We start from the raw sequence: 60,948 nt of genomic DNA, 5'->3' as shown, positions 1-60,948 counted from the left end.
GTGGCATTGAGGTGCCAGACTTTGAAGTCAGGCCCCACCACGTGAACCCCATTTTAGAATCGAACCCTGAGCCAATCAGATTTGTACCTGTGTGCTAATCTTGCTTGCACAGCTGATTGTTGTAACCTTGTTCTTTGCCTTTATAAGCCCTGTGTAATCACAGCTCGGGGCTTCCTCCTAACCTCCGCTGTGTCGGTGGGTAGGACGAGGCCCGAGTTGGCAGCTCGTTCAATAAACCCTTGCCTTGCTTTTGCATTTCGGAGTGTCTGAATCTCGGTGGTCTTCTTGGGGGTGGTCTTGCGACTTGGCACAACATTTGGGGGCTCGTCCGGGATAGCCCCAGAGACCCCGAGATCCCAGACTCCGAAGGTAAGAAAACAGCGCTGTTCATTTGTCTTGTCCTGTAATGTGCCTGTTTGTTTGTCTTGCTTTTGCTTATTTCTTGAAGGGGTTGTCGAAGCAGATGTACTTACTTGACAATCCTGGTGAGACCGGGGGATGTCCCAGACTCTTCACCCTTAAAGGGGGATCTCTGGAGCCCCGCTTTCAACTTGAATTCACTCTTTCTGCATCCTTGCAGGGGGATGTGTGGGCCAACTTGGGAAATCTCCAGTTTTTCTTGTTCTTGATCTTGCCTATGTTTTTTTCCTTCTGTATTAATTGTTTTGGTTTCTTTTCTTTTGTAGCCTTTTGGACTAAACATCTGATCAGAGCTATGGGTAACGTTCTATCTTGGGGTCCTCCATCTAGCCCCCTAGATTTGACTCTAGTTCACTGGAAGGAGATCAAGGAGATAGCTCAGAACCGAGGTGTGGCCCTTAAGAAGGAAAAGTGGATTACCCTGTGCAAGTCAGAATGGCCCACCCTTGAGAGAGTTAATTGGCCACCTGAGGGAAGCTTTGACATCATTAAGATCAGTACCTTACAAAGCCTAATCGAAGCCCCTCGTTCAGGCTATATAGACCAGATTCCTTATATAGACACCTGGAAAGAACTAGTTGACAGGGACACTCCAGCTTGGGTTCGGCCTTTCTTACCAACTCCCTCCTCCACTCCTTCCCCTACCCCAATATTCACTCAAAAAACACGGGGTGCCAAGAGAGAACCTAAGAGGGGAGAAAAGAAATTATATCCACCTGTCCTCCAGGGAGGAAGCACAGAGGAGGAAATGCTTCCCCCTCCATACGCCCCACCCCAGTTAACTCTCCAAGAGGAGGACTCTGAGGAAGATGTTTCAGCTGTGCCCTCTGCCCCGGAGGGCCCCGCTCAATCAACTCGCCGGCGCCAAAGAATTACATCTCTTCACAAATCTACTACCCTTCCCCTACGCCCTATAAGTCCTGTGGATGCGGACGGTCGACAACAATTCCAATACTGGCCATTTGCTACTAGTGATCTTTACAATTGGCGTGCCCAAAATGCCCCCTTTTCTGAGAAACCTCGGGACTTAATTCGCTTGTTTGAAACTATACTTTTCACTCACCAGCCCACTTGGGATGATTGTAGCCAGCTTTTACAGGTACTTTTCACCAATGAGGAGAGAGGTCGTATTCAAGAAGCGGCCCGGAGACTTATCCCTGGCCCCAACGGAGCACCCATCACGGATCCTGCCTTGATTGATACCTATTTTCCCCAGACCCGACCAGCATGGGACTACAATACGGCTGAAGGTAGGGAGCGACTCCTTGTCTATCGCCAGGCTCTGCTGGCAGGTCTCAAGGCGGCGGCTCGCCGACCTACAAATATGGCCAAAGTTTATGATATCAGACAGGGAGAAAGTGAAAGTCCGGCAGCATACCTTGAGCGTCTTATGGAAGCCTTTAGTCAATACACCCCATATGATCTTGAGACCCAGGAATCTGCTCAGATGATTATGTTTGCCTACGTAAATCAAGCCGCACCGGATATAAAGCGGAAATTGCAGGCTCTAGACAGGCTTGGGGAAAAATCTATTAGGGATCTAGTAGCAGTGGCGGAAAAGGTTTATAATAAGAGAGAAACAGGAGAACGAAGACAGGAAAGGAGTCTGGCTAGGATTTTGGAACAACAACAGAAGGAACTCAGGGAAATCCTGACCTCTATGCAGGCAGGAAACTTTAGACAGTCCTCCTCTCCAAGTAAGGAGCAAAAGCCCAAACCCCAACCAAGGATGGGGAAGAATCAATGTGCTTATTGCAAGAAGGAGGGGCATTGGATCAGAAACTGCCCAGAGCTAGCCCAGGAAAAGGAGGAAAAACATAAAGTAGGATCAAGAGTGTTGTCAACCTTAGAGATGGCTGAGGACAGTGACTGAGGGAGTCGGGGTTCAGATCCCCTCCCTGAGCCCAGGATAACATTAAAAGTGGAGGGGAATCCAGTCATGTTCATGGTAGATACGGGAGCAGAAAATTCAGTATTACTAGCCCCGAGAGGGCCGATGTCCACTAAAACAACATGGGTCCAAGGTGCAACGGGCACTAAACCCTATAAATGGACTACTCAAAGAACAGTGGACTTGGGAGCGGGCCAGGTAACCCACTCGTTTTTAGTCATCCCTGACTGCCCCTATCCATTGCTTGGACGTGATCTCTTAACGAAAATGAAAGCTCAGATACAGTTCACAGACAGTGGGATTTCTGTGACGAACTCAAGAGAAAAGCCTGTTAGTATACTAATAACTAGCAAGTTAGAAGAAGAGTATAGGCTATACCAGCATCTCAAGCCCGAGTCTCCAGAAAATGAGTGGCTACGGGCGTTTCCCCAAGCATGGGCAGAAACTGGGGGAATGGGACTGGCAAAACATCGTCCTCCAATTTTTGTGGAACTTAAAGCCGGAGCTGACCCAGTAAGAGTTTGCCAGTACCCTATGTCACTAGAAGCAAAGAAAGGGATCACTCCTCACATCAGAAAATTATTAGATTTAGGAGTTCTGAAGCCCACCCAGTCAGCCTGGAATACTCCATTATTGCCTATAAAAAAGTCTAATTCCAATGATTATAGACCAGTGCAAGACTTGAGAGAAGTTAACAAGAGAGTAATGGACATTCATCCAACAGTCCCAAACCCATATACCCTGCTGAGCTCCCTGTCACCGAGCCATGTGTGGTATACTGTGTTGGATCTAAAGGATGCTTTCTTTAGCCTGCCCTTAGCCTCACAGAGCCAAAGCTACTTTGCATTTACTTGGCACGATCCTGAAATCGGGATAAGCGGTCAATTGACCTGGACCAGGCTGCCTCAAGGATTTAAGAATTCGCCTACAATCTTTGATGAGGCGTTACATGAAGACCTAAGTGAGTACCGCTCCCAAAATACTGAAATAAGTCTATTGCAATATGTAGATGATTTGTTAATAGCTGCTCCAGACAAGGATAGTTGTTTAAAGGGAACAGCTAGGCTCTTAAAGACTCTTGGCAATTTGGGCTATAGGGCCTCCACTAAAAAGGCACAAATTTGTAAACCTGAAGTCACCTATCTGGGCTTCATATTAAAAGAGGGCAAGCGTTGGCTGTCAGATGCACGTAAAGAGACTGTGCTAAAAATTCCTGTGCCTAAGTCAGCGAGACAAGTCAGAGAATTCCTGGGAACGGCGGGTTTTTGCCGGCTGTGGATACCTGGGTTCGCTGAGATGGCCAAGCCTTTATATGAAGCCACCAAAAACCTCCCAGAATTTCATTGGACTGAGCAGATGCAAAAAGCCTTTGAGGCAATCAAGAAAAGCCTTCTAGAAGCCCCAGCCTTAGGCCTACCTGACGTGAATAAACCATTCACATTGTTTGTGGCCGAAAAGAAAGGAATAGCAAAAGGGGTGCTCACCCAGCCAATTGGGCCCTGGAGACGACCGGTCGCCTATTTGTCAAAGAAATTGGATCCTGTCGCCGCTGGGTGGCCTCCGTGCTTAAGAATAATAGCTGCAGTAGCCCTCTTGGTAAAAGATGCAGATAAGTTGACTCTGGGACAGAATCTGACTGTAGCCACTCCACATGCTCTAGAGGGGGTGCTAAAACAACCACCTGACCGATGGATGAGCAATGCCCGCATGGTCCATTACCAAACGTTGTTACTTAACCCGGCACGTATCAGCTTCTGTGTACCAACAGCATTAAACCCAGCAACTCTGCTGCCGGATCCGGATCTGGAAGCGCCCCTGCATGATTGTGACCAGATCCTGGCCCAAACACATAGCCTCCGGCCAGACTTGCTGGATTTGCCGCTATCACATGCCGAGCACACCTGGTTCACCGATGGCAGCAGCTTCATTCGAGATGGAAAAAGGTATGCGGGTGCGGCGGTTACTACGGACACTGAGATATTGTGGGCAGAGGCACTCCCTCAGGGGACTTCTGCACAAAGAGCAGAACTAGTGGCACTAACAAAAGCTTTACAGATGGGAAAAGGAATGAGACTAAATATCTATACGGACAGCCGGTACGCTTTTGCCACTGTACACATCCATGGAGCCATTTACCAAGAAAGGGGGCTACTGACAGCTGAAGGAAAGGCCATTAAAAACAGACAGGAGATTTTAAGCCTCATCCGGGCCCTATGGGAACCAGCAAAGATTGCCATTATGCATTGCCCGAGTCATCAAAAGGGAGTTGATTCGGTGACTAGAGGGAATAATCTGGCTGACCAGGCAGCTAAGGAAGCAGCCCTCCATCCCAGAGCAGAAGTATTGACTGTAGTAGACCCAGGACCACGAGCTTTGCCTCCTGTACCCCAGTATTCCCAGGAAGACTTGGAGTGGATAAAAAAAATTCCCATGACCCACAAAACCCTGGACAGAGAAGGAAACGATGACTGGTGGAAAACTGGTGAAGGGAAACTTATCTTGCCACAAAGGCTAGGTAAGGGGATCCTTAAAAGAATCCACCGAGCTTCTCACATGGGAACCCGAAGAATGCAGGACTTGCTCCGACATTCCAAAGTAAAAATTAGACAAGGAGATCAACTTATTGAAAATATTGTTAAAAATTGCAAGGCCTGTCAGCTTACCAATGCCCCCAATCAACAAGTTACTAAAGGAGCTCGCTTCCGTGGGGATAGGCCAGGCGTGTATTGGGAAGTAGATTTCACAAAAATCAAACCTGGAAAATTTGGATACAAATATTTGCTAGTTTTTGTAGACACCTTTTCAGGATGGGTGGAAGCCTATCCAACAAAGCATGAAACTGCGAATATAGTGGCTAAGAAGATCCTGGAAGAAATCCTACCCAGGTATGGCTTCCCATCCACCATTGGGTCGGACAACGGACCGGCTTTCGTTTCAAAAGTAAGTCAGGGAATAGCCGCTGCACTGGGGACAGATTGGAAATTGCATTGTGCTTGTAGACCCCAGAGTTCAGGACAGGTAGAGAGAATGAATCGGACTCTAAAAGAGACCTTAACTAAATTGGCCTTAGAGACTGGCGCAGACTGGGTGTCACTCCTTCCTTTTGCTCTACTTAGGGTAAGAAATTCTCCCTATCAACTTGGCTTTACTCCTTTTGAAATAATGTACGGGTACCCTCCGCCCATTATCCCTAGCCTTCAGACTGAATTGCTCACTGATTTGGATGATATTGAATTTTTGTGTAAACTTGATTATTTGCAGCTCGTGCACAAGAAAATGTGGCCCCAACTCAAGGCATTATATGATTCTGCTTCTGTCCCTATCCCCCATTTATTCAGGCCAGGAGATTGGGTGTTCGTCCGGAGGCATAACTCCAAATCCTTAGAACCACGATGGAAGGGACCCTACGTGGTGCTACTGACTACTCCCACGGCCCTTAAAGTAGATGGCGTCACCACTTGGGTCCATTGCTCCCACGCCAGGCCAGCTGACCCCTTTGCCCTGGATGACAACTACCGTGATGGAACATGGGAGGTCTCCAAGCACCCAACTCAGCCGCTTCGCCTTCGCCTCAAGAAAAGAAAGTTAGACTGAATATTGTTATAATTTTCTTTTTGCCTTCTTTCCTTACTACCCTGGCTAGTGTTGATGTCATTTTGGCAGCTCACTCCAAAGTGAGGTGACCCCCTTATTTTAGGTAGTTTTGAGCTTGCTCAGGAATACGGGTATAGCCACCCGACCCTTAGAGCACAGTTGAGAAGTTTATGTATTATTTTGTTGCTTACATTTGGATACTAAACACTATAGAGCTAATGGTAAGTCTGTATAGCTGAAAGTTAATTTTCAGTTTGCAGCAATCCTGCAGTCCCTTGGAAAAGTAGACTAAGGTTATAGGTTCCTGGCTAGGTAAGGTCAACGCCCCTGAGTCAGCCTGAAGAAATTACAGAAGATGGATGATCTTCACCCATCAGCCCCCCTTTAAAATCAAGGGACCAGAGTTGTTTTTGGGAAGATGAGGCAGGATAAACTAGAGACATGCAGAACAGAGGTACAGAGAATATTCTTGTAAGAAATGGTGACAGGCCCTTTGGTTACTACATTGGGTCCTACTGGCCCATGCCTTACCTCTATATCATCCCCTAGACATGCAAGCCATTGAAATGGACAGAATGGAGCCATGATTGGCTCCCAAGGTACCAAAAAGAAAAAGGGGGAAATGAGGTGCCAGACTTTGAAGTCAGGCCCCACCACGTGAACCCCATTTTAGAATCGAACCCTGAGCCAATCAGATTTGTACCTGTGTGCTAATCTTGCTTGCACAGCTGATTGTTGTAACCTTGTTCTTTGCCTTTATAAGCCCTGTGTAATCACAGCTCGGGGCTTCCTCCTAACCTCCGCTGTGTCGGTGGGTAGGACGAGGCCCGAGTTGGCAGCTCGTTCAATAAACCCTTGCCTTGCTTTTGCATTTCGGAGTGTCTGAATCTCGGTGGTCTTCTTGGGGGTGGTCTTGCGACTTGGCACAACAGCATAAGTGGTAGAGTGCTAGCTTTGAAAAAAAGAAGCTCAAAGACAGTGCCTAGGCCTTGAATTCAAGTCTCAGGCCTGGCAAAAAAAAGTAATTAACTGATTAATTATATAAACCAGTATTTCCAAGATGTGGGATGCATACTACCGGATATATGGATATATATACTAAGAAGAAGGATATATAATATATATCAGATAATTTTATACAGAATATCTTGGTATTTGTCTTGGAAGTGGCTCAGGTAATAAAGTATCAGCCTTAAGCAAAAAAAATGTAGTATGAGACCCTGATTCAAGCCCCAGTACTGGTGTACAAAAAACAAAAAGGGAGCCGGGCGCCAGGACTTTTTACTTTTTGCCAGTTTTGGTGCTTCAACCCAGGGCCTGGGCACTATCCCTGAACTTCTTTTGTTCAAGGCTAGCACTACACCACTTGAGCCACAGTGCCACTCCAGCTTTTTTTTATGTATGTGGTACCAAGGAATAGAACCCAGGGCTTCATGCATGCTAGGCCAGCATTCTACCATTAAGCCACATTCTCAGCTCCTGGTATCTATTTTCATGTATCTTCAGAGAAATACAATTTTTTTACAACCACAAACAGGTGATTTCATAGGTGACATTGTTAGTTAAATATTGATGGCAACATAAAATTTTAAAAGTGAGTTTAGGGAAAGATACAAAGTAGCTACATAGATATTACCAGAGCATGGCAAAAACAAAACAAACCAACAACAACAAAAAAAACACCCTACACAATGAAGCCAAGCACTGGTGGCTCATGCTTGTAATCCTAGCCACTCAGGAGGTCAAGCTCTGAGGATTGCTATTCGAAGCCAGCTGGGGCAAGAAAGTCCATGAGACTCTTTTATCCAATTAATTAGCAAAAACTAGAAGTCAAGCTGTGGTCCAAGTGGTAGAGCACCAGCTCTGAATACAAAAGCTAAGAGATAGTGCCCCAGCTAAGTGTTCAAGCCCCAGTAACAGCACACACACACACAATAATCACAAAATATGTAGTTAATGATTGGTAAGTTTGGGAATTGCTTCTCTAAATCAGGGAATGAGGAGAACTGACTTGAACACAATGGCATTCCAAATGCCAGAGAGGTGGGGGGAGGCAGTAGAACTGTTAGAAGATCCAAGTTCCAGTCCCAACTGCCACTAAGCCAGTCTATGTGACAGTAGCCTTTCTCTGAGTCTCTAGTTCCTTCCCTATCACATAGCTCCAATGCCCAGCTTTATGACCTGGCAGCTCAAATTCACTTATACTTTGAGATCAAGAACAATCAAAACCATCGCTCTGTTAAGGTCTGCTTTGTGCCAGGCGCTGTGCTGGAAGCTTGCCCTAAGTCACCATTCTAAATTCTCACAAGAGCCATAAAAGCTGTGTGTTATAGGTGGGTGCAGGTGGCTCACACCACCTAGTAATCCTAGCTACTCAGGAGGCTGATATATGAGAATCACCGCTGGAAGCCAGCCCAAGCAGAAAAGTCCATGAGACTCTTATCTCAAATTAACTACTCAAAAGCCAGAAGTGGCTTGTGGCTCAAAGTGATAGAACATGGGCTTTGTGCATAAGAGCTCAGGGTAGTGCCCAAGCCCAGAGTTCAAGCCCCATGACCAACCAAAAAAGAAAAAAAGGTGTGTGTTCTAATGCCCATTCTGTACATAAAGCTGTTGAGGCTAGAAAATTCTACATAACTTGCTCAAGGTCACACAGAACCTGGTCTGATGAACTGAGATCAAACTCCAGAGCCTATATTTCCCTGGGCCTTGCTGTGTCCTGAGTTAATTCTTATTCAACTTTCAAAACTGGATCAACCCTGGGCACTGGTGGCTCATGCTTGTAATCCTAGCTACTCAGGAGGCTGAGATCTGAGGATTACAGTTCAAAGCCAGCCCAGGTAGGAAACTCCATGAGACTTTTTATCCCTAACTTAGCACCAAAATGCAGGAATTAGAACTATGGCTCAGGGGCTGGGAATATGGCCTAGTGGCAAGAGCGCCTGCCTTATATACATGAAGCCCTGGGTTCGATTCCCCAGTACCACATATGTAGAAAACGGCCAGAAGTGGCGCTGTGGCTCAAGTGGCAGAGTGCTAGCCTTGAGCAAAAAGAAACCAGGGACAGTGCTCAGGCCCTGAGTCCAAGGCCCAGGACTGGCAAACAAAAAAACAAATAGGGGCTGGGAATATGGCCTAGTGGCAAGTGTGCTTGCCTCCTACACATGAAGCTCTCGGTTCGATTCCCCAGCACCACATATATGGAAAACGGCCAGAAGGGGTGCTATGGCTCAGGTGGCAGAGTGCTAGCCTTGAGCGGGAAGAAGCCAGGGATGGTGCTCAGGCCCTGAGTCCAAGGCCCAGGACTGGCCAAAAAAAAAAAAAAAAAAAAAAAAGAATGAGGGAGGAGGTAACAAGTTGGATAAGAAATGTATGCACTGCCTTACGTATGAAACTGTAACCCCTCTGTACATCACTTTGACAATAGATAAATAATTTTTAAAAAAATTAAAAACAAAACAAAACAAAAAAACAACAAATAGAACTATAGCTCAAGTGGTAGAGCATTAACCTTGAGGGAAACAAAACTAAAACCAAAACCTCAAATAGAGTGCCCAGGCCCTGATGAGTTCATGCGCCAGAATTGGCAAACACACACACACACACACACACACACACACACACACACACACACGCTCAATAAATGTTTGATGAATAAATAAAATACAAAAGATGTCATACATAAACAAAAAAATTTCAAAATTATATGTCATTAACCATATAAGAGGCTCCTAATAATCGTAACTTGAGAAATCCCTTATAAGAAGTAGGAAAAAGGCCATATGAAATTATGGTGAAACCTGTGGGATATGGGGCTAGGTAGTCTTGGTTTGGGACCTAACTATGCCACTTACGTGTTTGTTTCCTAGGAATGTGCCTAACTTCTTTAAACTGTAATTTCCTATTTGTGACATGGGGATCATATTGGTTGAAGGAACTCGGTGAGACAATGCAGGTGTGGTGTCAAGGTACCCACTATGAGTGTGGAGAGTGTCTAACACCTCCCCCCTCCCCCGCATCAGCATCAGCATCATCAAAGGCTTTGTGACAAGAGGCACTGACCGATGGACAGATACAGAGAAGAGCACTAAACAACTAGAAGGTAGGAATACAGGTCTTGTGTGTGCTTAAAGAGTCAATGAGAAGCAGAGTGCTATTTAATCGGAACACTGCATGGTTTCAAGGAAGTAATGGGAGAGAACACTGGGAAGGTGACCTTAAATGCCAAATTGAGGTTAGTCTTTATTCTGTAGCAGTTCTGAAGCCTTACAGGACGTCTAGTTCAGAGCCAGTTGTGGGGAGAATGTTCTGGCTTGTTTATACAGGTTAGACTAGGGAAAGCAAAATTAGAAGGAAAACTTCAGTTTTCTCAGTATGGGGAATAAGAGGGTCAAGTCTCTGTGTGTGGTGGTTGGGGTGGGAATAAAGAGGGAATAAATGAGCAAGCACGTGGGACATGGGGAAGAATTAACTGACAGAACTGTATAAGAAAGAGAAGGCGGGCTGGGAATATGGCCTAGTGGCAAGAGTGCTTGCCTCGTATACATGAAGCCCTGGGTTCGATTCCTCAGCACCACATATATAGAAAAAGCCAGAAGTGGTGCTGTGGCTCAAGGGGAAGAGTGCTAGCCTTGAGCAAAAAGAAGCCAGGGACAGTGCTTAGGCCCTGAGTTCAAGCCCCAGGACTGGCAAAAAAAAAAAAAAAAAAAAAAGAGAAGACAGGGTCAAGGTTAATTCTGAAGATATACAACTGCATGGCCAGAAACATGATGCTACTATTCCAATCAAAAAGTTAAAGATTAATTTAGCTATGCTAAGTTTGAGGCAACCTCCAGGTCAAGAATGCCAAGATACACTTGAAAAATGTGATCTTACCACTCAGACATTTATTTAGAAAACACCAGTAGGGGCTGGGAAAATGGCCTAGTGGCAAAGTGCTCACCTCGTATACATGAAGCCCTGGGTTTGATTCCTCAGCACCACATGTATAGAAAAAGCCGGAAGTGGCTCAAGTGAGAGTGCTAGCCTTGAGCAAAAAGAAGCCAGGGAAAATGCTCAGGCCCTGAGTTCAAGCCCCAGGACTGGCAAAAAAAAAAGAAAGAAAGAAAACACCTGTAATAGCTGAAAGATAGAAACAAAGATAAAGTGAAAAGGATAAAGACTCACCCTTAGAAAACATCTCCCACATCTTATAGAGGTGGGAAGGGAGACTGAGAGAGGTGAAGAATACATCTTCACAGAAACCAAGAGCAGAGAAAGTTTCAAGGACAATGTAAGTGTTGTTTTTGTTTTTGTTTTTTTTTAAGTTAGGGCTGGGAATATGGCCTAGTGGCAAGAATGCTTGCCTCGTATACATGAAGCCCTGGGTTCGATTTCTCAGCACCACACATATAGAAAAAGCCAGAAGGGGTGCTGTGGCTCAAGTGGTAGAGTGCTGCCTTGAGCAAAAAGAAGCCAGGGACAGTGCTCAGGCCCTGAGTTCCAAGCCCCAGCACTGACAAAAATAAAAAATAAAAAAGTTAGATGCTTGGGCTGGGAATATGGCCTAGTGGCAAGAGTACTTTCCTTGTATACATGAAGCCCTGGGTTCGATTCCCCAGCACCACATATATAGAAAAGGCCAGAAATGGCGCTGTGGCTCAAGTGGCAGAGTGCTAGCCTTGAGCAAAAAGAAGCCAGGGACAGTGCTCAGGCCCTGAGTCCATGCCCCAGGACTGGCAACAAAAACAAAACAAATAAACAAAAAAGTTAGATGCTTGTGGCTCATGCCTATAATTCTAGCTATTCAGGATGCCTGAGCTCAAAGGATCATGGTCCAAAGACAGCCCAGGCAGGAAAGTCCATGAGACTCTTCTCTCCAATTAACTAGCAAAAATCTAGAAGTGGAGATGTGGCTCAACTGGTACAGTGCTAGTCTTGAAGACAAAAGCTCAAGGACAGTGCACAGGCCCTGAGTTCAAGCTCCACAACTGGTGCGTGTGCGCGTATACACACACACACACACACACACACACAAATTTACTCAGAAGAATCACGAGCTATATAGAAGCTAAAGAGAAAGAACTAAGATGAGACCACTAAGTTTGGACATGAGTAACTCATGTAGAAGAAAAAACAAACTGGATTATGGATTCCAGTGAAGGAAGTAGAGTGGGAGAAGGAGGTCCTGAGAATACAAAACAAGCTCAACAAGTTCAGGAATGAAAAAACTGAATTAGGATAGTGGGTCAAGGTAGGAGCAGAATTGTCCTTCTCCAGATAAAGAGCCTCTCACCAATGTGTATTCAGAGATGCTTAATTTTTTACATTTTAATAGGAGGCAACATTGGTTTGAAGAGGTTGGAGGAGGGGCTTTGGAACAAACTAGATCAACCCCAGGTTCTATCCCTCCAAAGCTGTAGGCCCCATTATCTATGTATGTACAAGAGTGTCTGCACAAGGACAGAGCTCAATTATCATATATTTACAGACTGTGAGAAAGGGAAAGAAAAAACTCGTTCCCCAAGCAGAAAAACAAAGCTCCATTTATTCTCTGAGAAATAGTCAAAAGCTCCAAAAAAAGTTATTTCAGCAAGGAAGGAGTATAAGAAAAACAAGCCTTCAAAGACACTATTTCTTCCCCAATGTATTTTAGGAATATACTCAGGTGCATCATTAGAACATTCTACTGGTAATACTATGAATGATGGCCTAACTTATCTATCTGCACAGTGCTTTTCATTTTAGAAAAAAGCTTGTATGATCTCTTTAATCCTCACAAAATCCTTATGAGGTATTACTTTTCTGTTTTACAAGGAAAGAAGCAGGATTAGAAAGAATTAAGTGGTTTTCCCCAAAATCACCAAGTAGAGAATGGCAGAACCCTATTCCCTTTGCGCTTTGTAGTAGCTGCAAATAAACACTAGCGAGACCTTCACAGTATGACACGCTAGCTGGGATATGACAAGTCGAAGTGCAGCAAGACTCTCATTTCCCTTGTTTGGTGACACTAAAAATCTATTAGATTAGCCTGAAATGACATTAATTTTTTTGCCAGTCCTGGGTCTTGAACTCAGGGCCTGGGCACTCTCCCTGAGCTTCTCTTGCTCAAGACTAGTACTCTATCACTTGAGGTACAGTGCTACTTCCGGCCTTTTCTGTTTATGTGGTACTGAGGAATCAAAACCCAGGGCTTCATGCATGCTAGACAAGCACTCTACCACTAAGCGACATGCCTGACATGAACTTTTTTTTTTTTAAATTTTAATTTTTTTTTTTTTGCCAGTCCTGGGCCTTGGACTCAGGGTCTGAGCACTGTCCCTGGCTTCTTTTTGCTCAAGGCTAGCACTCTGCCACTTGAGCCGCAGCGCCACTTCTGGCCATTTTCTGTATATGTGGTGCTGGGGAATCGAACCCAGGGCTTCATGTATACGAGGCAAGTGCTCTTGCCACTAGGCCATATCCCCAGCCTGACATGAACTTTTATTGGGTCATGATTTAGACTATACTGGATCCACACCATGTGTGAGCTACTTTAACTATGCTCCCTTATTATCATAAAGAGGGGTTTTTAGCAATCTGTCCAGTTCCATATCCACATCTATCCAGTTCAATTATCCCTTCAAAAATGCTTGAATATGGCCTCAATCCTTAAGCCCACACCAGATGCTTAGGAGGCAGAAGAATAGACCTCTCCCTCAATACATGGTTCAAACTAGTAGGAAGAGGGCCAGATTTGGGAGACTACAACTATCAGTCAAGTCTCTGACTTTAGTTATTCAATTCACTGAGAACCATTTTCTTGATCTGAGAAATGAGGATAATAACTACTTTAAAAAGTGCTACAAGGACCCAGTGAAAGATTTCTAAAAGTAGGGCCCTGGGCTGGGTTTAATTTTCTGTTTAGCTCTCTTGAAATTCTTGTTTGGTTTTTTGTTTTTTTGCCAGTCCTGGGGCTTGAACTCAGGGCCTGAGCACTGTCCCTGGCTTCTTTTTGCTCATGGTTAGCACTCTGCCACTTGAGCCACAGCACCACTTCTGGCTTTTTCTATATATGTGGTACTGAGCGATCGAACCCAGGGCTTCATGTATACTAGACGAGCACTTTACCACTAAGCCATATTCCCAGCCCCAGTCTTGAAATTCTTAATGTTTTGAAGGAGAAGCCTTGTGTTTTCATTTTGCACCAAGCCTCTGAAAATTATTTAGCTTGTCTAAACCTGTATGTTCTTGGCCAGGACTACATGTAACTTCTCTGCAATGGGCTGATTTGACCTGATAAGAAATAAATGTTTACTCTATTATTTCATTTATAGAAAAATTTGACACAGGTGAGCAGTCTCTTTGCTTCCAGGATGCTATATTTATGTATCTAGTTTCTTTCTGCCCCTCTGACTTCTCCTTTGCTGTGCTCTTCCTAACCAATTACTATATCAAACTAAACTCCCGAACTCCTCCAGCTTTATCTCATCTGGTAATGGTAATTCCATTCTTTCAGTTGCTCAGGCCAAAACCATGTCTAGCTCTTAACCCATATGTAATTTGTAAATTCATCCAGAATTTCACCATCACTATTATAGTCCATGCCATAGTCGTCTGTTGCCTCAGTCATTGTGATGTCTGCCTCCTCCCTGCCCCTTATAGTAACCAGAACATGAGACAGCCTGACTGCAGTTCACACCATCTCATGACTACCCACCTCAGGGCAGAAATCTCTGGAAGGGTATTAAGACATCCTCTCCTACCTCCTTACCACTCCTTCTCTTGAGGTCATTTGCTGGTGCCCACTTCATGGGAGGTTGGCTTACATCAGCACTGCTGGCTCTCTTCTTCCATTCTCCTCGCCCGTCAGTCAAGCCTTCCTAATCATGGTACATAAAAAAAGCAGACATCATCAATGTCCCCCTTATTCCTAGTCCCATTATTCTAGATCAATTCCACCCCCCCTCCAAAAAAAAGTCACCATCAGATCCATTTAAACTTATTTGCTTAATCTCTCTCCCCCCCCCCACCCCCACTCCACCCCCATTAAACTCAAGGGCATTAGACTCAAGGACAGGGACTTTGCCTTTTAACTGCTGAGTCTCCAGCACGGGGGACATTGCCAGGCACTGAGAAAGAATGACAACAGAAAGAACTCTAGGACAGATGCTGTTACTCTATTAGGGCAGAGCATCTACCTCCCTGGGCTGCATGACCCAGAAGTTGGATCTGTGAATGGGAGGAAGGCATTTGTGGGGACAGGTGGCCAGCCTCCCTCATGGTCATGCTGTAGAGACCAAGAAGTGACTCAAGAGCAGATCCTGTCTAGGAGGAGATTTTGTGTACATATGCATAGAACTCTAGAACAAGGCAGTATTGGTTTAACTAGCTGCTCTTTAGTGTCTAATATTTCACATGATAACAATAGCTTTAGAGTTTTAGCTCTATAGAAAGAAGTAACTATAAATTATGGCTTGTAAACTTAGGGGGTGACTATTTTTGTTCCAAATTCCCGCTCATGGCCTGCTTATCACACCAGAGACACCTTGCCTGACTTCCAATCTAGTTTGCTCCAAAGTGTTCTCCACCAGCCTCTCCACCCAGCACAGTGCTCCCTGGCTGTTCACTAGAGACCCCGCCCTCTTCCAGTCTTCCACACTCTGCTTATAGATACAGGAAATACAGGACAAGGATAAAGTCAACTCTGTCAGAGGGTATGAAGAACCTAAATATTATTTCCTTACAATAAAGATGTATAGAGCTACAAGTATAGCTCAGATGGTAGTGTGCTTAAGGATGTGGATTCAAATCTTAGTACTCAAAAAAAAAGATGTATACTGTCCTGAGCCTAAAATATGCAGAGCTCAAGGAATTCACTACCCATCTCTGTAGCCCAACAGCTTTGCTCAGTTGGCACAGCATGGACATTCTGTCCAGTTTGCTGAACTGTTGAACCCAGGGCTTTATGTATGCTGGGAAAATGTTCTACTAGTAAATTACGTTCATAGCCTTGGAAAATCCTGTTTAAGAAGTACCTCTGACCAGGCATGGTGCCACCAGCCTGTAATCCCAGCACTTGGAAGGTTGAGTCAGGAGGATCCAGAGGTTCAGAGCATCTTGGGCTACACAGTAAGAACTTGTCTCAGAATAAAACAGTATCAACAAGAAGTGTCTCTGCATCCCCTGTATCCCATTGAATTTTAGTAAGAAACAACTTAACTTAGTAAGAATTAAAACATTCCAAAGGAATACTAGCTTAGATTATAAAACATACTTCATATGTTTAAAGTTATATCCCGTATCTGAAAATACAGAAATTTCAAGACATAAAATTACATAAAAAGCCTGTCTATCCCTATAATTCCTTTGCATAAAGGCTGTCACAGCTAGGGGCTGGGAATATGGCCTAGTGGCAAGAGTGCTTGCCTCGTATACATGAGGCCCTGGGTTTGATTCCTCAGCACCACATATACAAAAAATGGCCAGAAGTGGCACTGTGGCTCAAGTGGCACAGTGCTAGCGTTGAGCAAAAAAGAAGCCAGGGACAGTGCTCAGGCCCTGAGTTCATGGCCTAGGACTGGCCAAAAATAAATAAATAAATAAATAAATAAATAAATAAATAAATAAATAAATAAAGGCTGTCACAGCTATTTGAATTTTTTTGATAGAGATTCACTAAAGACTGGAACCTGATCAGTACTATTAAAAAAAAACCCTAAGAATTGAAAAACATAGTTAAGTATTAGGGTCTGGGTTCATTTTAATTTTTTTAATTTTTAAGTAGTTGTACAAAGGGATTTCAATTCAACATGTCAGTTTGAATACAATGCAACTTGATCAATGTCCTTGGGCCTGGGTTTGAAAAGCAAAGATAAGCTTTAGTGGTGTGGGCTATATCACTTTCAATACTTTTCAGAATGTTTGAAAGCTTGTTCCTCTTGTACCTTCACACTACATACATGTTTTCATACCCAGACAGGATCAAGCATAAAAGGTAGTCAATGTCACCATCAGTGAGAGGTGCTGCTGAGAGGAGAAGATTCCCTTCCTTGATTCTATTTCTCCACACATAAAAAGGGGGCAAGGATTAATCAGTTTTCCATTCTTCCAGTATTGATGTATTGAGACTCTGTGATGGCTTGAGGTGTAGCTCAATGGTAGAATATGTGCTTAACACGTAAGGACCCTGGTTTCTACCCCAGAACTGAAAAAAAAAAAAGACTATGAAAGTAGGTGTGCCTTCTCACATAATAAGGAATCCCTTCAGATATTGTTTCTTTAGTGCATTTAAACTATGGTTTGTTTTGCCAAAATCTACTTAATATGTGTGTGTGTGTGTGTGTGTGTGTGTGTGTGTGTGTGTGTGTGTATGTGATCTAACCCATGATCCTCCTGCCTCAGCCTCCCAACTGCTAGGACTACAGATGTGTATCACCATACCAGTTACAGTGTTTTTTAATGAACAAAATCAGCTAACATTTATAAAAGTTTAATATACTAGGCACCCATCCCAATAGGATGGAGGTAGATGTCAATATAATCCCATATTACAGATAGATAAACTGGTACCAAGGCTATCCAGCTTGCTTAAAGTCACTGAATTAGGGACTGAACACTGGAATTTAAGCCTTCTTTATTTTACTCTGGTTCCAGAACCCAGTTAACTCTGGGTCTCCTGACCCACTGCTTTACCAGGAGTGGCTCAGTGTTCCTTCCTTTGTTGAACCATGGTCCTCTGTGTGTCTTTGTGGGTCCTCAAATGGGGTTACTGATTGGAGATTTGATTTCAACTGGGACATAATACAGTAATATTTTCATTAGGAAATGCATTTGACTTTCCTCTGGATGAATAGAAGTAGATTTCACTCGCTATTTTAAGTCATTTGGAATGATTGTGTATGGGGGAAAAAAAGAGGGTACAAATTTGTTTTGAATTCCTAATTTGATCCTTATGTCTATGACATATACAGCAAGACTTTATGTTACTTTGCAACAGATTATGCCCAGGAAAAAAGAGATGCCCAGGAAAAGAATTTAAGATTAATATCTAAATGCACTCTTTATTCATTCACATTACTTGTTTTCAATGTCACAACAATTTTATGAAAGAGGCAAGACAAGAATTATCTGCTCATTTTGCAAATAAGGAAGAGAGTCACAGGAAAGGGAAATGACTTGCTTTGGGCTGCTGCTGGTTGGAGCCTACACCCCACCCAGTGTTCTCTCTATACCAGGCCATCAAAAAGGAATCGCTCCAGGCCCAGCCTGGCATGGCATTGCCTCTAGTACAGTCATCTGGTGACCTAGAAAAGAAATTCAGACACTTGCTGGCACATAGAACCATAGAACCAAATGACTGCTGGACTAGAGGCTGTACATGCCAGGCTGGGCCTGAGGAGTTCTCTGTATAAACAGCAATCTATGCCAGAGGACCAGAGCACAGTGCCAGCCATTTTTCCGCTCGCACCTGTGCAGTGTGATAAAGAAAGGAGAATCTGTCTGCAGCTGCAGTTCAACCAGATAAAACTTTAGGCGGGAAGTCAAGTGACAAGTGAACTTCTGTGTGGGTGGTGGTGGCTTTTTTTTTTTTTTTAAGTGTTGTTTTTGATATTTTTACAAAAGCTTTTAGGCTGCTTGTAGAAGTCAGAGCAAATACCAGGAAGGTATTGCAGCAAGATGGACTTGGGAAAGGACCAATCTCATCCAAAGCTACAGCAGACATCAGACCCTCATCCAAAAAAGGCCTCTGCTCCAGGTAATGAAAGAGACGGTAAGAAAGGGCGGCTGTTGGGAAGACTGAGGACTATAGTGATTTTTCTCTTTGATGAGTGTAGTATAATTGAGTACATTCATATACCCTTAAATGGGTATTTAACTTCCTGTTAAATATAGGTAACTTTTTAGCACTATGACTCTCATAAGTTAGAGAAATACAAGGTAGTGATAAATTATTAAGAAAAAAAATCACTTAAATGAAAGATAATGAAAATGCCCAGGTGGTTATGGTAAAACAACTCTACTCCAACCTCTTCTTTTACAGGGGTATAAATTTAGTGTAACTCTTAGAAAGAGATCTGGCAGTAGGTGGCAAGAGCTAAAATAGTACTTATTTTTTGGACTCCTGATCTCAGACTTTAGATCTGTCCTAAAGTAGCAGTTTTCAAAATATTTTGTGCAGACCTAGGGATACTGTATGACAATGTTTCAAACTTCTTTTATTTGATGGATCAGAATGGAGATCTCTGATCCATCTCTGATAGATCTATGGCTCTGATGAATCTACACATTTTTTCTTAAAATAATAAAGACATAAAATTAAATACATAGGATTATAAATGAAGCAGTTATATTAGGATAGTTATCAATTTTTTAAATTGTGATATTGTACTATATGTGTTTACTTGTAGCTGTGTTATTTAATGAGATGTTACAGTGACAGATCCAATAATACCAATCAAATGATACCAAACAAATGATATTTTAGGGTATCTCTAATACTTATAAGTGATAGTCATATAGTGCTAAAATGACTGTGGCTAGTCACTAATGCAGATAATTGAAGAAAATTCTCATTGTAATTAGAGGTTGGTAAAAATTTTCACCACAGGAACCCTTGTCTTGGCCAGTAGCTTATGCCTGTAATCCTATGTACTCAGGAGGCTGAGATCTGAAGATCACAGTTTAAAGCCAGCCTAGGCAGAAATATCCATGAAACTCTTATCTCCAAATTAAAAAAAAAAAAAGCTGGAAGTAGCACTGTGGCTCAAGTGGTAGAGCCCTAGCCTTGACCATAAAGAGGCTCAGGGACAGTGCCTAGGCCCTGAGTTCAAGCCCCAGGACTGGGATTTTAAAAACACAACCCGGGGCTGGGAATATGGCCTAGTGGTAAAAGTGCTTGCCTCGTATATGTGAAGCTGTGGGTTTGATTCCTCAGCACCACATATATAGAAAAAGCAAGTGGCAGAGTGCTAGCCTTGAGCAAAAAGAAGCCAGGGACAGTGCTCAGGCCCTGAGTTCAAGCCCCAGGACTGGCAACAAAAACCAAACCAAACAAACAAACAAAAAAAACCCCAAACAACCCTTGTCTTAAAAATATTAGGTGCTGGGGGGAATGAGGGACGAGGTAACAAACAGTACAAGAAATGTATCCAATGCCTTAATGTATGAAACTGTAACCTCTCTGTACATCAGTTTGATAATAAAAATTAAAAAAATATATTAGGTGCTGTGGTCCAGGGGGCACACCAGTTCAGCTCTGGATCACTCCACAGGTTTTGGGATCCATTAATTTTTGTCAAACATAGATGGCAACAAAAGTTCCATACACTTAACATTCCAAAGAACTTCAAGAAACACCACATTGTAGCTGGATGCAGTGGCTCAAGTCCAAAATAGCTATTTGGAAGGTGGAGACTGGGGAATGTTGGAGGCAAGCTAGGCGTAACCGGTTGAGAGATTCCCTATCAGCCAATGCCCTGGGGAGATGGAGTGCACCTGTCATTCCAGCCAAGGTGAAGTACAATGACTGGGTTCAGTGGCTCTTACCTGTCATCTCAGCAACAAACAGGAGAATAAAAGTCCAGGCTAGCAAGAGAATAAAGTGATAACCTATCTTGAAAATTACCAACAAAAAGCAGTTTGGTGTAGTGGCTCGAGGGGTAGAGGGCCTGCCTAATAAACACAAGGCCCTTGGTTCAAATGCCAGCACCAAATCCCAGATATATGTTTGTTTTGTTTCTTACAGCTTGAATTTGCTTACTAATACCTTGATATACAGGGCAGAAAATACCTAGTAACAACCTAAATGTTCAATACAAGTGGCTAGATCAAGCACTATGTCATTATTTAAATTATAGTTATGAAGATTATATCATGTAAATATATCTGATATAATGTTAGGTTAAAAAAGATAAAAATCATGGTTGCTATCATTACAACTTTGCGTAATATAGGGCTTGGATGAAAATGAAGACTGAAATGAAATGAAAATTAAAGATGACAGAATATAAATGATTTTTCTTTATTTGTACATGTAAAATAAGTTAATAAGTTGATAGCACACTGATACATAGCTACTGTGACTGAGTATGTCTCTGATTTAATCTTTTTCACTCAAAAATATTTACTAAAGGGAGGCCCAAGTAGAGCAAAGACCTTGAGTTCAAACCTCAGTACCAAAACAAAAAAAAAAAGAAAAACAAATTCAAACTAAAAAACCTAAGCCAGCTTATTGCTGGTGGCTCACACCTGTAATCTTACCTACTCTGGAGGCTGAGATCTGAAGATTATAGTTCAAAGCCAGCCCTAGTAGGAAAGTCTATGAAGCTGTTATCTCCAATTAATCACTAAAAAGCTGAAAGTAGAGCTATGGCTCAAGCAGTAGAGTACTATCCATGAGCCCAAAAAGCTCAGGGACAGAAGTTAAGCCCAAAGTTCAAGTCCCCAGAACAGTAAAATACACACACACACACACACACACACACACACACACACACACACACACACACACACAAACACCCAAGCCAAATGTAGTGGTATATGCCTATAATTCCAGGAAGCTGAGTCAGGAAGATTGCAATTTACAACTAGTGTGGTATTCCATAATACCTTGTCTCAAAAAATAAAAAAATTCTTCTCCAAGCTGAAGTACAAGGATAACTAAGATATTGGGTTATTTTTGGTATTGATTTTTGTTGTTGGTTGTGGGGCTTGAACTCAGGGCCTGGGCACTGTCTCTGAGCTTTTTCACTCAAGTCTAGAGCACTACCACTTTGAGCCACAACACCACTTCCAGTTTTCTGGTAATGAATTGGAGATAAGTGTCTTATGTCATTTCCTGCCTGGGCTGGCTTTGGAACAGTGATTCTCAGATCTCAGTCTCCTGGGTTGTAGCCAGGCATGAGCCACTGGGGCCCAGCTTAAGACATGGTTCTTGCCTTCAAAAGTCTCGAAGAGGGCTGGGGATATAGCCTAGTGGCAAGAGTGCCTGCCTCGGATACACGAGGCCCTAGGTTCGATTCCCCAGCACCACATATACAGAAAACGGCCAGAAGCGGCGCTGTGGCTCAAGTGGCAGAGTGCTAGCCTTGAGCGGGAAGAAGCCAGGGACAGTGCTCAGGCCCTGAGTCCAAGGCCCACGACTGGCCAAAAAAAAAAAAAAAAAAAAAGTCTCGAAGAAACCTGGGCTCCAGTGGTTCACACCTGGAATCTTAGCTACTTGGGAGGCTGAGATATGAGAATCATAGTTCAAGCCAGCTGGGACAGAAAAATATATTATACTCTTATCTCCAATAAACTGCCAAAAAGCCTGAAGCAGAGCTGTGGTTCCAGTGGTAGAGCACTATCCTTGAGCAAAAAAGGGGCAGTGCCTGGGCCCTGAGTTCAAGCCCCTAGACAGGCACACATATGAATACACAACAAAAAAAAAGCACAGGGAGTTTACCGTATTGCAGTAGGATTCTTGCTGATTGACACCACAGGCCATCACTCTCCAGTAACTTACATTTTACCCTGCAGAAATCATTGGGTCTTGGAGTTTGCGAAACAGAGAGCAACTCAGGAAAAGAAAAGCTGAAGCACAAGAGAAGCAGACCTCACAATGGATCTTTCGGTACAGTATTATCACAAGGCAAAGGCTAGACTACCATGCAGATGTGGACACACTCTAACACACCCCATTCTGTCCCTCCAACCAGACTGTTAATTACGTGCTGTGAGCCCAAATAAAAAGGGAAAGCAGCCTCCAATGGGTTAACTCTCTTACCTTTGTAACACAGGAGATTTGAGGCAACAGTATTTTTACCCCTGGTCTCTTAACTAAAGCACTGGGCAACTGACTTGTGTTGGAGAAAAGCCTGGGGTGCAGCTTCATATAAACATACAAGCATCTGGGTAGAGTGGAAAAAACTGGGGAGGAGCTTTCTGTGGATAAAATCCTTGCTGAGGGCTGGGAATATGGCCTAGTGGCAAGAGTGCTTGCCTCGTCTACATGAAGCCCTAGGTTCGATTCCCCAGCAGCACATATACAGAAAATGGCCAGAGGTAGCACTGTGGCTCAAGTGGCAGAGTGCTAGCCTTGAGCAAAAGAAAAAAAAAAGCCAAAGACAGTGCTCAGGCCCTGAGTTCAAGGCCCAGGACTGGCCAAAAAAAAAAATCCTTGCTGAATGAGTGTGACCACTTCTCCCCACAGTAAAACAAAACATGGTTAAAGAGTAAAAAACTTTGGAGTTCTCAGTGTCCATCCAGTGTAACCTGTATTGTTGGGTGCTGGTGGCTCACTCCTATAATCTTTGCTATTCAGGAGGCTGAGATCTAAGGATCAAGGTTCAAAGGCAGTCAGGGAAAGAAAATCCATGAGATTTTTAGCCAATTAACCAACACAAAGCTGAAAGTAGAAATGTGGCTCTAATGGTAGAGCATCAGCCTTGAGTAGAAAAAAACTAAGGGTTTCCAGGCGTTGAGTTCAGGCATCAGTATCAGCGCCAAAAACCAAAAAACAGAAACAACTCCCCCCAAAAAACAAAAAAAAAAAAAAAGAAGAAAAGAGAAAAATCATCTGTATTAAAATCAGGGAGGGAGGGACTACAGGAACAAGAGAACATGATTAAAAGTTAGGCAGCATGTAATTGCATCCACTTAGAATGTGCCTGTAAGCAAGAGGAGAGTTGCTTGCTTTGGAGATAGTGAGTGAACCCAAAGACCACAAGACACAACATCCATCGAAGGCAGAGTTCTGCTGCCTGAGCATCGAAGACACCTTGGGCAGAGTTCTTTGTTGGGGAAGGCTGTGTTATACACTGTAAATGTTTAGTAGCATTGTCAACAGTACTTCCTCCCTCCCATCCAAGCTGTGATGACTAAAATGTTCACATTTCTAATATCCTGTGCGGTGAGGTGTGGTGGGGAGAAAGGCAAGATTACTCCTCATAGAGAAGCTCTAACCTATGCCAAACACTCTTCTTAAGAAAAGGCATGGGGCTGGGAATATGGCCTAGTGGCAAGAGTGCTTGCCTCCTACACATGAAGCTCTTGGTTTGATTCCCCAGCACCACATATATGGAAAGTGGCCAGAAGGGGCGCTGTGGCTCAGGTGGCAGAGTGCTAGCCTTGAGCGGCAAGAAGCCAGGGACAGTGCTCAGGCCCTGAGTCCAAGGCCCAGGACTGGCAAAAAAAAAAAAAAAAAAAGAATTAAAAAAAAAAAGAAAAGGCATGGGGCTGGGAATGTGGCTTAGTGGTAGAGTACTTGCCCAGCATGCATGAAGCCATGGGCTCCATTCCTCAGTACCACATAAATAGAAAAAGCCGGAAGTAGCACTGTGGCTCAAGTGGTACAGTTCTACCTTAAGCAAAAGAGGCTTAGGAACAGTACCCAGGCCCTGAGGTCAAGCCCCCAGGACTGGGCCAAAAAAAAAGGGCGGGGGGGCATTCATCTCTAGCCCAATGCAGTAGTTCACATCTGTAATCCTAGCACTTGGGAGTCTGAGGCAGGAGAATGGCATATTGGAGGCCAGATTGAGACCCTGTCTCAAGGGAAAAGGAGGAGGATTTTTAAGAACTAGCACAGTGCTGTGGTAACCACAGCTGTTTCCATAATCCATTAGCTCACAGACTAATAAAGAGGAAAATGATGTTAGTAGAATGTAGGAGATACTGGTTATCCTTTTTCCTGATCCAAAGGAGCTAGAATACTGGGGACAGGAAAAGGGATGTACCTTAGTCACTCTGAGGGCAGGAACCTCTTTAGCCCAGAGCGCTCTTCAGCCCAAACCCAGGACTCGCTCCCCAGAGAAGCCCAACACCAGCCCAGCTGGGTTCTCTACCTCGTGAGCTTGCATAGGTTTCAAGTTGGCTCAGGTCTCAATAACTGTGAGCCTGAAAGGATACTTTTTTTTTGTCAGTTATGTGGCTTGAACTCAGGGCCTGAGTACTATCCCTGAGCTCTCTTGCTCAAGGCTAGCTCTCTAGCTCTTTGAGCCACAGCTCCACTTCCAGTTTTTTAAGTGGTTAATTGGAGATAAGAGACCTTTCTGCCTTAGCTGGCTTCAAACCAAGATCCTCAGATCTCAGCCTCCTCAGTAGCTAGGATTACAGGTATGATCTATAACTTTTTCTTTTCTTTTCTTTTTTTCTTTTTTTTTGGCCAGTCCTGGGCCTTGGACTCAGGGCCTGAGCACTGTCCCTGGCTTCTCTATGCTCAAGGCTAGCACTCTGCCACTTGAGCCACAGCGCCACTTCTGGCCATTTTCTGTATATGTGGTGCTGGGGAATTTGGGAAATTGAACCCAGGGCTTCATGTATGTGAGGCAAGCACTTTTGCCACTAGGCCATATTCCAAGCCCTGATCTATAACTTTTCTCCACTCTCACTATCGCCCAGGGCAGCCTCCAGCCATCGTAGGCAGCCATCCAGGGCCTTTCTCCTACTACCAAGGGTCTTTAGTGTTGAAAGGATGCATGGGCATGAGTCCTTTGTCTCAAGTCAATTTTCCTCCCACAACCACTGTCACTTTTTAGTGACAGTGAACTGGGAAACATGTACATGAATTATAGCAGAGACTCTGTGCTTGGTTCCTGTGGCAGGTGACTGTTGAGGACTATCCAGGCAGCTCCCTAGTTCCACATCCATGAGTAGTCCTCTGACTATTACTGGTTTCCCAAGGACTTGCTGGCAGAGAAGTGCGTTTGTTTCTCTTGCATTCTCTGCCTGTCACTTTATATTTCTCCCTGTTATGTTTCTCCCTCCTTCCTCTTTCCTCCCCTTTCCTTTCCTCCCTTCCCTTCTCCTCCTCCTTCTCCTCCTCCTCTTCCTCCTCCTCCTTTTCTCTCTCTTCTCTCTCTCTCTCTTCTCTCTGTGCTTGAAAAATAAGCTCCCTCTTGAAATATGCAGCTAATGTTGTCATTGTGCTGATAGAGTTCAACTGTCTAGCTTATTCAACTGGGGTGAGGTTGGAGCAGGGCTAAGAAACTCACCAAAATGGATGACATCTTGGGGAGCTTCTTGGCAGCTGACTACACTTGCCCTGGGGACACATCTATATGCTACTGGGACATGCCCCCTTCCCTCATCACAATACACAGCCATAGTGAAACCTTAGAGGTGTCAGGAGCAGTAAGCAGCAGAATGTAATGGTTAAGAGAGCCTCGCTGGCAGGCCAGACTGACTAGATCTGAAGCCTGACTCCTTCACTTCCTACCATAGAACTTGAGCAAGTTACTCCACTTCTCAGTGCCTCCATTTTATCAGGAGAGATAGTTGTATCCACCTCATAGGCTGACATGAAGATTCTATAACAAGTAAATTACTTCCAATACATGGGAAGGACTATTAATATTCCTTATACTAATAGGAGAGTACCAATTTCTACCTGAATGACTCTTCCATGGAATTCTCTATGTAGACCCAGCACATAACGTTAAGCTGCCATTATTCACCTCATTTTGTAAGGAAGCCAAGGCAAGGAGAGGTGGGCGACTTGCCAACCATCATAGATAGGAGTACAGACTGAAGTTTAGGCTGGGCAAATATTTTTTACATATTTTGAAAAGCTACCAGGGAGGATGTGGGCCACTACGTTACTGATATCTACTCAGAAGCAAATCTATATAGCAAACTATTTAGTAATCAGTAACTAGGGAAACTATTTCCCAAACAATTCAAAATTTCAACAAGTTTGGAGAAACGATGGGGTGCTTATTTATAGTATTTCCCCTCCCCCTACCTTCCAGCCCATCTGCGTTAGCATCTGTATCTGGCTATACTGGCAGTCTCTAATGATTTGCCACTGGCTGCAGTTTCTATGTGTATCCTTTCATCTTCTAGACTATTAATTAGGTCTAATAGGGCCACTTGTGCCTTTCCACCATACTACTTAATCCCCCCCCAATTTTTTTTTTCAGTTTTGACTGCTTCTTATATACTTTAGCTACTTGGCACCTATTCAGAAAACACTATCAGACAAGCAAATACTCTACCCACCTGGCCTGCAAAATGAAGAACCTTGCTGGATTGTAGATCTAGAAACTCAGTTGTATCAATTTGCCCAGAGGCTAGTAAGGCTACAGACTAAACCCAAAGAGATGACTTTATAAACTGGAATATCAATATTCTCCCCAACACACACACACATACACACACACACACACACACACACACACACACACACACACACACTTTGGAAATCTGGCAATTTAGAACATCTAGCACAGTTCATTTTACAGAGACTAATATCCAGAGAGATTAAGTGGCTTGTTGTGAAGACAGTGAGAAATCTAGAACTTTCATTAGTTTTTATTTGAATTCTATCACTGCACTGCTGACACCAATTCTAATCTCTCTGCAGAGAAGAGAAAAAACGCAAATGGCAGAGGACAGGAAAAGGAAATCAAAGAGGCCGAAAGAAAAAACAAAATGCAGAACCGATGGTGAAGCCTCCATCACAAACAGCAAAGGGAGTGATGGAGAAAGAACTGGCACCCACGGGGAAAGAAATGGAGCCACCTAGGAGTGTAACCGAAGCCCACTCTTCCATAGCCTTCCCCCAACACTCTTCTGAAATACACCAAGAAAGCATTTCCCACCAGGAAAATTCTTCTGAGTACCAAGAAATAGTGGTTCAAAGCCACTACTCTGAAACATGCCAGCATCTGGCTGAACCAGAAGATCTCTCTCCTAAAATATGCCTAGAAGTAGCTGAACACCAAGATGATCCTTCTGAAATGTGCCAGGACATGGCTCAACCCGAAGCCCTCTTGCCTGATATGTGCCAGGAAGCATCTGAGGCCCAAGACCATTCTTCCAACGTATGCCAAGATATGGCTCAATCTGAAGTTCTCTCTCCTAAAACAAGCCAGGAAATGGCTGTGGTTCAATATCATCCTTTGAAAATGTATCAAGATATGGTAGAACCGGAAGTCTCCTCAACTAAAGTGTGCCAAGAAGTGGCTGTTCCCAAAGCTCTTCCCTTTACATCCGAAGACGTAGCCGGCCCAACAGGATGCTCTCCTGAAGCATCTCCCAAACTGGAGGAGCCTAAAGGCTACGCTGATGACACAACTCAACGAACAGCCGGACCAGAGGAACTCATTTTTGAACCAGACCAAGGAACAATTGAGACCAAAGAAGTAACTGTGCCTAAAAACCATTCTATAAAAACCTATCAAGAAATAGTTAAACCTGAATACTTTTCTCATGAGGCATATGAAGAAACACCTGAGCCTGAAGACTATTCACCTGAAATATACCAAGGGCCTGAAGATCTCTCTACTAAGGCATACAAGAATAGAGATGTGCCTAAAGAATGCCTTCCAGAACCATACCAAGAAGAGAGTGGGTCCCAAGGCCAGAATCCTAAAGCTCAAGAGGAAGATGCTAAGAAAGTCTACACTTTTCCTCCAGGTAGGGCTATCTATTAATTTATTTTTTACCAGTTCTGGGGCTTGAACTCAGCCTGGGCACTGTCCCTGGGTTTCTTTTGCTCAAGTCTAGCATTCTACCACTTGAGCCACAGCACCACTTCTGGCTTTTTCTGCTTATGTGGTACTGAGGAATTGAACCCAGGGCTTCATGCATGCAAGGGGGTAGGGGCTCTTTATAGCAACAACACAAGTACATTTCCCTCATGGCAGAGAGTGCTAGCTTTCTTTGACAAAAGCCAGTTATCTCAATGGCTACCAATATCTTTGGCTATTTTCAACTACTTTTTCATAAAAATGAACATTCTTTTTTGACACATTTCCAAAGAATTCACAGAAAAGAACTTAAAAAATGTAAGCAAGTACAATAGGTACTTGAACATACTATTTTGAGAACCTGTACCTGAAATGAGCCCAGAATAGGATAGATTATGAGCAAAATATTTTAAAAGACAATCAAGTCTAGATTAACAGGAAGTCTTGATGGTTTTCTGAGAAAATTAATTTTTCCTGGTTTACTCCTCTAACCCTATCTATCTATTGAAGAGGGAAGAGGATCACAGTTCTGAGGCAGCCTAGGAAAAGCTCACAGAAGCCCTCATCTAAAACACAGACTGTGGGCTGGGAATATGGCCTAGTGGCAAGAGCGCTTGCCTCCTACACATGAAGCTCTTGGTTCGATTCCCCAGCACCACATATATGGAAAACGGCCAGAAGGGGCACTGTGGCAGAGTGCTAACCTTGAGCGGGAAGAAGCCAGGGACTTCAGGCCCTGAGTCCAAGGCCCAGGACTGGCCAAAAAAATAAAAAATAATAAAAAAAAATAAAACACAGACTGTCTTGAATGCAGTCAGGGTTCAATCCCTAGCAACACTGAAAAATAAACCTTTTGGGGTTGTTTTTTGGGGGGGGGTTGTTTGTTTGTTTTTGTCTCTCATAGGGCTTGAACTCAGGGCCTGGGCACTGTCCCTGAGCTCTTCTGCTGAAGGCTAGTGCTCTACCACTTTGATCCTCAGCACCACTTCCTGTTTTCTGGTGGTTAACTGGAGATAAGACTCTCATAGACTTTCCTGCCTGGACTGGCTTTGAACTTCCATCCTCAGATCTCAGTCTCCTGAGTTGAAAAGTAAAGTTTTGAACCCAAGGCCCTGCATTCTCACTTTGCTTTTTCGTTAAAGGCTAGTGCTCCTTCTACTTGAGCTACACCTCCACTTCTGGCTTTTTGCTAGTTAATTGGAGGTAAAGTGTCTCACTGACTTTTCTGCACCAGGCTGGCTTTAAACCACCATCTCAAATCTCAATCTCCTGAGTAGTTAGAATTATAGACATAGTGCCTGGCCTAAAATAAAACTTTTTAAGTCCTTCACTAAATATTGTACATATTTTCCCAGTTGATATTCATGGTTTAATTTTATTTTATTAGTAGTTGTATTTTTGTGGTGCTGAAGACTGAACCCAGGATTTTGCACAGCTATATAAGCACTCTCCCAACTGGGCTACAATTCTATTCCTATTATTGTGATTATTGTTGTTGCTCCTGCTGCTGCTGCTGCTGTTATGTTGGCACTGGGACTTGAACTCAGGGCCTGGGGACTGTCCTTTATTTTTCTCACCTCCTGAGCCACACTTCTACTTCTGGCTTTTTAGTGGTTAATTGGAGCTAAGAGTCTCAGACTTAGTTGGATGCTGGTGGCTCATGCCTGTAATCCTAGCTACTCAGGAGGCTGAGATCTGAGGGTCAGGGTTCAAAGCCAGCCCAGGCAGGAAAGGCAGTGAGACTCTTCTCTCCAATTAATCACCAGAAAACAGGAAGTGGCACTGTGGCTCAAGTGGTAGAGAGCTAGCCTTAAGCTGAAGAGCTCAGGAACGCTCAGCACCCAGGCCCTGAATTCAAGCCCCATAACTGACAAATTTTAAAAAATTACTCCATTTGAAATTAATTTTTGTGTCTGTCTGAGGTAGGTTTTTCTCTCTAAGTGGATAACAAATGGTCCCAATGTTTGCTGAATCTATTTTTGTATTTCATTTTCCAGAAGTGAATGAAAAAGCCAAAGCAGAAGAACCGGAAATATCAGCAATTCCACATTCCCCTCAAGAGATTCGACAAGAAAATGATGTCTACAGTTATGTTTTGTTTTAGCAATGTTCAAGCATAAAGTTGCAGACCAACGAAATATGTATCTTGATATTTTATGTGTGTGATTGTTTTAAAATGTTGTAGAAGCTTTGACAATTTTTATTCACATGATTTCCCATTTATAGATCATATCTCTGAGAGAATATTTTTTAGCTCTAATAAGTAGATAATATTCTGCTAGTGTGTGTGAGGGTGTGTGTGACTGTGTACATGGGTATATATGTGCAAATGGAGAAGAGAGTAGAAGAAAGGGGATAAAGGGGAAAAGGGAGGGCTGAATAATTGATTTGATATATATATACTGATATATATATATATACATACACATACATATATGACAGCATTAGAGTTTGAATTCAGAGTCTTGCATTTGCATTTGCTAGGCAAGTACTCTATCACTTGAGCCATGCCTCTGCCTTTTTAAGATTTATTTGTTCAGGGAGGGCCTGATGTTTTGCTTGGGGCCAGCCTCAGACCCAGATTTTCCCACCTATGGTGTCCAGACTAGTTGAGATTACAGGCATGTGCCACCATATGTGGCTTACTAATTGAGATTGGTTCTCAATTTTTTTTTGGAGGGGGGGGCTAGACTGGCTTTCAACAGATACTCTCCAGATGTTCTACTCCTGAGTAGCTGGAATTACAGATTTCAGCCAGCACACCTGGCTTATTTGATTGTTAATTAAATTCTTATTTTTGTTTTTGGTTGGCCATGAGGCTTGAACTCTGGGCCTAGGCACTGTTCCTAAGCTCTTCAGCTCAAGGCTAGCACTCTACTACTAGAGCCACAGTGCTACTTCCAGTTTTCTGGTGGTTAATTGGAGATAAGAGTCTAATGGACTTTCCTTCCCTGGTTGGCTTTGAAGCAATCCTCAGATCTCAGCCTTCTAAGTAGCTAAGATTATAGGCGTGAGCCACCGGAGCTAGGCTTAATTAAGTTCTTAATTCTTAAGAGCCAGATAAGTGATGGTGAACAATTAAAATTTGGAAGTATACAGTTTTGTTATAAATTTAGTCAATTATTGCTATAATAACACCAAAACTTTAGTGAGGCTTTAGGTACCTCTTTTTTTTCCCCCCAGTCCTGGGACTTGAACTCAGGCCCCTGGGCTCTGTCCCTGAGCTTCTTTTGCTCAAGACTAGCACTCTATCACTTGAATCACAGCACTACTTTTGGCCTTTTCTGTGTGTGTGGTACTGAGAAATTGGACCCAGGGCTTCATGCATGCTAGTCAAGCACTCTGCCACTAAGCCACATTCCCAGCCTTTAGGAACCTCTTAATCTGGACAATTCTTTTTTATAACAAATCATTTGTGCTAGAATACATTAACTATACAAAGCAATTGTTTCACTGTGGTATTTCCATACATGTATACAATATAATTTGAACATATCTGCCCTCTTTATAACTAGAACAATTCTTAGTTTGGATTATTAAAATAATGAATGTCATTTACTATTTTTTGGTCATTGCCTTTTGTATTTCCTATTTTTTTAAAAAAATATTGTTTTTGTGCAAAATGTACATTAAATCACTACTACCTGCTTAATTGTGTGACAGCGTCATGGTAAGTGCTGAGTAGTTAGGATACCTCTGTGCACACAGGCCTGGCTAACTAGGGCTTCATTCTGTCTCACCGAGGCAATACAACAGGAAACAGTTAACTGTAATCCCTCTGTACATCCCCTTTATAATAACAACCCAGAAAACAGTAAGGGCTGCAGCCATTTGAACAGGAAGTGTTCACCTGATACTGGAGTGAAATCTTGAAAGACAGAAGATTTGGACAGGCAAAGCAGCATTATTGCAGGTGACCCCAAGAAGTGTGAGTTTAAGATAACTATGTAAGATTATGGTTAATAGAGTCCAGATGCAATAGTTGGTCTGCATGCTAAAAATTCTTTCATTAGACAGTGAATCTGTTATTGCAGTGTAGACAGTTTTTGATGACCTAAGAAGTATATTATTAGGAATTAGGAAAATAGATGAGCCTTTTGAACAATAGGGTAGCAGCTTTTATACTTCAGAAATATTCATCTGACGATAAGGGTCAAAGTTGAACTGAAAATGACAAAAGACTAGGGTCAGAATTGAAGCTATTTTAGGTGGTTCGGGAGATATCTGAAAACCCATCCTCTATGGTGGTTTTTTATTATTATTCTTTCTTTGGTTATTACAACAGACTATAAAAGTAAATTTTTTTCAAACTAAAGTTCATTGAACAGGGCCACAACACACAAGCTCCATATAGACTATGTGTTAGAAGCTTAGAGTATATCAAAGAACAAGACAGGATCCTAGATCCTCTGGTCCTCAAGGAATATAGCAATGGTTTTCTCGGCCCTGTGGTACATGAAAATCACCAAGGAAGAATTCAAATATACAGGTGCCCAAGTTCAACTTTTGGGGATCCTAATTTCCCTATTTTGATTGGGTGGCATCTAAGCAGAGATATATTCATCTTTAATTTTATGCTTTAAGGAATCTCACTGGAGAAGTAAATTTAGACTTATAGGAAAGTTATAAAGATGGCAGAGAAGTTTCTGTGTATCTTTCACCCAGTTTATTCTAATGTTACATAACTGCAGTCCATTCATCAAAACTAAGAAGATAATTGCATTCTCATTAACTATTACAGATATTATTTGGTTTTCACCAGTTTTTCTACTAATGTTCCATCCTTGCTTCAAGAGCTAACCAGGATATATAGCATTGTATTTCAGGCATACTTAACTTTTTTTTTTTTAGATAAAATCCTCTTGTCTCAGTCTCCCAAATACTAGGATTATGGATTTGCACCACAACACCTTCCTTATCACATTATTTTTTAAAGTTCTCCAGATGGTTCTAATTGACAGGCCTGAGAACCAGTAACAGAGTAGGAAGTTACAATGGCATTTCCCTCCTATTTGCTGCCCTCTTCATGTAGACACCCCCTACCCGGGGATATTCATTATACAATGATTCAGAACCCATAATACTTAATAGGCACAGAAGTCTATCAAACTGATGGGGCAATGAATACCATTCCCATTCCACAGATGTGGGAATAACCTCAGAGAGGCTGGCACTCACCAGAAGTCACATCTGATGTGCTCGGGGCCTTTTCATAATGCTTCATTGTTGGGATACTTTGGTCTCAATTTTACCTGCCAGAGAGCAAGGGTAGGGAATCAACTGAAATTTCAAGTTCTGTACAAGGAGCACTAAGGTGCAAAAAAACCAAGTAGCTTCAAAGAGGGATATAGTACACTAGAGGAAGTGGCTTTCTACCTTTTAGGCCTCTATCACCTCTTTCTACCTTCACATTCTCATTTTTAAAAATTATTTTTATTTTTATTTATTTATTTTGCCAGTCCTGGGGCTTGGACTCAGGGCCTGAGCACTGTCCCTGGCTTCTTTTTTTGCTCAAAGCTAGCACTCTGCCACTTGAGCCACAGCGCCACTTGTGGCCGTTTTCTGTATATGCGGTACTGGGGAATTGAACCCAGGGCTTCATGTATATGAGGCAAACACTCTAGTCTCTAGGCCATATTCCCAGCCCTCCCATTCTCATTTAAGTTCTTTCTTCCCTCCTGTTTTCTTCTTGGCTTTAGAACCCTTAAGTCAAAAGAATTAAAATTCTGCAAGAATCCATCTGAGCCCTGCATTGTCTTACTCTCCTCTCATAGTACACATACAATGGTGGCTTTTTTAAAAAAATCAATGCTAAGATATTATATCCAAAATGATGTGTGAGAAGGTCCAAACATTACTTGTCTCAAAATGGCCATTACCTAAAGGAGAAGTTGAGTCACTTCATTATATTGAGAAGGGCTTCTTGATACATGACTACGTGTATCGATCATTTAAGTTGTTTTCTAAGGCAGATTGTAGGTTCTATCTGCAGAGAAGGAATTAAGCTTCTAAACAGTAGAAAATTCAGATAAAATGACAAAAACTATTGAAAACAAAAGTGCAGAGCATATTGTTTTCAGAGGATCTTTGCCTTTCAGAAAGGTTGCAAACTGTTTCATTGGTGCCTTCATGTGTGCTTTTTTTTTTGAGTTTCAGCATGTCACAGTTGGCAAATATGTGCTTTTGGTGTGATTACCAAACGTTTACTGTGCCTTCTAGGAGGACAAATACCTCTTCTGCTTTCCATGAAAGGACTACCATGTTTGGCAACAGAGCTGCCTAGTGACAAGTGCAGCTATTTCTGTCCAGTTGTGACCCTGTGCCAGTCCCCAGATTCGTGTCTCCAGTTGACATAAGACTAACAAAACAGGATTCTTGTTGGCCCGTACTTTAAAAAAGGTGTTCATAAACAATGACAATAATTTTATCCACATATGCATACTGCTTCATAAACTTCACTTTAACTTCAGTTCCAGTGAGGCTCAGGCTTCTTCAGTGATGCCCTCCCAACTCCCCAGCCAGTAGTGGGGCTCCATTACAACATTCATCATACATCTAAGTGATTTACTTGGGATTTTTTTCTGACAAATAGCTTTTATCTTGCAAAAAGTATAACCATCTCTATCCCTCTTCCAAGGACAACTCTGGATAGTTAATATCCAGTTCTTTTGTTGTATGACTGATACACACATCCTTTTTTCTTTTCTTTTCTTTTTTTTTTTTTTGGCCAGTCCTGGGGCTTGGACTCAGGGCCTGAGCACTGTCCCTGGCTTCTTTTTGCTCAAGGCTAGCACTCTGCCACTTGAGCCACAGCGCCACCGCTGGCCGTTTTCTGTATATGTGGTGCTGGGGAATTGAACCCAGGGCCTCATGTATACGAGGCAAGCGCTCTTGCCACTAGGCCATATCCCCAGCCCCACACATCCTTTTTTCTTAAAAAAAAAAAAAAAAAAAAAAAGGATTATAGCCGGGCGCTGGTGGCTCATGCCTGTAATCCTAGCTACTGAGGAGACTGAAATCTGAGGATCCCAGTTTGAAACCAGCCTGGACAGGAAAGTCCATGAGACTTATCTCTTAACTAACCATCAAAAGGCTGGAAGTGGATCTGTGGATCAAGTGGCAAAGCACTAGCCTTGAGAAAATGAAAATGCTCAGCAACAGCACACATGCAGGGTCATTCGTGGTTTACAGGCCGCTTATTACTAATAAATCCAAAGACATCTTTGCGTGTGAATCGTCGTGTCCACTCCTCTTGGGTAGCGCAGGAAAGCTCCGAGCCGCTGGCTGCTTTGAGAGGGGACAACCACAGCGGATGACAGGACCGATACTGTCGGGTCGGGGCGGGGATCCGAACTCACACGAGACCTCAGCGCCCAGAAAAAGCCCTCACCACAGCCCGCGCGGCGCCACTTCCGCGGACGTACCTTCCGGGTCCACGCCATGACGCGGCTATTGCGCAGGCGCCAGTCCTCGGGAGCGGAAGCGGAAGTCTGGGTGAATCGCCTGGGCTCCTCAGCGACTCTTAGACATGCGCGGCTTGGCGGAGGAGTTGGGGCCTCGGCCCACAGCGACCTCGTGTGGGTGCGCGAAGCCCGCCCTGGAGACAGGTAACTTGTAGGAATCAGACGGTGGCGGTGCCGTTAGCAGGACAGGCCTAAACCCGGCCGAGGTGGATATAAAATGTGAGCGTTTGACCTGACGCAGATCACGTTTCCTAGTTTGGGAATCCTGGGGGGAGGGGGGAGGGAGGAGGGGAAAGTCACGTGCGTTGGCGACCACGTGACCCGCTGACCCTAGGGGCGTGACGTCACCGCGCGTGTGGAGCTCGGGTTGCGGTGGATCTGTAGGGTCGGCCGGGTTTGGGCACAGCCGCCGAGCTGCCCGCCTTTCTTCGTGGAGAGCTCTCCCTGCTACAAATATCCCGCCTCCTCCCACCGAGTCTGCTTTCCCTTCGTGAGCTCATGCAGTGTTCCACCTTCCTGGAGTCCTTCCAGGGACGTTCAAAGACGACTGACTGGTTGTCGCTTTAATGTGCAGAGACTGATTTAGTGAAGTAGTTGATCTGTTACTGGGAGATCGAACGCGCCCAGCTGGAGTCATGCCGATTAGGAATTAATAAGGGCCACGGATAGAGGGTTTAGGAAGGGAGGAGGGAGGAAGTTGTCCACCACCTCCCCCCACCTTTACAGTTTTAGACCCGCACCTGAAATATTATTGAGGTATGCATGTAATTATGATGGAATTCAATTTTAAAGGAAAGTGAATGTAATTGAGGCTGGTGTTCATCTCAGGGGAAGAAAGAGTATGAGGCAGGGGGAAAACAGTTTGAAAAGGCACGAGGTGTTGGCAGTAGTAGCCTAGGGCTTTGAGCGGCTGATGGCTATAGAGGGTCTATTGTGCTTTGTGATATATGGGTTGCACATTATTTTTTGTATGTGTCAAAAGATTTTAGAAAATGATATTGTCTGTCAGCATATCTTTATATTGCTAGGGATGTTGATTCATATCTTAGATTTTGTTTTTAATTTCTGGTACTTGAACTGAGGGCCTCAGTGGTGTCCTTGAGCTTTTTTTTGTTTTTGTTGGAGGGTAGCACTCTATCATTTGAGCCACAGCTCCGCTTCCAGCGTTCTTGATAGTTAACTGGAGATAAGAGTTTCACAGTCTTTTTTGCCTGGCTGGCTTTGAACCATGCCCAGCTGTATGTTAGGTTTACAATGTAATATATGCCAATAGTCAGAATTGAAGCATCAAATAAAAAGTTGCTGGGCGCCAGTGGCTCACACCTGTAATCCTAGCTACTCAGGAGGTTGAGATCTGAGGATCACAGTTAGAAGCCAGTCAGGACAGAAAAGTCTCTGTGAAACTCTTGTCTCCAATTAACTACTAAAAACCAGAAGTTGCGCTGTGCCTCAAGGTGGTAGAATGCTAGCTCAGGGACAGCACCTAGGCCCCAAGTTCAAGCCCCATGACCGACAATAATAAAACGTTTATATAGGAAAAGTGCTCCAAAGGACACTGTTACCTGTAAATTACCCGTAAGTTACCTGTAAATCCAAATAGGCTAGGTATGGTGGGTGGTTCATACTTGTAATCCCATCTACTTGGGAAACGGAGACCAGAGGATCACTTGAATCTGGGAGTTACAGGCCAGCCTGGGAAATATGTCAAGATTCCCATCTCAGGCCTGGCACTGGTGGCTCATGCCATAATCCTAGCTTCTCTGGAGGCTGACATATCTGAGGGTTGTGGTTCAAAGCCAGCCCAGGCAGAAAAGTTTGTGAAACTCATCTCCAACTAACCATCAGAAAACCAGAAGTGGAGCTGTGGTTCAAAATGGTAGCGCACCAGCCTTAAGCAAAAGAGCTCAGGGACAGCATGTATGCCCTGAGTTTAAGCTCCACCAGCAACAGGGGGAAAAAAAGATTACAATTTCAGGTGTCACCACCACCACCAACAACAACGTTTTGAGGAGCTGGGAATGTGGTTTAGTGGTAGAGTACTTGCCTAACATGCATGAAGCCTTGGGGCAGAAGTAGGGTTGTGGCTCTAGTGGTAGAGTGCTAGCCTTGAGCAAAAGAAGCTTAGGGAAAGTTCCCAGGTCCTAAGTTCAAGTCCCAGGACCGGCAAAAAAAAAAAAAAATAGTTCTGAGATAGTGTTTCATTACTTAGCCCAGTCTTCCCTATAACTTGCTATGTGTAACCTAAAGTGGCATTTAACTTTACAGCTTCCTGCCTCAGCCTCTCAAATGCTGAGATTATAGGCATGTACCATCATGCCTGGCCACCAGTAACTTTTAGCTAGTAGATTTAAAAATTATGAAATCAGTGAATTAGAGATCATTTTTTCTTATAGCTTCATGTAAATTAAAAATAATTTTTTTGGTTGGTCATGGGGCTTGAACTCTGGGCCCTGAGTTCTTCAGCTCAAGGCTAGTGCTCTACTACTTGAGCCGCAGCGCCATTTCTGGGTTTTTTGGTCGTTAATTGGAGATAAGAGTCTCATGGACTTTCCTGCCCTGGCTGGCTTCAAACTGCAATCCTCAGATCTCAGCCTCCTGAGTCGCTAGGATTATAGGCCTGAGCCACCAGTGCTTGACTTCATGTGACTTTTTGACTTAATGATTTCTTATCTAATTTTCTTCTGTAGGTATCCTTTTAACTGAGCCAATAGGCTACTTGGAATCCTGTTTCTCAGCCAAAAATGGTACCCCAAGGCAGCCATCTATTTGTAGCCATTCACGGGCTTGTTTGAGGATTAGAAAGAGCATCTTTAATAATCCTGAACATTCCTTGATGGGTCTAGAACAATTTTCTCATGTTTGGTAAGTTGTGTTATAATTATACCAGAATTGTTTCCGGGGCACCCTTGGAGGTCCTGATTGTGATGGGTCCCTTCTATTGTAGATGTCTGATTCTGCCCATGGCCATTATGTTAACCAAGAGTCAGCAAACAATAGCCTAGGGACCAGTATGGCCCTCTGCTTGTTTTTGTAAGTTATTTTTATAGTCTCACAGCCAAGCCCATGGTCTATAAAGCATGTGGCTGCCATTGTACAGCTGGCTATCATAGCATAATTGAACAGTTGCAGAAGTAACCTGCTGCCCTCAAATCCTAAAATATTTACTATCTGACCTTTTACAGAATTAGATATACCCTTTCCAAAAGTCAGAGTCCTTAGAAATCTGGATATTACTGTGTCATTTGCAATTCTGTCTAACATTTACAGTCTAAATTTGTCTTATTTTACTGGTAGACACCTAAAATGAATTGTTAATTCTGACATCTTCATTTGAGCACTGGGGAAGATAGAAAAACAAAACAAAACAAAAAAACCCATGAATGTTCTGATCTAGTCTTTGTGTAGTCATTTATATACCATAGATACTAATTCATTCATTGTATGCAGTCAATATTTTTCTCTTAGGCTGACATTTTATTTAATGTTTGGGTTTTTTTTTTTTTTGCCAGTCCTGGGGCTTGAACTCAGGGCCTAAGCACTGTCCCTGGCTTCCTTTTGCTCAAGGCTAAGACTCTACCACTTGAGCCAGTGCCACTTCCTGCTTTTTTACTATATGTGGTACTGAGAAATGGAGTCCAGGACTTCATGTGTGCTGGGCAAGCACTCTACCACTAGGCCACATTCCCAGCCCCTAGGCTGACATTTTATAATATATGAGTGTATAAATTCAAGTGTTAATGTTTTCCTTTGTTGTCTTTTAGTTTTGTGTTGTTTGGGAAGTTTTTTGTTTTTTTTTTGAGATCTTACTGTGTAGTCCAAGTTGGTCACAGACTCATGATCCTCTTTTTTTTTTTTTTTGGCCAGTCCTGGGCCTTGGACTCAGGGCTTGAGCACTGTCCCTGGCTTCTTTTTGCTCAAGGCTAGCACTCTGCCACTTGAGCCACAGCGCCACTTCTGGCTGTTTTCTGTATATGTGGTGCTGGGGAATTGAACCCAGGCCCTCATGTATATGAGGCAAGCACTCTTGCCCCTAAGCCATATCCCCAGCCCCCGTGTTCTTTTCTTTGTTTTTGTTTTTTGTTTTTTGTTGCCAGTCCTGGGACTTGGACTCAGGGCCTGAGCACTGTCCCTGACTTCTTTTTGCTCAAGGTTAGCACTCTGCCACTTGAGCCATAGCGCCCCTTCTGGCCATTTTCTATATATGTGGTGCTGGGGAATTGAACCCAGGGCTTCATGACTACGAGTCAAGCCTTCTTGCCACTAGGCCACATCCCCAGCCCCCCCGTGTTCTTTTCTTAATCAGCGGTTTGGTCTGTTTTCAACAGGATTTTATTTGTTTTTCACAAAAATGGTCACTTGAGCTATAAGGCAAAAGTGCAGCCCCCCAGGCTGAACGGTGCAAAGACTGGGGTGTTTTCCACACGGAGCCCTCATCGTCCCAATGCTATAGGACTGACGCTGGCCAAGCTGGAGAAGGTGGAAGGTAACCCACTTCATTTCTACTTTTACCCCGGGAGTCCTAAGAAATCATCTCATTTTCAGAGCTAGCTGCTGTCTGTATGAATACCAGTGGGAAATATACCATGATTGTTAGCTTGAAGACATTATGAGATAAGTTTTTATAGGATGTTCGGAGTTTTGTCTTATCATTCCTGTGTCAAAAACAGTTAGGTTATTTATTTGTGTATTTATTTATTTATTTTGGTAGTACTATGGCTTCTAACTTGTGGCCTTGTGCTTGTTCTGTAGGGTCTCTACCATCTGAGTTGTGTCCCACCCGTGTGTGTGTGTGTGTGTGTGTGTGTGTGTGTGTGTGTTTGCGTGCGTGCGTGCGTGCGTGCGTGCGCTGGATCTGGGGTTTGAAGTCAGAGCCTGAGCACTATCCTTGAACTACCTTTTCCTTACAGCTAGTACTTTATACCACTTGAGCCACAACTCTACTTCTGGGTTTTTGGTGGTTAATTGTCAATATGGACTTTCCTGCCAGGTTAGCTTTAAACCTCAGATCTCAGCCTCCTGGGTAGGTAGGATGACAGGTATGAGACACTAGTACCCGGCCCCAAGGCCTTTTTTGCTTTAGTTATTTTGGTTGTTTGCTGGAGGCCCTTCAGTTTCTGCAGGTGCCTGGCAGATTGTTGCCTGGGTAGGCCTTTCCAGCATGCCTCCTTACTCCAACAGGGTACAGGTAGAACCTCTCAAGTGAGTCTACTAGATTTCAGCAGTCTTACCTGAAAACATAATCCCCAAAGGTTGTCACAACTCTTTTTCCATAGTCTGTTAGCTAAAATCTAACTGGACTGGAGGAGCAGCAGGACTCAAGAGCAGCAGGGGATGAAGATACGATGGGCAACTAGAGTCTTGTTTACCCCCAGTGGAAACCTTTCTTGGTCCCTCAGCAATGCACTGAGGACTATCATGTGCCTAGCCCATGATACAAAAAGGAGTAGACTCCAAACTATGCTCAGGGCCTGCTTGCTGTGGAGGTCCAGGCAGGCCATTGCAAAAGAGGATCTAGTAGCGGTTTATACAGGGTCCTCAGTGAAACCCAGAGGAATGCTTGTGTATGGAAAAGCCAGAAAGATTTGTAGAAGAGATATCCCACAAGCGCCTTGAAAAACAAGTAGGATTTTGTCAAGTAAGCTGGGTTCCCAGATAGGAAAGGAAGCAGATGTTAATAGTATGTGTAGAGAGAAATGTGAGCAGACTGAGTTAGAGTATATTCTCCAATTCATGGCACTGTTCTTCACTGTGAATGCTTGTAAGATGTTTTTTGGTTTTTTTTTCACCTTCCAGGTGGAACTATATACCTATCTGGCATTGACATGATAGATGGCACACCTGTGCTAGATATAAAACCCTACATAGCTGATTATGACTCCCCACAACATTTGATGAAGCCTTTAGGGGACCTTAATCTACAGAATAACCGACTTAAACCAAGGACTATGTCCCAGTGTGATGACAAGACTGATAGCTGTGACCAGCAACAGCTCTCAGGGTCTGATGGACCCCAGCCCTCCCATGTAACTGTTGAGAAGCCTGGACGTTCTGAAGACGGAGCTCCAGAAGAAAACCTCCCAAAACACAGCAGCACAACAAACGCCCAGCGAACCTGGCCCGAACACGGAGAGAGAGTAATGGATTTGGGTGTGGAATCAAGAAGTAGTGAGAGTCAGACTGTGACAGAACAGTTTGGCTCACCTGGTCCAGGGAAGAACTTTCTGGAGGAAGGTATAGAGAAGAGGCCAAGGAGCATGGAAAGTGCCTTGGTCCTGCGAGGAAGCTGTGTGGAGACACGGCACGTGGCTCCTCCTTGCCCTGCCCCAGTGGCTGACAGGACACCCCACAGCGAGGTTCCTGCCTGGGTGAGGGAGGCCCCCGCAGCCCCTTTGCAAGTCCGGTTTACTCCTCATGCAGAGATGGACCTTGGACAGCTCAGCCCAGGAGGTGAACCAGGTAGCTTCAGTTCTCCAGATTTTAACAAGAAGTACAGGGGGTGGTGTTGCTGTTTTTATTTTTGTGTTGTGGTGTTGGAGATCTAACCCAGGGCCTCACACACACCAGGCAAGCACTACCACTGAGTAGCAACCCCAGTCCAAGAAGTGAGCTTCATTTATAGCTTTATCTCAGCCATGTTTGGTATTTCCACTCTTCAGGCAGTTCTATCAGATGATGACTTCAGCTCAGGTGCTGTAGAGAAAGAAAGGCTGACACCTCACATGGTGCCCATGGTTTTCACACAGCATTCAGAAGCTGAGTTGTGCTTATTCTGTACTTAGGTATTTTCTCTCATTTTTCATTTTTTTGTATTACTCATTTATTTCCTGTTTAACTATGTGACTAAAGAAACGTTTGTTCTAACATTCGGCAGGCCAATAGTTCAGCCTTTGGCATAGAGGAGCCCACAGGAAAAGAAGCATCTCTTAGCATAGCACTTGCCTGACAGACATGTGCTTTCCTGCAGAAGAGGGGCCACAGGACCTTTTGTGGAGTCCACTTAGCAGGTGGTTCTTGGCACATGTTATTTGGCTTCCCTGGGCCATAGTAGATACTAGAATGAAAGGTGCAGCTATTGGGAAGTGGGAGGGAGTGGTGATGCCAGAAAGAAGTAGTTGGTTGCTAAGGAGATGGCAGATTTCCAAAAGGCAGAAAGCTATTTGTGTTGCCTCTCAGCAAAGAGCTAACATAGCTATGTGTCGGGCTCGGTTCACCTCCCCTGGCGCGGGGATCAAGGCTCTACTACGCTTCTCACAGCTCCCTTTCTCACCCTCTCCCCTGGTGACCCGACCCGCAGGCTAGGCCAGGGTGGAGTGGGGGAGTCAGCATAGACCTCAAGTGCGCGGGGCTGAACAAGATCGCTTACCTCCCTCCTTACCAGTGAAGAAAGCCAGGCATATGTGGATCTCGGAGATGCTTCGTGAGCAATCTGATTTATTAAGGCGGGGGCAAGGACTAATATTGTAGGAGGGGATGAGAGAAGGCGATTGGCCAGGACGCTGATAATAGGCTACGAGCTTGTCATATGACCCCCTCATGAGCTAACATCACTCGGAAAGCGCCAGGCCAGGGAGAGACTGGGGGCGCATGGGCTGGCGAGAAAGTTTGGGGGCTGTTCGCAAAGCCGGTTCTTCTTGTTCCGGACCCAGAGAATTGTGGCCTGCTTCTGCATTCCCCAGGGCTGGGGGAAGGGCGGCGTCTCAGGAGGGCTCCCAATGCCCATCCCCTGTCAAGTCCAAAGGCTGGACCCTAACAGCTATGTAAAGAGGAAATGGGCCAGGGGTAGTGGCTTCCACTTGTAATCTAGTGCTGGATTATAGCAGGATGATTCCAAGTTCCACATCAGTCTTACTACACACTGAGCCTACCCTACTAAAAGCAACAATGACAAAAATCAGGATATACATTCATTTATTCTACACTTGTTCACTGAGCTTCTTCTGGTACCAGATACTATTCTAGGCCCTTGGGATATGGAAGTAAAGAAAACAGATTTTTTTAAAAAAAATCCCTACCTTCATGCTTCATGGATCTTCTATAGTAATGAAAATGGACAGAGATAAGCTAAAACCATAGTAAGCACACTATTGTACAAAACATATAAACACATGAACACATGACTTCTTGTGAGAAGGTGAGGGCAAGGCTATAAGAAAATGTAAAAGACAGAGGGGGGCAGGGGTGGTGTCAGGGTATTGCTTTTTTTTTTTTTTGGTAGGTTGTGGGTCTTGAACTCGGGGCCTGTGCACTGTCTCTGAGCCTCTTTGTACTCAGGCTGTGCTCTACCACTTGAGCCACAGCACCACTTCTGATTTTTAAGTGATTGATTGGGGATAAGAGTGTCATGTGAACTTTTCTGCCCGAGCTGGCTTCAAACTGCAATCCTCAGATCTCCGCCTCCTGAGTACCTAGGATTACAGGTGTGAGCCACCGGCACCTGGCTAGGGTATTGTTTTAAATGGATGTTCAGAGTAGCTCAGAGGAGAGACACGTGAGCAGAAACCTAAAAGATGAAGCAGGCAGTCTGTCCAGAGGAAGGACATGCCAGCTGAGGGATAGCTGGCGCCCAGCCCAGGGTGGAGGTGCATAGCATCTGACAGAGCAGACTGAGGAAGGACAGACTGGAAGGAGCTGAATCAGAGAGGCTACAGGAAGGGCACGAGGGTACATGGGGCTTCCTAGGCCATTGGAAGGGCTTGAATGTTTTCCCAGGGAGAAGTAGAGGGAAAGGAACCTTACTTGTGTATTCCCAGAGAGCAGGGGGCTAACTCTAGGAGCAGATCACTAGCCAGTGTGGCCTATAAGTGATTTCTGGAAGGCACACATCAGTAGGGGACATAGGTAGGCTGAAATTCCTTAATCTGTGAAGGCTTTCATTCCATGTCCAGAAAATATAGTTTGGCCAACCCTGATAGTAGATTCCCTGATGTTTTTGTTTGTTTGTATGTGTGACAGCACTGGGGGTTGAATCCCATGTCTAAGTGCAATCCCTGAACTTTGGTGCTCAAGATTAGTGCTCTACCACTTTGAGCCACAGCTCCACTTCTGGCTTTTTGTGGTTAATTAAGAATTTCCGGGCTGGGGATATAGCCTAGTGGCAAGAGTGCCTGCCTCGGATACACGAGGCCCTAGGTTCGATTCCCCAGCACCACATATACAGAAAACAGCCAGAAGCGGCGCTGTGGCTCAAGTGGCAGAGTGCTAGCCTTGAGCGGGAAGAAGCCAGGGACAGTGCTCAGGCCCTGAGTCCAAGGCCCAGGACTGGCCAAAAAAAAAGAATTTCCTGCCCAGGCTGGGTTTGGACTGTGCTTCTCAGACTTAGCCTCCTGAGTAGCTAGGATTACAGACATGAGCCACCAGCACCTGGCTTACTTTTTTTTTTTTTTAAATGATCAAACCCAAGATCTTGTACATGCTAAGCAAGTGTGCCTTCATGTTTGTCTTTGAAATCTCCCTAGTCTTCATGCCATAGACACTTAGTAACTTGTATAACCTGAGACTGTCCCATCCCACCCTCTCCTCTGTGCCCTTGCTGGCTAGTGCTCTGGGTGTGTTTTTTGAGAATACTGTCATGTTTATCCTAGATCGTGTCTTTGTTCAGGGAAAAATAGGTATAGAGAAAATGGCACTTGGATAGAAAATGAGAGTTTCCTTCTCCTATTTGGGATACTTAATGAAAAAAATCCCACCATGATGTTTCATTCAGTGAAATAAAGCCCTGGGCTACGTGAGTTTGATCGGTAACAGTAAATACCAGTTAATGATTGAGATTTCAAAATCTATTCATTTTAAGTGATGTGTAGGGAGCCAGCACATTCCATATTGAAACTAACTGTAGTGAAAAAGGGGATGTGTGATTTTGAACACCGACTTCTGTTCTTCTCTTTTCAGGTACTGGAAAGATGTCATTTAAATATTTTCAGTCTGCAGAGGAAGCCAAGTGTGCCATCCAGGCCGTGCTGTCAGCGGATCCCCGGTCTGTGTACCGGCGGAAGCTCTGCCAGGACCGTCTTTTCTATTTTACTGTAGACATAGCACATGTTACATGCTGGTTTGGTGACGGCTTTGCAGAGGTTCTAAGGATCAAGCCAGCTTCTGAACCCATTCAGATAACTGAACCTGAGGAGTCCTTGGTGTCATTGTGATCTTAAGAGACTTCATATCTTTGGAACAACCTCTTCTGGTTTCCTGTTTAAGCTACTGATGTGTTTTCTTTGCAGAACCATGCAACACTTAGTCATTTTTCTGATTTGCTTGATTGAGACTGTTCAGAGTATTTATTTGAAAATATGTATTTAATAAACTATAACAAAAAAAAGGAATCACCATACATAATGTATATATTGTACACACACACATACACACACACACACACACACACACACATTTTATTTATTTATTGCTAGACCTGGGGCTTGAGCTCAGTATCTGAGCACTGTCCCTGGCTTCTTTTTTTTTTTTTGGCCAGTCCTGGGCCTTGGTCTCAGGGCCTGAGCACCTTCCCTGGCTTCTTCCCACTCAAGGCTAACACTCTGCCACCTGAGCCACAGCGCCCCTTCTGGCCGTTTTCCATATATGTGGTGCTGGGGAATCAAACCAAGAGCTTCATGTGTAGGAGGCAAGCACTCATGCCACTAGGCCATATTCCTAGCCCTGGCTTCTTTTTGCTCAAGGCTAGCACTCTACCACTTGAGCCACAGCACCACTTCTGGCCTTTTCTATATATGTGGTGTTGAGGAATCAAACTCAGAGCTTCATGTATACAAGGCAAGCACTATACCACTAGGCCATATTCCCAGCCCTCACCATATATTTTTTAACTTGCTATTATACAGAAATTAAAAGATGATACCGTCTTGGTGATTTCCAAAAGCTGATTATTGTTGACACTTGTTAGAGTTAGGCAGAGGTCATCCTAGCAGGGACTTAAGTCAGTTGATCTGTTCAACAATTCACCTTGGTTTTCTTGTCTGGGAGAGAGCTATTTTGTTCTAAATAAAACTGAGTTACAGTACCTTAGGAGACTAGCAAAAAACAAGTGGTGTGAGGGTCTTTAGAGATTTAACTCCTGTGTTTCAGAGACTGTCACACACACACACTTAATCCTGATTCCAAGGTACTCATATTTCTTTGGGTGTCTTTGTAGCAATCAAAAAAGAAAGTCATTATTGATTTATTTCTTATGTGTTCTTAGACTGTTTATTGTGTTAGGTTTAGGTGTTGGTGGTGGGGAGGGCCTACCCAAGTCTGGAGCCTATGAAGTAGGGTCATTGAATCCCCACCTACCTTTCATAGGTCTGAACAGCCCTACCCCAGGACTTTTATTTTTCGCCAGTCCTGGGGCTTGAACTCAGGGTCTGAGCACTGTCCCTGGCTTCTTTTTTGCTGAAAGCTAGCACTCTACCACTTGAGCCACAGAGCCATTTCCAGCCTTTTCTGTTTATGTGATGCTGAGGTATTGAACCCAGGGCTTTGTGCATGCTAGGCAAGCACTCTACCACTAAGCCACATTCCCAGCCCCCCCCCATAGGTGATTTTTAATGAGATATTCTAAGATAATTGAAAGTTTATTGTCAGCCTACCCAAATTAGATACCTGTTGACATGACACAAACTTTCCTAGTCAAAACTGTAGATCTTTCTTTCTTTTTGGGGGGGACCAGTCCTGGGATTTGGACCTAGGGCCTGATCACTGTCCCTGGCTTCTTTTTGCTGAAGGCTAGCACTCTACCACTTGAGCCACATCATCACTTCTGGCTTTTTCTATATACATGGTGCTGAGGAATTGAACCTAGGGCTTCATGTATACGAAGACAAGCATTTTACCACTAGGCCATATTCCCAGCCCCAAAACTAGATCTTGTAGCGGACAGATCATGGCTTGGAAACAAAGCCCTGCCTGTGGATGCTTGTGCTGAAGACATAGTACTCCTAAGCTAGACTGAATGGTTGTCTCTGTTGCTTTTTTAGGGTGTCTTAAATGTGAGTCTTCTATGACCTTTTAGTTTGAAGAAATGGGTTTGTAGGAAGTTGTAGCCTTGCCTAGCTTCATCTTATATAACTGTAGTATAACACTAAAGCTAAGAAGTTGACACTGCTGCAACTGTCTTTTAGATTGATTTTGATGTGTTTTTTTCTCTTAAAAAATTATGGTGAACTTTGTCAGGGTTTGAAACCCAAAATGTTGATGGTTACATTTGATCCTTACCAAAAGACCAATTCAGGTGTTGATATTTTAATCTGGAGATGATACCAACCAGTTTTCAGATAAGTACTCAGGTGTTTGGAGTTTCACAGTGTAGTCTCAGGCTTTTGTAGCATAACTGGCTCGTTTTTCTTCCAGCGGGTGAGTCTTCAGGTTTCTTAGCATTTGGCCTTCCAGCTCCTGCACAAGCACTGTGAGACAGGCCTTCACCCTGCCCTGTGGAACTTGTTCTGTGTGGCCCATCCCCATTGTTGAAGTGCTTGTCCCTTATGTGAGGCCACCTCTGCTTTCCATCAACCCCAACCAGGAGTGGGCCCCACAGAAGACTGTCCTCCCAAGTAGGCCTGTCAGCCCACACCTTAACTGAGCACCTCCACTTTCTTCTGTGTCTCACATAACATGGCCTGAGGTGGCTTCCCAGCTCCCCTTCTTGAGTACCCGCTATGGGCTTTTGTCCCTGTGATGTAACTTCAAATGTCCTGTTGTATTTCCAGAAAGAATAAGCATGAAGCACAAGTCAGTGGCACCTTTTTTTTTTTTTTTGCAATTACAGAGTGGTATTCAGTTAACAGAATGATTATTTTGTAGAAGCTGCGTCAGAGACAGCTGAAGATGAAAAACTATGGAAGCATATATTATTTGTTACGTACCAACAAGAACCTGCTTTAAATTTCCGTGCCAATTTGGAAACCCCAAACTGTACCAGGCTCGGTTAGGGATTATTGAAATTACCACCAGGACAGGACTATCTGAAGACACATTTGGTAGTATGTTAAGTATACAAACAAAAGACATAGATAGTTAAAAAATATTACACAGCCTTACATTTCAGTTTCTTTTTGTTCTTTACACAAGAGTATAACATTTATATATGTATCATATATGTATCATTCACTCAAATCACTCATTAACTCAAATGCCAATCAATAGAGATATGAATAATATACATGCAATGGAATAGTATTCAAACAAATGATAGTAGAAATGATAGAAAAATTCTGATGCAGATTGAAACTTGTATAAATCTTAACCACTTTTTTTCCCTTAAAGGAGTTGTGTACAGGGGGGTTAATTTTTTTTCCCAGTCATGGGGCTTGAACTCAGGTCCTGAGCACTGTCCATGGCTTCTTTTTGCTCAAGGCTAGAACTCTGCCAACTTGAGCCACAGTGCCACTTCTGGCTTTTTCTATATACGTGGTGCTGAGGAATTGAAGCTAGGGCTTCATGTATATGAGCCAAGCACTCTTGCCACTAGGCCATATTCCCAGCCCGGGTTAAATGTTTGATAAACAAAAAATGCACTAAAACCAATGATTCATCATCTTCAGCTTCATCCTCTTGTCTTCCTCTTCATCATTCTCTGTTTCCCTCACCTTCCTGTGTGCTAAAGAGAGGGGAAGTTTGAAGACATGGCCAAGATGGACAAGGCTCACTATGAAAGGAAAATGAAAGAAGCTCAAGGATGCTGAGGTGACCAAGAAGCCTCTTTTGGCCTTTTTATTTTTTTTAATTAAATTTTATTGACAAGGTGTTGTGCAGAGGGGGTATAGTTACATAATAAGGCAGTGAATACATTTCTTGTGATATCTTATACCCTCATTTTTCTTTCCCTTCCCTAGATCAGGTAGGTATATATACAATATCTAGTGTACCAAAATCATATACAGTAACCACGTAGGGTACGCCACATCTTTCAGCCTTCTTGTTCTGTTCAGAGTATCACTCTAAAACACAAAGGGGAGCATCTGGTATGTCTATTGGTGATATTGCCAAGACACAGGAAGAGATGTGGAACAACATTGCCGATGACAAGCAGCCATAGGAAACGAGGGCTGCTAAACTGAAGGAAATAATATGAAAAGGATATTGCTGCTACTGAGCTAGAGGAAAACTTGATGTGGTAAAATAAAAGGAGGTCTAGCTACTCAGAAGGCTGAGATCTGAGTTCAAAGTCAGTCTGGGCAGGAAAGTCCAGTGAGACGCTTATCTCCAATTAACCCCCAGAAAACCAAAAGTGGCACTGTGTGGCTTAAAGTGGTAGAACTCTAACCTTGTGCAAAAAGAGCTCAGAGACTGCACCCAAGCTCTGAGTTCAAACCCCAAGGCTGACAAAAAAAGTAAAAATAAAATATAAAAGGAGGGGGCTGGGGATATGGCCTAGTGGCAAGAGTGCCTGCCTTGTATACATGAGGCCCTGGGTTCAATTCCCCAGCACCACATATACAGAAAACGGCCAGAAGGGGTGCTGTGGCTCAAGTGGCAGAGTGCTAGCCTTGAGCAAAAAGAAGCCAGGGACAGTGCTCAGGCCCTGAGTCCAAGACCCTGCCCCCCACCCAAAAAAAATATATATATAAAAGGAGGGTTGGGTGTGTCTTAATGGTAGAGTGATTGCCTAGCATGCATGATGAGGCCCTGGGTTTGATTCCTCAGTGCCACATAAACAGAAAAAGCCTGAAGTGGTGCTGTGGCTCAAGTGGTAGAGCACTAGCCTTGAGAAAAGCTCAGGAACAGGGCTGGGGATATGGCCTAGTGGCAAGAGCGCTTGCCTTGTATACTTGAAGCCCTGGGTTCTATTCCCCAGCACCACATATACAGAAAATGGCCAGAAGTGGCGGTGTGACTCAAGTGGCAGAGTGCTAGCCTTGAGCAAAAAGAAGCCAGGGACAGTGCTCAGGCCCTGAGTCCAAGGCCCAGGACTGGCAAAAAAAAAAGCTCAGGAACAGTACATTGGCCCTGAGTTCAAGTTCCAGGACTGGCAAAAAAATAAAAGGAGTTCTAAACACAGAAAAGAGCAAGGAAGAGGAGGAAGCTTATTTCTTTTTGTCTTAGAAATGTTTTCCAAAAGGAGGCAGGAAATCCTCTGATGACTAAAAATGACACCTGCACCTTTCCTTTTTGGTGCCTGTAGGGGGAGCCCTTGATGGCTGATTCACTTATTAATATTATTTGTTTGGTTTTTTTTTCATCAGCTTGCAGAGAAACTCACAATTTCAAGCTGTTTGAGTAATTTTTCCTTTGGTACACCAGTCTCACCTGGGAGTGTGGCTCAACTAGGAGAGTGCTTTCCTAGCAAGTGCAAGGTTCTTTGTTCAATTCCCAGTATGGGTGGAGAGGGCTTGGAGAAGGCTGATGGATATCAACCACATTTAACAGACCACAAAGTGTGGCATGGCAAGTGTGTGTGTGTGTGTGTGTGTGTGTGTGTGTGTGTGTGTGTGTATTTCATCAGCTATGGCCTGGGCTGCCCTAGAACTCAAGATCCTCCTGCCTCAGCTATGTGGCTGTAGTGGTCACTCTCCTGACCCCAAGGCCAGTCTGTCCACTCTCAGAATGGAAACTCAGAGCTCAGTCAGTTCAGGTAGCAATAAAAGACACATTTGAGGCTGGAGATTGGCTGTGCCCATGGGGACAAGGGCTGTGCTATGTAGTGTGAGGAGACCCAGGAGAAATGCCAGGATTGTTTGTTGGCAGGTATAAAGCAGAGCCTGAGTGTGGAGTTTAGTAGGGCTCTCAACAGATTTGTGTGGTCACACTTGGGTAAGGGAAGAGTTGAGATTTGAGAGAACTGGCAGAGCCAAGGTAAACATGAATCCTAGAAGTTAGGGAGACCATGCAGATGCCTCAAGGCCCTGTGCATTACATTAGAGCTGAGCTTTGTTCCCTAAGATTTTCCCTAACATCCACGATCACCTATGAGGACATCCTCCAAGTAGTAGGATAACATGACGAGGGGCAGCAAGTGGGAAATACGTGACATGAAATAGATTGATTAGAGGAGCCATGCACAAAATGCTCCCTGGGATTTGTGGGAGGAGCTTAAATATAAGAGCTTGTCCTCTGTTCTTGCTGAGAATCTGTCCTCCATGTGCACAAGCCAGGGTCAGCCTGCTGGGTGCTAAGAAACATAGGATCAAATCTCAGCAGATACTGGGCCAGTCCCTATGCATGTAAGGGAGGCCTTCTGAGACCATCCAGCTCCGTTGTGTTGTCTAGGTTAGAAGAGCTATCCAGACAAAAAGGAAAGAGGAGCCATATCACTTAGGTTTGGGTGTGGCTTGCTATAAAGAAACAGCTCACACATATAGCTACCATATCCTCAAAGAGTAGTTGTAGTTATCTGACAGGAGGGATTCCCATAAAATATCCTTATATGATGGAGAATGAAAGTTGTGAAAGCAATAATAAATAACAGCTAATATTTTATCAAGCACTACAGGTCAGCTATGGTGTAAATGAACATTTTAATGATTAAAGATGGAACCTTATATATATGCACACATATATACATGCATATTACACATACATATATATGTATATATAATATGATGCTATCCAGCACAAAAAAGGATAAAATCCCATAATTTGCAGCAACTTGGATGGAACTGGAGGCAATTATATTAAGTGAAAAAAAAGGCCAGACACATGAAGACAAATATCACATGTTCTCATTAATTTGTTCTCAAGGTAAAAACTTGATGATATAGAAGTGGAGTAGACTTAGTAGTCACTAGGAAAAGCAGAGAGTGGTAGTGGGGGAATTGTGTGGATAGAGAATATCAAAATGTATTTACATGGGAGGAGTAAGTTCTGGTGTTCTGTAACACCATAGGGTGATTATAATCGACAACAGTTTTTAGACATTTTGGAGTAACTAGGGAAGACTTTCAAGGTTTGTAACACACAACTTTCTAATATTTGAGAAGATGCAAATGCTAATTAGCCTGATTTGGCCATTACACAATGTGTACATGTAAGCAGACAGACACACTTGTTGCTCCCTCCCCTCCCACCTTCCTCCTAAAAGGGAAAGACAGAAACCTTGAGGATAACTAGAAGGGTTCTTCATAGAACTTTGGATGCTACCAACCCTAAGAGCCTGCAGAGGGCCTAGGAGAGGTGAGCCAAAGCACCCACAAACCCCAGGAACCTCAGGATCTTGACACACCAAATTAAGACATTCAGGAAGTCATGGAGCTGAGCCAGGAGAGTGAGGCTAACTATCCGGGTAGTTCCAATCCACACCGGGTCCCTCTCTCCTGTGTCCTCCATTCTCCAGCTCTCTGTCACTGCTTCTGGAGCAAATGTTTGTACTAGGGGTGCAGGATGAACTGAAAACCTGTGCCCTAGTCTATAGAACCTGCTTTCCAGGCCACTATTTTGCTGTCTCTTGTACTAGGAATTAGACCAGCAGATACACGACCCTATGCAAGAGACTTCAGTGTTTTGCTCTGGGGAAAACAAAGATTCTGGAGGCAAGACTCCAGATACTAAATGTGAGTATCAAACAAAATTAGCTCACTTTTCAGTGAAATGGCCCCCACAGAGTCTAAAAGAAAGGAGATACATAGTAATATTATCATAGACAATTAGCACTGATGGAATCAAAATTTGTGATAAAACTGTGGAGGACGGGAAGGAGGTGGTAAAAGGCAGATTCTCATCATCTATGTTAAGAAGTCAATAAGGGGGGAGGAAGGTGGGAGAAAATGAGGGAAGGGGAAACAAGTATGACAAGGATGTACTCATTATCTTACGTATGTAACTGCAACTTCTCTGTGCATTACCTTGACCATAAATTTAATTTTTTTTAAATAGAAGTCAATATAAGTCAGGCCTTGGCAATCCTACTCAGGAGGCTGAGATCTGAAGATCAAGGTTCAAAGTCAGCTCAGGCAGGAAAAGCCCATGACACTCTTATTTCCAACTAACCAGCAAAAATCTGGAAGTATAACATGGTTCCAGTAGAACACCAGTTGAGCAAAAAAGTAAAATGAGAGAACATGGCCTTGCCTTGAGTTTAAGCCCTAGTACAGGCATAAATAAGAAAGAAAAAAGTCAGGCACTGGTGGCTCACACCTGTAATCCTAGCTACTCAAGAGGCTAAGATCTGAGGATCACAGTTTGAAGACAGCCCGGGCAGGAAAGATTCTTATCTCTAGTTAACCACCAGAAGGAAGTGGAGCTGTGGTTCAAAGTGGTAGAGCACTAGCCTTGAGCAGAAAACCTCAGGGTGCCTACACTCTGAGTTCAAGCCCCACAACCAACAAAAAACATACAAGCCAAAAGACCCTCACAGTATAAAATACTTAACATAAAAAAATCAAGAAATAGTATTTGGGGCTGGGAATGTGGCTTAGCAGAGGAGTGCTTGCCTCGTGTGCATGAAGCCCTGGCTTCGATTCCTCAGCACCACATAAACAGAAAAAAAAGCTAGAAGCATCTCTGTGGATCAAGTGGTAGAGTGCTAGCCTTGAGCAAAAGGAAGCCAGGGACAGTGCTTAGGCGCTGAGTTCAAGCCCCAGGACTGGCAAAAACATTAGCATTTTACTTGAAAATACTAAGCAGTTACCTAGCATGCACGAGGCTCCAGGTTCCATCTCTTGTATCATGTCGCCAAAAACAAAACAAAACAGGAGCAGGGTTTGAGCTGTGCCTATTCCTGATGCAGGTTATGATTTAACGGTGGAAAGAACAATCTAAGAGACAGCTTATCATCTGCTGCCTCTAGAGAATGGGGCTGGGACAGATTGCAGGCCAGGCCAGGCCAGGGGACATTGGCTCTTATTAGAAGTCTTTTGACACAGTTTTACTGAAGAAAACTACTTAGAAATATTACTTGGGAAAATGGAACTACATTTTCCTCTTGCATGCTTGTCTCTTGAAGCATCCATCTCTCTCAGTTCCTAAAGTAGGGACCATTTCTTAATCAGATCTGTCCCATCTCTGAAGAGACCTGCACCAGGCCAAAGTAGAATAGCATCATGCCAACATTGTTTGCGTGGAGCTTGCTCTCATCAGACAGCCGCTCATCCTTTGCACGTGTCCAGCCTAGTGGGTCTGTGCTGTAGCTTGCACTGCTTCAGTCCTGAGACACTGGCTAGGTTCCAGGGCTAGGTACACACACAGCTTGAGGAAGCCAGAGGAATGCCTGTAAGCGGCTGAGCACATTCCTGTGCCGTGTGCAAACAGTGATGAAATCATTGCAGCTTCCTGGGGAAGAGGTGGGGAGTGATGCTATAACCTCATGCTCCAAAAAGAACGCACTGGCGAGTACAAGAATAGAAGAAAAATGTGCAGGGTGCTTACTTAGTCTTTGTATTTGACTTGAACTAGGGTTCTTGGCATTAGAATATAGCCTTCTCTTTTCCTTCAACTTTTCCACCCAGGGAAGATTGTTTTTCTTCCTATTTTCACTTGCTCAGTGATGGAATGGGCCACCGTGGGAAGTTATGAGTTTCCTGCCTGGGGTGCTGGATAGCTAATTGGCAAGGATGTTGTGGAGGTGAGGACTACTCCATCCTCAGGATGCGATGAGTCTTAGGGGCCCACTGCTCCTAGGACGCCGCCAAGAGTATGCAATCTGATGCGGATTTCACAACCCAGCGTGTGAGGCAAGTGATACACACTCATTCAGGAGAAAGTCAGGGCTGCTTGCAGGGGACCCTGGGCTGTGGAGGCTGGAAGGGCCTGACTCAGGCTTCACAGCCCCTGCCAGCATTTCACATGGAAGTGATGTTGTCTCCCCCTCCTTTCCTTCTCCTCATCCCCTACAGGCAAGCGTATGCCCTTCAGCCCTTCTCTCTTTCATTATACTCAGGCTCCTGGGAAATCTCAGCCACATCCCTGGCTTCAGCCCCCTATCCCTGCTTCCAGGATAATGCCTAACTGTGTTGTCCTCATCACTGAGCAATAACCCATGGAGCCAACACTTCTGTCTTGAGTTGGATATCTTATCTCCCTACATTTCAGCCATGTTGTGTCCCAAACTGGGATCTGGCCTTCAAATCAGCTCCCTTCCCCACCCAGTCCTCCATATAGTCACCTTCCTGCAGCTCTTCTTTTGGTGTATTTCTACTTAGGGTCCAAATTTGTACATTCTTTATCATGATCTGTCTTTTTACCCTGTGTGTGTGTGTATGTGTGTGTGCGTGTGCATGTGCATGTGTGTGTGTGTGTGTGCGTGTGTGTGCTGGTCCTGGGGCTTGAACTCAAGGCTTAAGCTTTGTCCCTTAGCTTTTTTCTTTTTTTTTTTTTCCCTCAAAGCTAGTGCTCAACCACTTGAGCCACAGCTCACTTCTGGCTTTTGGTGGTTAATTGGAGATAAGGATTCCAAGAGCTTTCCTGTTCCCGTTGGCTTTGAACTGAGATCTCCATAGCTCAGCCTCCACATAGGATTACAGGCGTGAGCCATTTGTGCCCAGCTCTCTGAATGTTTTCATTCAGCTCCATCACCATTGATTTGACCACCCCATTTCTTTGGCATTTGCATGTAGCTCTGTGACCAGTCCCTTTTGCCCTTACATCTCTCTTCTCTAACCACTGATCTCTCTCTTCTCTATCACTGCCCTCTCTCTACACTGCCCTCAAAGCATCCTTCCATCCAAAGGGGACTTCCCTCCCTTGCTCCTCTGAGCAAGCAGCAAACATGAAAACAATCTGGCAATACCAAGTGCAGACAAGGATACAGAGCAAGCAGACCCTCTGGACATTCCCGCCGAGTGTGTAAGTAGGTAAAACAACATTGGAAAATGACAACTATCTAGGCAAGTAGGTAGGTAATACACATCCTGTGACCCAGTAATCCCACTCCTAGATCGGAACCCAGCAAATATTCACCCAAATGTACATCAAAAGGCATGTGCAAAGTTGGGTGCTGGTGGCTCATGCTTGTAATCCTAGCTACTCTGGAAGATAAGATCTGAAGCCAACTTGGACAGAAAAATTCATAAGTCTTATCTCCAATTAATTAGCAAAAGCTGGAAGATAAAGTATGGCTCAAGTGGTAAAGTGCCAGCTTTCACTGAAATGGCCAAGCAAAATTATAAGGCCCTGAGCATGCGTGCGCGCACAACTCTTCCCCCCACCCCACTAAAGTCATGTGCAAGGTTGACAGCCCCAAACTGGAAAGTATACCGAGCTCACCAGCCATGTGAGTCCCTACAATGAAATGTTATTTTGGATTGAGAAAGAAGAAACTACCCTTATGTGTTGCAACATGGATACATCTTGCGAACATATTTTGAGTGAAAGAAGGCAACTCACACATACATACACACACACAGAAAGAGAGGGATGGAGTGAGAGAGAAACAAGTCTGTGGTAGTAGCCAATTTAGAACAGTACTCTCTTGTGTATAGGAAGTTTCTTTCTTTTTTTTTTTTGCCAGACCTGGGGCTTGGACTCAGGGCCTATGCACTGTTCCTGGCTTCTTTTTGCTCAAGGCTAGCACTCTGCCACTTGAGCCACAGCGCCACTTCTGGCCTTTTTTTTTTTTTTTTGGTGTATATGTGGTGCTGAGGAATCGAACCCAGGGCTTCATAAGTATATGAAGCAAGCACTCTTGCCACTAGGCCACATTCCAAGCCCCTATAGGAAGTTTCTTAAAGGGGACCCAGTGGGTTTCAGGAGTTTTCCTGTTGACTTGTTTTCTTATCTGGGTGCTATTTTCATAGAAGTTGTCAGTTTGAAAAAAGCTGCGTTTTTCTTATCTGTATATTGTATCTCCATAGCCTATCACACCTGGAGGAGAAAGTTCCAAGTCCTACAGACCACTGAAAGCTCTTCATGGTGTGATCAACCACTAAACTACCTCCTCCTCCATGGGACATGGGCACCATCTATCACCACCCCCCCCCCGCGCTGCCCCAGTTCTCCTCACCAGTCTCTGCTCTTGCTTTTGCCTCCCCTTCATCCTTTTTTTTTTTTTTTTGGCCAGTCCTGGGGCTTGGACTCAGGGCCTGAGCACTGTCCCTGGCTTCTTTTTGCTCAAGGCTAGCACTCTACCACTTGAGCCACAGCGCCCCTTCTGGCCGTTTTCTGCATATGTGGTGCTGGGGAATTGAACCCAGGGCCTCATGTATATGAGGTAAGCACTCTTGCCACTAGGCCATATCCCCAGCCCCTCCCCTTCATCCTTGAGTCTTTTTTTTTTTTTTTAAACTTTGGTTCTATTTGAAAATTCCACCTCCTCTGTGAAGCCTTTTCTGATTTCTCAGATGGAACATTGTTCTCTGATATTACATTACCATGCACACCATTTTTTCCTTCCTTCTTTCCTTCCTTCCTTCCTTCCTTCCTTCCTTCCTTCCTTCCTTCCTTCCTTCCTTCCTTCCTTTTTCTGGTCATGGGGCTTGAACTCAGGGACTAGGTAATTCCTCTGAGCTTTTTTTGCTCAAGGCTAGCACTCTACCACTTAAGCCACAGTACCACTTCCAGTTTTCTGAGTGGTTTATTGGAGATAAGAGTCTTACAGACTTTTCTGCCTAGGCTCGCCTTGAACCTTGATCCTTGGATCTCAGCCTTCTGTGTAGCTAGGATTACAGATGTGAGCCACCAGTGCCTGGCTCCACTTCTCATTTTCTGGTGGTTAATTGGAAAAAAGAGTCTCATGGACTTTCCTGCCCAAGCTGTCTTTGAACTGTGATCCTCAGATGTCAGCCTCCTGTGTAGCTAGGATTACAGGTGTGAGCCACCAGTGCTCAGCTACACTTTTTCTTTTTCTTTTTTTCTTTTTTCTTTTTTTTTTTTTTTTTTTTGGCCAGTCCTGGGCCTTGGACTCAGGGCCTGAGCACTGTCCCGCTTCTTCCGGCTCAAGGCTAGCACTCTGCCACCTGAGCCACAGCGCCCCTTCTGGCCATTTTCCATATATGTGGTGCTAGGGAATCAAACCGAGAGTTTCATGTGTTGGAGGCAAGCACTCTTGCCACTAGGCCATATTCCCAGCCCCATCTACACTTTTTCTTATTTCCTGGCTTGCCCTCCTTGCTGTGTTCCCTTGATGGAAGGTAGTAGGTATGGTGTCTCATTCATCTTTGTAAAATCTCCTGGGGCCAGTGCTATGCCTGGTACAATGCATGAGCTAATGAATCTTTGACAAATAATTGAATGTGTGTGCTGAGTTAAGCTGTAGGTTGTTCTGCCAGAAAGCCAGGACATCAGCATGCCTGTGAAAAAGCTTTTGCCAAAAGCCAAGTCCCTTTGGAAGTAAACACATCCTACAGTCCTTTATTGGCTGCTGACAGCCAGGTAGGTGTAAATGTGTTCTGAAGCATGGTGGGCGTGTCCAATTAGACTCGGTGAGGCGGAGCAGCCCAGCTAACATGAATAAGCCGTGCAAATATGTGGTTAATGACCATGTCGCTCCGTGTCAATTCTTAATCCTAGATAATTAGCAGATAGATAATTGGTGGAAGAATGAGAGGTGCTGATGGACATCCCATCACTTGGGTGAAGCTAATGATCCTCTATGGATTAAGACCCACCCTCTGTGAGTGGTGATGGCTCCTATTCGAAAGGCTCCTTTTCAAAGGGCCTGGATCCAAAAAGAGGTGTCAGGAACTTGAGCATGGGGCGTGGGCATCAGGGCTAATTCCCTGGGCCGCTTCCTTGAAGGTGGGTGGATGGGTGCACTGCTGCCTGCAGCTCAGAGCCTTGCCCTACTCTTGTCTTACTGGAGTCCCTTTCCCCTGTATTGGTTTCACCTTGTGGCTAATGGAACAGGGCAGGAGGGCTGTGGTGGACACACCAAAGTGGGAACACTTAGTAGAAACAAGTGTTTTTCTGGTCTGCCCCTCTGACACCATCCAAGTATGTTATTTGTCACTACCAAAATGGTTTGATTGGTTTTTCAAGGCCTTGGGTGGTAGAGTGTTGTGGAGGGGACATTTTGGGGGTGAAAAACAGACCCTTATGTGAAGTGGCAGTGTCTTACATGACTGGACACAATGTCCAGCTAGCTGTCCACTCAGATCCACAATGGTAACTGATTCCTGGGGAGCAGTTGCTTCACCAGTGACTCCATTTCCCAGACCCCCTTGCCTGAGCCGGGCCTTGGGAGTGGTTCTCACCAATGGAAGGTGAGGATAGGAGTATGTGTCATGTTTCAGCCTCACCCTGAACAGCAGGCTGCCTTCTTCATGCTTTTTTTTTAACCCTTTGCTACCTGAATTTATATAGTAAGACAGGAAGCTAATCTATGGCCATGATAAAGCTCTGAGAAGGCAAAAATCCCAGATTTTGTCTAATAGAGCAAAGTCACTAGGGGATCAGTTGCATGCAGATATAGGCAAAAACCAGGGTGGTCTGTGAATGCATGATCAGTGGTTAACCTGCTATGTGTCAGAATATTCCAGCACATTGCCTGACACAGAGAGGTATTTAGTACATTGAATTTCATACCACAAAGCAACTTGCCTGTGCCAGGCCAATGTCAGATGTGCAGGAGCACAAAGTAAATAAGGACCCTTCCCAGCCACAGAGTGGTCAGAGCTTGGAGCAGTGGCTTTCCATAAGGAGTGATTTGAGCCCTAGCAGAATTTGCCAATGTCTGGAGATATTTTCCATATCAGCTCAGGAGGAGATGGGTATTGTGCACTCTCTAGAGGCCAGAGATGCTACCATACATAAAATGGTCCCCTGTAAAACAAGTAGTGGTCAAGCTCCAAATCTCAATAGGCTGACGAATTCTGGTCTTATGGACTCCTAAGAACTAAAGGATAAAGAGATGAATCTACTAGGAGCTCTCCACGTACAGAAAAGACAAGCATCAGAGCAGTGCCATCATGGGATAGAAAAGATCCATTTGCACCAGGGGCTTCTGTAAAGGCCTTGAGGCGATTGGATGCGAGTGGGCTGTAAGATGGGGTTTTGTGGTTATACTGCCCCAGGGGTTACGTTCAAGGAGAGAAAAGCATCCAGGAGCATCACTCAGCAACTCACCAAAGCCGGAAGAGATCAGCTGTAAATTCCAGCTGTGGGTCATTAGGGTAGGCATTGGCCAGGGGGCTGGAAGAAGGGATGTGAAGATCTTTTCCCAGAACAATATTACTCTAAGAAGATGAGGAACTCCTCTTTGAATAGAGAGTCTTGCTATGTTTTTTTTTTCCCATAGCTTCCCTTTCACCTTCAAATAAACTTACTCTGTTTATCTATCTCTCTGGGGGCTCGGGTAGGGAAGGTGCCCTGAGGATGGAAT

The 60,948-nt window shown here is 44.1% G+C and overlaps 3 protein-coding genes and 1 long non-coding RNA gene across 9 annotated transcripts; 3 read left to right on the top strand and 1 right to left on the bottom strand.

Annotated features, from left to right (window-relative positions):
* Positions 1-1,468: 1,468 nt before the first annotated feature.
* Positions 1,469-10,167, top strand: LOC125352911 (the record flags this gene model as incomplete). Its single annotated transcript, XM_048348309.1, is given in 3 exon segments — positions 1,469-5,171; positions 5,174-5,196; positions 10,159-10,167. Coding segments are annotated over 3 exon segments (3,735 nt in total), but the record flags the coding sequence as incomplete, so codon positions are not given.
* Positions 10,168-16,607: 6,440 nt separating this feature from the next.
* Positions 16,608-35,866, bottom strand: LOC125345876. Its single transcript, XR_007209808.1, has 3 exons — positions 35,736-35,866; positions 33,490-33,563; positions 16,608-17,069 (listed from the first exon to the last, which is right to left on the bottom strand). It is a non-coding gene; the product is annotated as an uncharacterized LOC125345876 (long non-coding RNA).
* On the top strand, positions 18,133-39,460 carry Hemgn (hemogen). 3 transcript variants are annotated; one of them, XM_048337803.1, is made up of 5 exons: positions 18,133-18,635; positions 22,382-22,475; positions 27,204-28,258; positions 30,309-30,419; positions 39,450-39,460. In XM_048337803.1, exons 1-4 carry the CDS (start codon positions 18,542-18,544, stop codon positions 30,413-30,415), a joined length of 1,350 nt encoding a protein of 449 aa, XP_048193760.1. In that variant the 5' UTR covers positions 18,133-18,541; the 3' UTR covers positions 30,416-30,419; positions 39,450-39,460. The 3 variants fall into 3 exon arrangements, with proteins under 3 accessions (XP_048193760.1, XP_048193755.1, XP_048193763.1); XM_048337798.1 differs by lacking the exon at positions 39,450-39,460 and having other exon boundaries at positions 18,134-18,635; positions 30,309-30,449; XM_048337806.1 differs by lacking the exon at positions 39,450-39,460 and having other exon boundaries at positions 18,137-18,620; positions 30,309-30,449.
* Positions 35,840-46,080, top strand: Trmo (tRNA methyltransferase O). 4 transcript variants are annotated; one of them, XM_048337824.1, is made up of 5 exons: positions 35,840-35,918; positions 38,462-38,636; positions 40,100-40,257; positions 41,568-42,221; positions 45,663-46,080. In XM_048337824.1, exons 1-5 carry the CDS (start codon positions 35,840-35,842, stop codon positions 45,914-45,916), a joined length of 1,320 nt encoding a protein of 439 aa, XP_048193781.1. In that variant the 3' UTR covers positions 45,917-46,080. The 4 variants fall into 4 exon arrangements, with proteins under 4 accessions (XP_048193781.1, XP_048193777.1, XP_048193789.1 ...); XM_048337820.1 differs by having other exon boundaries at positions 41,568-42,230; XM_048337832.1 differs by having other exon boundaries at positions 35,880-35,993; positions 41,568-42,230.
* The last annotated feature ends 14,868 nt before the right edge of the window (positions 46,081-60,948 follow it).

This window comes from Perognathus longimembris, chromosome 1 (genome assembly GCF_023159225.1).
Source record: "Perognathus longimembris pacificus isolate PPM17 chromosome 1, ASM2315922v1, whole genome shotgun sequence".
Lineage (NCBI taxonomy): Eukaryota > Metazoa > Chordata > Mammalia > Rodentia > Heteromyidae > Perognathus > Perognathus longimembris.
Note: the sequence above shows the minus strand (reverse complement) of the source record. Positions and strands in the feature narration are given on the sequence as shown.

Coding starts and splice junctions, on each gene's coding strand:
- Hemgn (XM_048337803.1), top strand. CDS start 18,542: ATGGACTTGGGAAAGGACCAATCTCATCCAAAGCTACAGCAGACATCA. Junction 18,636..22,381: donor TCCAGGTAATGAAAGAGACG/GTAAGAAAGGGC, acceptor TTTACCCTGCAG/AAATCATTGGGTCTTGGAGT. Junction 22,476..27,203: donor ACCTCACAATGGATCTTTCG/GTACAGTATTAT, acceptor ATCTCTCTGCAG/AGAAGAGAAAAAACGCAAAT.
- Trmo (XM_048337820.1), top strand. CDS start 35,840: ATGCGCGGCTTGGCGGAGGAGTTGGGGCCTCGGCCCACAGCGACCTCG. Junction 40,258..41,567: donor CAAGCTGGAGAAGGTGGAAG/GTAACCCACTTC, acceptor TTCACCTTCCAG/GTGGAACTATATACCTATCT. Junction 42,231..45,662: donor CAGCCCAGGAGGTGAACCAG/GTAGCTTCAGTT, acceptor TTCTCTTTTCAG/GTACTGGAAAGATGTCATTT.